Source organism: Tenrec ecaudatus, chromosome 1 (genome assembly GCF_050624435.1).
Source record: "Tenrec ecaudatus isolate mTenEca1 chromosome 1, mTenEca1.hap1, whole genome shotgun sequence".
Lineage (NCBI taxonomy): Eukaryota > Metazoa > Chordata > Mammalia > Afrosoricida > Tenrecidae > Tenrec > Tenrec ecaudatus.
The window spans coordinates 218,091,047-218,148,653 of NC_134530.1; the positions used below are offsets into that span (position 1 = coordinate 218,091,047).

Sequence of the window (57,607 nt, forward strand, 5' to 3'; positions counted from 1 at the left end):
TTCCCTGAAAACTAAACATACTCCCCACGCAACAGAAACCACGGTGGGGTAACGGGCCGTGGACTGCTATCTTTAATCTTCATAATGAACCTGCGACAGGCAACGCGGCTGGAGTCCTTACAGTTTAGACACCCCTGGGAAACCTCTGGCCTCACCCCAACTTCAGGTGAAGACCACACAACCGAACCACCGTCAGAACCGCTAGTCTGCCCTTCACCAGCCTCCCACTCCCTTGAGGAGGATGCCAAGCAATAGAGCTCAAGCGCCCACATCTGCTGACGACCTGAATTTTCCAAATTTATGCTACACGTTTTTCAATAAATGAAAATATAGGTGGATCAAAGCCAGATACCTATCCATTCCAGTATTTAAAACTGTTACTTGAATTAGCAAAGTCATATGAATCTAAAACTATAATAGCAAAGTAGCAGTAACATGATTTGATATTATTTTCACAAACAGTCCATATTAAATACTAACAAAATTTGAAGGGAAAATAACCCAACCCTGCCCCCCCAACCATATTTCATATTGATCGTTTACAAGCAGTTCTGACCATTTCTTCTCCTTTCTATCAGTTGTTTTCAATCAACAATAATCCCAGTGCCCATGGGGTATTAAACAAAATGCCACCACCCCCCGAGGCAGACTTCTTCCTGTGGAGGTTTCTGGTTCTCAGAGTAGCTTTAAGAAACACTTGCTGGAAGAAAAAAAGTTTTTAAAAGTTTCTTTTCAAAAGGAGAAAAACATTCTATTTAGCAATGAATTTTATAAAGCTGTTTTTAATTTCTGAGAATTAGGAAGAGAAGTAAATATAACATTGCTATAAAAGTATTCCATTAAATTAAAGAAAATTATAGCTTCAAAGTCTTCTAGTTCATGTACATATCCCACTTACTCCTACATCGTACAGTAACAATATACAGAAGCTGTGCTAACAATAAAAAATAAAACTTTTATCACGGTAGGTACAACACATCATTTTTGAGAATGACTTTTATCGTGCTTTCTAATAATGTCCATGAGGTTGGCTCCTGTAACCAGGCTGCTCTGGGCCTGGCTCACCTTCTGTTGCTCTCTCCTCCTCTGGTCGTGCAGGTAGGGGGAGTTTAGTAACTGCGGGGGGAGAATGGTTCCTGTGGGCTTTACCCTTTTTACAACATCCCAGAAAAGTCTTTTGGAATTGTTATTGATGAACGTAATCGCCGTTCCTCTTTGCCCTAAACGTCCTGCTCTTCCAACCTACAAAGAGATGCAAAGCAGAGTTCCACAATGTATAAGCACATCTTAATGCCTCACGACAAGAAACAAAGACCATTATTTTTAAAAGTTTTAATAAGATTGACATCAACTGGATAGCCTTTTTCAATCTGGGGTTGAAATATACTTGTGAAATTACTTTAGTGGGGTGCCAAGCACCAGTGTATCTTAACAAAATAGAAAATAACAAGTTATCACATATAGCAAAATGATCTATTGATTATAGAATTTGAGTCTCAGTTATAGGTCTTTGTGGAGTCTGGGGGGCAGGAGGGGTGTCATGACAAAGACTTCCTACTGGGGGAGCTAACAATGTGTACGGGAAGAACATGTTCTGAAACTGATTGCAGTGAGCTATCACCTCACATTCATTAGCACGACTGAGGATTCACACTGCTCGCAGGCCAGCATGAGAACCAGCTTGGGGGGGCGTCCCTCAAACAGTTAAACAAAGGGTTCCCATATGGCCCAGCCACTCTCCTCCCAGGTCCATCTCCCAGGAGAAATAAAAAGACAGAGACACTCATGCAGACACTTGTATTGGAACGACAGCATAGTGCTTCCCACCCAATGTTCATCCATCGGTAAGTGAATAAAATATGATATGGTTACACCCAGAAATATCAGTGTGCAACCAAAGGAAAGGCTATATAGCACAACATGGAAGAACCTTAAAAATAGTAATGTACATGAAAAAACTGCCACAGAAGACATTCGATGAAACCTCTGGGACGGGGGCATTGACGGAGCTGGATAGTGGTGAATGGTTGTCTCGGCTGGGGGGCTTGGGAGGAACGGAGCGACTGCTAATGGGGACAGGCTTTCTTCCCGAGTGATGAACATTTTCTAAAATTGGTGTTGGCTGATTGCACAGCTGAGGTAATTAGTTTATTGTGTCAACCTGGCCGATAAACACATGTGGGTTAATTGAAAGGCAGAGGGAAAATGGCTTGGCGAGCCTCACCCTTCTAGTTCTCAGTTCTCTTGTGGTCGGACCAGGGTGCAGCTGCCTTAGCCAGTTGCCTGCTTCAGCTGGAGAGGCTCACTTCCTGCAGGGCATCCCCGAGGAGAAGCCACATGGACCTACCCCGATGCAGCCCTGGGTGCTGGAGCAGCCATGTGGAGAGATGCTTACATATTCACTGACTCAGCTTTCCTCCTGCAGTTGGCGTCATAGTGTGTGTTTTTTTTTTTTGAGAAGGAGGAGGACTTTGTGGATTGGACTTGGACATATGGGTTCATGTTGGACTTGTGGGCTTAGGCAGCACTGGGTAGGGATGTTTTCTTGATGTGCACTTACCCTTTATATAAAACTCTCTCTTATACACGAGTTTCTGTGGATTTGTTTCTCTAAAGTACCCAGACGAATACAACAGCTAAACTCCACTGAGCTGTACACTTTAAATGGAAGAATTGCATAGTTGGTACATGACGGTTGGTAAATGTATTGAGATATAATTTATATTGAGATTTTTAAAAATTGAGGTTTAAAGCTGTTAACAAAACATGTAAAAGTCTCCACTTATGTTGTTTTTTTATAGTAAATTAAAAAATACTGAATTGTCTCCTCAGGAGCCTCCCAAATTAAAAACAGACACATAGGAACATCTAGGACACCTTTAAAGAAGTGTGCCAAAAAGAAGAAGAAGAAGAAGTGTGCCTTTGCCCCACAGTTCCAGTCTAGTGGCCTGACCCCAGGAGCAGAGAGAGGGGGCGGGGATGTCCCGCGGCACTAGTTAATGACACTGGAGAGCACGTTCCTTCCTAAGAATGGTTAGTGAACAGGACAGCTGTCTCATCAATCACCGCGCAAAGGCATCAACATCTTCAAAGAGGGCAAATGAAGTAAAGCATAGCTGGGTGGTGGCGCTGTTTGTGGCTGTGGTTTCCGGGGGCTGGCGGTGCAGGGCTAACAATTCGTGCGAGCCTGGGGCTCCTCCTCAATACATGTGATCATCTGCTCAGTGAGCTCTTCATGCACACGGATAAAGAAAGATGGCAAGCATGTCTTTAACAAAGTAAAAGAGCTGGTATGAAACAGTTCCATTTGTGTAAAAAGTATGGACAGACGTGTTGTTAGGTGCCTGTGAGCCGGTTCTGGCTCGTCGCGACCCGGTGTACAACAGAAGGAAGGAAAGCCTGCCTGGTCCTTCGCCATCCTCACAACTGTTGCAGCCTCTCGCCGAGGGGCTCGTCCTCCACGAAACTCGATATGCACTGATATTCTCTGTAGAGTTAACTGGTAACCACTCAAGGCAAGCTGACAAAGGTGCAGGAATCACAAGACCATCATGCTTGCTAACACAGGTCATCAGAAGAGGAAGACCCTTGACCAGATGGGCTAGCACAGGGTCTGTGACAGTGGACTCACGCATAGTAACACTATGGTCCAGGACTATGCTGTTTCGTTCTGTTGTACATAGGGTCACCATGGGTCAGAACAGATTCAACGGCACCTAACAACAATATATGTGTACTTCAACTATGAAAACCAGCAGCAATTGGGGGCTGTTCTGAGTCGGGGTGGGAACCCCTACAGATTTACTGTCTCAAGTCATGAAGGCACTGTGGATAATTTAGGCTGACTCCGGGACTTCAAGACAAGGCCAAATTATTCTAATCAGCAGACACTATTTCAGAAGCAGAAAAGATAAAATATTTTAATATGGTAGAAAACCAGCATCTAAAATGATTAAAACAAAAATTTGAAAAAATAAGCGAGTTACTTGAATACCCAATTCCCGTGGAATACACAATTCCCAAAGTGCACGCAAATGAGGTGGCACATTAAGTCGGAGTAGAGAGCAAAGCGACAGTGCATTAAAGATGCTAAAAGCACTTCAGTGGCGATTCAAGTGAAAGCGGCATTCAGAGGTGACTAAGAACAGGGGAGAAAGGCTCTACTTGAAGGGGTTGTAAGTGATGCCGGAGGAGGAAGACAGGGAGCAGTCGGGGAGATAAGGCGGCGCTCAGAGAAGGCTCGATTTCTGTTAGAAAGAAGAGCTACTGTTACCTTTGGCCGTAAAGGAAGAGAGCAAACCTTTAACAGGTGAAAGACTAGAACGAATAAGGATAGGAAGAGCAGATGAAGACAAGATTCCCCAAAAAACAAATACTTTGAAGGATCTATTTTATTTTGGCCAGAAGTAAAAAACTTAAAACAATCTCCCTACACAAAGTTCTGTTGGTGTTGACTTTAAATGGGAATTTTTCCTGATTACAAAGCCATTAATATGCTCATTTATAAGAAAAAATTAAAGAACATAAAACTAAACCTAAGATTTACTTAAAAACAACAACAACAATTTTTTTCCCTCCCTTCCCTGGACCCTCTAAATTAACTTTTTTGGTTTCTTACCTCTAATCATTTTTCAAAACATTTCAGGCATACATGAAAGTGCTTCAAAAATTGGTTAAAAATATCCCATTCTCTGTGCAGTTTCCCAAGAACTTTGTGAAGCCCCCTTGTGAGGAGTTTTCAAAAACAAGAGTTAATTTATATCCATATGTATTTTAAAGCAAAGATATATAAAGTTCTGGGTCCTATTTTTTTTTTTTAACTTTTTTGTTGATAACACCTTACTGGAAAAAGCCCTCAGGAACCAAGCAGGGGAACCCCGGAAGCCTCCTTACCTGGTGCACGTACTCATCCATGCTGGAAGGCATGTCGAAGTTGACAACCAGCTTGACGCTGATCAAGTCCAGGCCGCGCCCCAGGACGCCTGTGCTCACCACAACTTCATAGTCTCCTTCCAGCAGGCCCTGTACAAAGGAGCAACATCGGCTACTGCAGAGTTGACTGTATATGGTCTGTTTGGCTCAGCCACCTGTTCTCTGTTCAGTGCTTGCTTCAATAATATTGCTGCTGCAACACTGCCTCAATAAGCACAGATCGCCATTTACTCAGAGAGCATATGAACCTTCCCCTCTCTCCCTGCCCAATCGCCAATTGAACCAATTTCAACTCAGGGCAATACCAGGTGTTTCAGACTGGGACAGAGCTCCATTCAAGGCTGTGACCTTTTGGAAACAAGCAACTCACCAGACCTTTCTTCCAAGGTGCCTCTGGGTGTGTGCGAACCATCAACCTTTAGGACAGCAGTCAAGTGCTTACCTATCTGAGCCACACAAGACTCCCACGTTCCTCCCAGGCCCACGACCCTTATTCTAGTCATTTACAAGCCTTTTCTAAAGGTAATCCGCTCTGTCCCAATGTAAACTGACCTGATGTCAGAAATGGTGGGTTCTGAATTAGTAATCTATTCTGAGCACCCTTCTCAGAAAACATAGCTGATTGTTCCGAAGACACAGATGCTTCGGAATGAAGCTCCTTGGAGTTAGTCAAACAGGGCCCACTTTAAAAGCCAGCTGGTAATATGGTGTCTCTTAAAAATGGCGCAGGACAGGTTTGCAGGGGAGAGAAAAATATAGAATGCTCAATGCCAGCCAAACCTGCAAGATGTTCTTCCTCTCGACTTGAGGTTTCTCTGAATGGATTGATATACTTTTCAGGCCTGTGATCTTCTGAACTGCCTCACTCAACAGATCTGCCCCAAGTCTGCAGTCCACAAAGACTAATACCGGAGGCTTAAAGAGCTTCTTATCCTGAAAAATATACATTTAAAATTATTCATGCAGCATGGTTACTGACGGTAAGTTTTTCTGATAGTATCTAGAACCAGTTGTTTATCAGTAGGTTTATAAGTATCACTGAGGGAAAACATATTGTTAAAATGAGCATTTAAAAAAAAGCATTTAAAGAAATATATGATAAATTGAAGTCAAACCTATTGCCCTTCACATGTCTCCAGTATTTCATCAGCGTTACAGAAATAATTCCTAAGTGTTATATGTAAGCAATGTAACTTAAATACTGTTCAAAAGTTAACAAAAACCACATACTTAATACTGAATAGTGCAATAACTGTGATATGCACATATTGTCCCCTTACTTTCAAGAACAGACTAATCCAGAGAAGCCTTGAGTCCCGTCTCTCCGGCTCCACCCCACTCCCATCATCCCTATCACCTTATGTATACGAATTACTAGAAATCATTGCAAGAAGGAAAATAATTCTTCTATGCCATGCGTACATGTAAAGGTCTTTTTGTGGTAAGGGAAAGCAAGGCTGCATTTACAGAGCAATGCTCAGGTGTCACACACAGAATGCTGATCTAGGGCAAGCAGTCCATCACGCAACACCCCCACAAAGAGCTGCAGCTCAGCACCGTTCTCGTAAGAGCTGCCAAAAACGTAAACCCAAGCCGCAGAACTGGCGTGGGCTGCTTTACGGACTCACGTTTAGGATTTCAAATAACTTTTTCTTTTTGGAGGGTTCTTCTATCCATAAGACAATCTGGCGCACATTAGAGCACGGCAGGTTCTTCGCTCCCGCGGTTATTCTCACAGGATTCTGCAGAAGCTGGGCTGCTAGTTGCTCCATGCTAGTTGGAATGGTGGCTGAAACCAAAATGGTCTGACAATCAGTAGGAACGTTTTCCAAAATGTCAAGCACCTGTTGTTGAAAGCCCATCTTTAACATGGTATCAGCCTAAAACAAAACCATCGGAAAGTTAGTACTGTGGGGCCTTAGAACCCCAAGCCACCCTAGGAACGACTGGCAGAATTAACAGCAGAAATCTTTACCCAGAAAAACAAGCCGCCTTGTTAAAAAGCAGGGTGCCAGTCGAAAACATCCATATTTACATACAATGATATATTGTGTAGCTATAAACGCTAGGTTTCCTTATAAATCACAAGATCTACTGCCAGTGGATTGATTCCAATCGATGGCAACCCTGCTGGGCAGAGAAAACTCAGGGTTGTTCATGGCTGTGCATTTTCTAAAAAGCCCTGGTGGTGCTGTGAGTTAAGAACTGGGCTGCAAACCACACAGTCAGTGGTTCAAACCCATCGTTTTCTCCTCCAAACAGGTGGGGAGCTGACTGCTTCAGTAAAGATTGACAGTCTCAGAAACCCCAATAGGGTCACGAAGAGTCAGAACTGACTTGATGGCAGCAGGTTTTGGTTTTTGTGCAGGTGTGTTTTCCAGTTTCCATAATTAATTGAAATATGGGCTGAGACTAGGCTGTACTCTCCTAAGTGCATGCGAGGGGCTTTAAAAAGTTCGTGGAAGAGGAAATGGAAAGACAATGGAATTCTTCCAGGACCACTTCTTTCAAGCACTGCTCCCTGCTTTTTATTCTTTTGGCTTTTTATTCTTATTGTGATGTTTACTTTATTGTAGTGGTCTGGAATGGAACACACAGTATCACAGAGCTATGCTGGTATATTTTGCTTTGTAAAAATTATTATTAGTTGGAACCTAATACAGATATCATTCCATATTTCCACCACGTCAAGTGGAATGTACAATTGCTGCCACTGTTTCCAAACATTCTCTTTCTACATGGACTCCTTGATACTGTCTCCAGCCCAGCTTTTCCTAATAATGCCTCCTAGCATCTCAGTAGTTGGCCTTCTCTTAACTGTAGAAAGAAGTCCCCTATGCGCCCCTTCTCACCCAGGTTTCTGGGCAGAGTAGTCTAGGCCTGTCTCCGTCCACCACTCTCTCACCTCCACTCTCGGTTCAAGCTCTAGTCCTCCACACCTCTCAGATCGCTGCACCTGCTCTCCTTCAGGCTGTCAGCGTCTTCCCAGCCGGCAGATTCAACAGCAGGCTTCATTTGACCTATTTTTGTTGTTTGTTTTTATATATTCTTAAAGACACGATGGTGTTTCTAAAAAAGTTATTATGTTCACTGTATAAAACTTGGGAAATACAGAAAATCCTAAGAACTACGCTTACTACTTATCATCCCGCACAGCAGATAACACCACAGCCTCCCTAGTTCCAATCGCCTAAACCTGTATGGGCCTCTTCCACTCCGCCCCCATGCCACACCCCAACCTCCTGCCGCGGCCACAGATGGATTCCTGGACCCCAACTCGGTCATAACCCCAAACCAGTCCCATGCCATCATGTGCATTCCAACTCACTGTGACCCTACAGGGCAGAGTCCCACCACCCGGTTGAGTATCCAAGGCTGTAATATTTGCGGAGGCAGATCCCACCCCACCCCCGCCAACCCTCCCACACTGCACCCCACACCCAGCTTGGTGTCTTGTGGTTTGAAACCACTGGCATACATTGGTTAGCAGCTGAGTGCTTAACCACTGTGCCACCAGGTTCTGTGAGGGCTGTCACCCCTTACAGTCCTTGAGCACCCAGGGGAGTGTCGGCTTGAAGGAAGCTTGGGGGATCCTGGTGCTTGGGTCTAGGGTCACAGCAGGACACACAGCCTGCGACATAACACAGCGGGAGAAAGCAAGCCTGAAGTCCGTCTGTGGAGTCCCCCGAGGAGGGTGGAAGGGTCCTCTACGCCAAAGGGCAGCCATGCTGGGGGACAGAGCAGGCTCTTTGAGTCCCAAAGGAGTTGTCTCTTCCCCCTTCCATTCCTGACCACTGCTGGGCCAATCCCCCTCCCCCAACAGTGTCTTCTTTCTCCCATTTCCTCCCGTCTCTCAGACCTCATCCTCAAGCTCCAGGCCCCTGCCCTTCGCCCTCATCTCCCTCCTGCTTTCCAAGCCTCCTCCCTTACAGAACCCACGACCTCTCAGGGACTCTGATTTATGCACACTTGGTGCGGCCTACATACGATCGTCGCCTCTTTGACAGCCCGGGCTCACATGACATTCAAAGCGTCTAAAACCAAACTCAGATGTCATCACCAAGACCCAAATACCCTTTTCTAAAAAGTGCAGGTACAGCCATGACTGGTGGAGTCATGTCTAAGGTGTTCTCCTCCCTTCCAGTCAGTCATCCCAGAGTACGTGTAAAGTGCTCCTCCACAGGGACAGCCGGTCAGCCCCTCTCCTCAACTCCCGCTGCCTCCACCCTGCTCCTGACAGTCGTCTCCGTCTCGCAGGCCCTTCCTTCTTCCACGTCTCTTGCACAGAGCAGCAGAACCACCTCCCCAAACCACCACTTTCAACATGCTACACCCAACTCCGTAATTTAGGCAGTCTCCCACATCAAACCCCCATGTCTGGGTGTCTCTTTCACGGCCCTCTATAATTTGACCCCACCCCAACTACTCAACTTTTAAATCCCATGATTTCTCAAGAAGGCTTCAGGTTTCTTCCCTGGATTCTCCCAGCCCTCCTCCTGCGCGCACGCAAGCGCTCCTGACTGCTCTGCTCAGCTTGTGTCAAGTCCCTTCCCTGGAATCCTGGGTAGAAACTCTGCTTCTAAAATCCCTTCCCAGGTCAAACCTCCTTAATTCGGAGAGGTCATTGCGCTCAAGTGCAACTAAACGGATTCTCCTGATTCTCTACCCAACGTGATTTTTCCTGACCAGAAAGCATTGACCACATTTGGTCTCATTACTTTACTTACAGCTGACACCAGAAGCCAACAAACTATGGATTTGGGGACAAATTCGGCTATTTAAAAAATAAAGTTTATTTAGAACCTAGTCACCCCTATTCGTTAGCCTACAACTGAATTGAGTAGTTGCTACGGAGACCATACAGGCACACAGCCTAACAACCTGATTCTTTCCAGCAAAGGTTTGATGCTGCCTGCCCTACATCACACCCATTAGCACTTAAGTTTATCTCCACAGGTGATAATGTGCTTGCCTTTGAGGCAAGTATACCCGATGTGTCTTTTCTCTCCAACAAGTTTTCAGCACTTTGTAATCCTGAATGGCATTTAAAACGTCCCGGGGAGGCTAAGCCTCTGCAGAGCTGGTCACTCTGCCTACCCAGCTGCTGTGCTGACACCCAGCTCACTCCTCCTCCAGCCCTGCTGAAGGAATAGTGCTTTTGCAGGATAACGAGGAGCACAGCCCTGAAGTGATGATGAAAGCTTCCTAATTAAAGGAGACAAAAATGATGAGAAGCGAGGGTGGCTGGGAACTAGCTTCAAACGCCAGATGAAGAGGATGAAAGAACGTGGGCTTAGCGGCCAAGAGCTGTAAGTCAGAAGTGGGTCAGATCCGCAAGTCAGTTCCAACAAAAGGCCACACCAGGGAAAAGCTGATTTCGCAGCACTTTAGAACAAAAACCTTGGTATTGTGATTTGGATGTCGTTGCTAAAACAAACTGGTTTTGCGGTCAGCAACCCATACACACTGATCCGCGACGCGGAGTCACGTGCCCGCAGTGCTGCAGCACTCTCCACGGCATCCCTGGGTCTCCCCTGCCAGTGCACGCGGCTTTCCTGCGCTGGCTGCCCTCTGGCCCGATCCCTTTTGCTTCATGTGGCTGGTTGTTCTAAGGGGCTGTCCCCTCTTACAGCTCACCGCCACTGAGTCGACCCCACTCTTAGTGGCCCCTGGGAGGGTCTCTGGGGCTTTACGTACTTAGGAGAGCATAAAAAGCCTCCATCTCTTCCCCATAGCCAGTGAACTCAATCTGCTAACCTTATGGTCAATAGCAATGCATAGACCTATCTATTGTTAGGCTGAAAGTAGACGTGAGGGTCTGGGAGCCTCTCTATCTGAGGAAGCCTGGTCTTTTTTTATGATCCTGAGTCTTGCTCTCATATTCCTCCCACTGTATTCAGGGTCTCTTATTTTTAGAGAACCAGTCACCATACACTTCTGGTCTCAGGGATGTGGAGGTGCAGTCCACGGGCCCACTAGCCCTCTGGACTACTTGTTTCTTTGATGTTCATCCCTCTTCTTTGCCCGGGTGGGGAGATACTAATGGCTGCTACACTCATGGCTGTTTACAAGCTTTTAAGACCTCTGTCACTAGGCACCAAAGTGGGCTGCGGAACACTGTCTTTGTGGGCTAGGCTATGCCAATTGACCTTGACATCTTCTGAGACTATGGTCCGGAGTCTCAAGCCCAGACATTCCTTCCCTCTGTGATTGGCTGTGGTTAACAACTTTTCATAGCTTTGCTCCCTAGATGCGCTAGGATGTCCATGGATTTATATGCTGAGCCTAGAAATGCCTATGTAGAAATAGCCTCAGTCAGAGGGAAACTCCACTAACTTCTAATTCCACCTTCCCATGGGCTTTCTTTTTTTAAACCATTTTTATTAGGGGCACATCCAACTCTTATCACAATCCATACATCCATCGATTGTGTAAAACACATTTGTATTCATTGCCCTCATCATTCTCAAAACATTTGCTCTCCAGTTAAGCCCCTGGCATCAGCTCCTCATTTCCCACTCCCTCCCTCCCTTTTCCTCCCTCCCTCATGAACCCTTGATACTTTATAAATTATTATTTTGTCATATCTTATACTGCCCGATGTCTCCCTTCACCCACTTTTCTGTTGTCCATCCCCTAGGGAGGAGGTTATACGTAGATCCTTGTAATCGGTTCCCCCTTTCCACCCCACCCTCCCTCCACCCTCCCCATATCGCCACTCCCATGAACTTTCTGAAGCCCTCTCCTACATATGTGTGCATGCAGTCCCATAAGCCTTTAAAGGCAACGTAGGCAAACACTGTTACACACACCCCCCTGAAGGAACAGTAACAACAACAGTCTACTCGCAGATACATAGAATGATGAGCAAGCTGGCCAGGAGTGCGAAGGAAAGTTAGCAGGCCTTTTTAAAGGACTGAATGACATTTCTGGTTGTAAGATCCTGTCAGTCATTCCTTTGTCCTCACCACGGCTCTGGAAGAGTAGAGGACGTCCCCAAGACCTCATGGTAGGTAGGATGGTCCAACCCCAAACGTGTGGGGCATAACACTCCTCTGGTGCCCAATAACTATTTAAGTAGGGTCCCCAGAAGGCAGGCAAGGTTGTTACCATTGGCCAACACTTGGCACCCCACCTTTCCGGGCCCTGCTGGGTAGCCTGTCCCCCTGTGTCTGTGGGACAGATGTGCACTGCAGGCAAGAGGGAAGGACACAGGTCCAGTGCAGGCTGGCTCCCGTAACCCTTCTTGGACTGTTGTGAAATAACACACCTTGTCTTATTACGCAAAGTGAAAGCACATAGTGGGCATGCTGTGTGTGCAACAGAGAAAAGCACAACTACAGATGCACACATGTATTTTCACACAAAAAGAACAGAAGCACCTGGGAGGAGCACGTTCCTCAGAACAACGGACCTTATAAAACCCAGCGGGCAGCAAAGCTATGGAGACCAGAGGGGCAGGACACCGGGCAAACAGAACCGAGGAACCCAACGTAGACCCAGGAGGCTCACGAGACACTGTGAGGAGTACAACCAATGTCGCAGAATAAATGGGGGGCAGGAGTCTGTGAATGTGTATGTGAATTACATAAAAAGATAAAATAATAAAGGTCTCCCAACTAAGTGTTTTCCAAAACTGACATATTTACAATTCTTCTCACTAAAAAATAAAATAAAAGTCTTCTCACTGAAAATACAGCATCCACTGAGTTTGTGTTTCCTGCCAGGAGGAAGAGGCAGCTCGAGGGCCACTGTCAGCCTGCGCTGCAGTGCTGCCCAGAAGCCAGCCTCCCAACACTGACAGCAATAAAAAACAATAGCCAAACTGCTGTTTTTCCCTTTGGGAGAGAAAATGCCTGGACAACACAATGACATTATAGAACTACTACACACTTTTCACAGAGTATATGCATATTTATATATTTATCATTTATATGCATATTTATTTATAAAATTAATTCACATGCATATATATAAATATGCAGAGTATATGCATATTTATATAACCAATTTAGAAAAGAAAAAGACACTACTTACTTCATCTACTACTACGAGTTTTACACCGCAGAGATCTACAGAGCTCTGCTTTATTATATCCAGGAGTCGCCCAGGGGTGGCTATGATAACCTAAATGAAAGATAAAAGCAAAATTTAAAAACAGACAGATGATAAGTTATCCATTCTTTCAGTTAGACTATATTTATTGAATGGCTGTTACCAGGTGCCAGATACTGTGTTAAGCATTAGGAATTCAACAGTGACTATCAAACATGGTTCCTGATCATTTTATAATATGCACCATTGATAAATAAATGCTCCTAAGTACAGGATTCCATTAGGACGCCATTTTGGAGGGATCGATCGGGCTCCGGAGGGGTCCTGGCAGCACAGAGTCTGAGCCCTCTGCTGGGAACCAAAATGCCAGCGTCCAAGCCACCAGCTGCTCTGTAGGAGAAAGATGTGGCAGGCAGCTCCTGCAGAGGGGTACAGCCTAGGAAGGCCGCCGAAGGGTACAGCCTGGGCCACCCGTGGGGGCAGTTCTCCTCTGCTCTGCAGGGTTGCTGTGGATCAGAATTAACTTGAAGACATCGGGTGTGGGTTTACGCAGCCTCAGACTCAACTTCTTGGTGAGGGGTTGGAAGTCCCAACCTACGCGGAGGCGCCTTGGAAGGAAGGCGGGCGATCTCCCTTGGAAAGGCCAGCCTTGGAGCTCCTGGAGCAGTTCCATTCTGACACACACAGGCCACTGTGAGTCGGAAGAGACTCGCAGCACCCGGGATGCTTTGGGTTTTTATCCAGCTCCAACCAACCCTCAGTGAGTGAGAATGAGAAGGGTGAGGAGTGGTCTAGGGCTCTGCAGCTGGGCGACCAGTGAGGCCCACGTGTGGTGCGGGAAGGGGAGGCTTGCACCATGTCGGGAAGGCTGTGTAGGCTGCCTGAGCACAATCTTGCTCTGGGGACAAGAGCACATTCCTTGCCTTCCTTGAGCCTATTATTTCACTTATTAATTAAAAGGCTGTTTTAAGCTCTTAAGTCTTACCGTTTATTAGTTGGAATAGTGGTTATGTGTAAGGGCTGTTTAGTTAGACAAATTTGAGTGGAGATGTAGCTGAAGCATTTAATCATGGTTTCTCTGTTCTCAGTAATGATTGGGAGGAGTAAATGAGGAAGCAGCTGACATAAAAGACAGTAGAGGTCTCAACGAGCTAATGTAGCGGTTCTCAACCTGTGAGTCATGACCCCTTGGGGAGGGGTCAAACGACCCTTTTACAGGGGTCACCCAATTCATAACAGGGGCAAAATTATCGATGAAGTTGCAATGAAAATCATGCTATGGTTGGGGGTCACCACAATATGAGGAACCGTATGAAAGGGTCGTGGCCTGAAGAAGGTTGAGAACCGCTGACCTGATGGATGCCACTGTACTCCACTTTTAAATGCACACTAACAGGATGGCACAACCACCGGAAATGACGCACACTCACGGTCCTCAGGGTCTGGAGCCACGAAACTATCGGATTCAGCTTTTGTCCTTGGGCAATAACACAAACATCTCCTTACTTTACACGGAACTTACCCCTTGCCATCACCTCTTTTTTCCTCTCCTGGTTTGGAAGCAGCTACATATGCTTCCCCCCTCCTCCTCCTGTTTCCTTCAGTTTTTGAGAGGCTGAGGACCAAAGAGAAACTTGGCTGCTGGCTGAGGAGTGGTGCTGATGTGGACCGAGGATGGAATCCTTACCGTCGACTACTCCTGGCTGTGGTGCTGTTAACTTCCCTAGTAAGTAAGGCCCCACCGTGTGAATCCTGTCCATTGCTCGGCAAGGCCGGTGTGGCATGAATTACTGAAGCAGCAGGGAAGCAGAGTGGCACGGGCAGTACTGCTGGTGTCAGGATGGAGGGGGCATGTCTGACCTCCACACCTTTACTCAGGGCATATAAGTCTGTTGTGAGGGATTATTAACAGAGCTAATTGCAATTGTAAAAACCCTGTAATGAAGGGATTGGTCAAATCTGCCATCTTTTTGTGCATAAAATGAACCATTTCAGACACAAGAAAGTCAGAAGTGGAGGGAGCCCACCAGGCTCCAAGATCCTTATTTTGAACTTTTAAAATTTAAATAATTTTATTTTAAATAATTTTATTGGGGGTTTTTACAACTCTTATCACAATCCATATATACATCCATTGTGTCAAGTATATTTGTACATTTGTTGCCCTCATCATTTTCAAAACATTTGCTTTCTACTTGAGCCCTTGGTATCAGCTCATATTTTCCTTTCCCTCCCCATTCCCTCCTCCCTCATGAACCCTTGATAATTTATAAATTATTATTATTTTGTCATATCTTATACTGTCTGACATCTCTCTTCACCCACTTTTCTGTTGTCCACCCCCCAGGGAGGATGTTATATGTAGATCCCTGTAATCAGTTCCCCCTTTCTACCCCACCCTCTCTCCTCCCTCAAGGTATTGCCACTCTCAGCACTGATTCTGAGGGATCATCTGTCCTGGCTCCCTGTGTTTCTAACTCCCATCTGTACCAGTGTACATCCTCTGGTCTAGCCAGATTTGTAAGGCAGAATGGGGATCATGATGGTGGGTGGGGAGGAAGCATTTAGGAACTAGAGGAAAGTTGCTTTGTTTTATCTGACTGGCTTGTATCCTCCCTGCAACCCTTCCGTAAGGGGATGTCCAGTTGCCAACAGATGGGCTTTGAGTCCCTAATGTGCATTTCCCTTATTCACAATGATATGATTTTTTGTTCTTTGATAACTTGTGATCACACAGGCTGGTGTGCTTCTTCCATGTGGGCTTTGTTGCGTCTTAGCCAAATGGCCGCTTATTTACCTCCAAGCCTTTAAGACCCCAGATTCTATATCTTTTGATAGCCGGGCACCATCAGCTTTCTTCATATTTGCTTATGCACCCATTTGTCTTCAGCGATTGTATCAGGAGGTGAGCACACAATATGATTTTTTTGTTCTTTGATGCCTAAACCTGATCCCTTCAGCACCTCACAATCATGTTTACCTTCAAGCCTTTAAGACCCCAGAGGCTATCCCCAGGGCTAAAGCTGTGACACCAGAGAAGCAACAGAGGGGCAGCAGAAGTAGAACCAAGAGCCAGAGCATAAGACAGCGGTGAGCTTCCCAGTCCATTGCGCACTGCGTAAAGCTGAGCGCTTCTGAGCAGGAGACTCGCTTGCAGAATGGGGTGCTCTCAGGCACTTATTTGGGGGTGCTAGGTTTGGAAAACTGATTTTTATCAGACTTAGGCTTATAGCATGTCCTTTTGGCATTTATCGGTAGTCATACAGGAGCTTTGTAACAACTACCCAAGCAGGGTAGAGGCTGAGGCCACATGGTGAGAGACTGAGGAACAGAGAAAGGCTTGCTTATGGGCATGGCTAGAAAGTGGCTGCCATAACTGAAGAACTGTGTTGTAAAGCATTTTTGTTCCTGAATTGTAACCAGTTAGCTTCCCTGATAGGCCCCATAATATTGAGTATTGTGAGATTTGTGTGGCCACTGCAATGATTTATTGAACCCAGCAGAAGTAGAGTATTGTGGGAGTGCAGTAGTTGTATAACCTGGTGTCAATTTGGGACTTGAGAAAATTAAGAGTGAAGGGGTGGAGTCTGGTCTATCAATCGAGTCATAGCCAATGAGGCCTCTGTGTGGGCATGACCTTTTCCTGAGGATTCTGGGAACTCCTGTATTTCCTTCTTGGAGGCGGGAGACACTTTCTCTCTCTGTTCACTCCCTGAGAGACACTCTACTGACAGGACACATGACACTATGCTGATAGACTCAGACTCCATGCCCTAGGAACTGGAGGAACCACATGGAGACCCCTGCCAGCACTGAGATGCTTACAACGCCACTGGATCCACAGACTTTCCACCCACTGGCCTGTGATCTTCCTGCATTTGGCATCATTGCATGTGTTTCATGAGTCTGAAGAGGGCTTTATAGATTGGTATAGGACATTAGGACATATGGGTTAACATCAGACTTATGGACTTGATCTGGACTGCACTGGGATGTTTTCTCAATATGCAACTGCTCTTGTATATAAAGCTCTTTCTTCTACACATATGAGCCTCTCCCTGGATTTGTTTCTCTAGTCTACTCAGACTAACACAGGGAGAGACAGCTTAATGTCAGAACTGGTGAAAAAGGTGGAAGTTGGAGGCATGTCTGAACCTGTGTCTCATAAGAACTAACCTTGGGCCAATAATGAGTTTGCTTCATCTCCCCCCTTGGGAAGTCATAGAAGGTCATTTTTACACTCACCAATAAAAGAAAAAACTGAAATGGTGTGATACATACAAGGATCCAATGAAAAGAACCAAGCATCAAACCTATGAACATAAGATGGACTAGGCTGGGATATCTTCTTGATATAAGATAACTTCTTGATATAAAGCTCTCTCTTATACATTTACATATAAGAATGTCAATGGGCTAACATACCATCAAAGATACATACCTCAAGTCTCATCAATTAAGGGATTTTTCAAAGTACTAGAAGGATCATGTAAGCATCAAAAATATCAGGATCCTAGGAACTAAGGAAAGACTGCAAAGAACTGTTCCAAATTAAAAGAGATGCCTGTGAAAGAGGCACGGCAACCAAAGACAGAGCACAATTCTGAACGGGATCCTTGAGCTACATTCATTTTCCCCATGGGATAGTTCATTTCAGATATATTCCAATGCATCAAGGCTGAAGTCAAGGCTAATGTAACAACACAGTTACAACTGTGCTGTGGTTACAAAGGATCAAGTTTTTATAGGAATCCAGCTCTCAAGTGTAATGAGTGATGAGGATCATGCCAGGATCTTAGTTCAAAAGCCTGAGTGGGGAGGGTAAGATAACCTTAATTATACTTGTAACTTCTCTTTGAAACTGTGTTTAAAACATTATGGAAACACTGTGACCACTCATACATGTTACTTTCTAAATGTTACAGGCTGCTGATATTAATGAAGCCTTTCTGCAGCTTAACTAACTAAACCCACTGCCATTGAGTCAATCCCGACACACAGTGGCCCTAGGAGGCTGTAAGCCCTTTTCCTGGTGGGTCTGAAGCGTCCACCAGCAGTTAGCAGTCCAGTGTTACTCAACAGTGGCACCAGGGTTCACTGGTCATTTCTGTTGAACCAAAGAATACCCCCCAAAAAAAACCTCACTGCCATCAAGTCGATGCTGGCTCACAGCGACCTCCTGTGGGCTTCCCAGCCTCTGTCTGTGGGAACAGAATGCTCAATCTTTCTCCCTGAGAGCTGTCGGCGGCATCAAACTGTCAGCAATGCAGAACACATAACCCCACTGCATGACCAGAGTCCCTCAAGAATGCCCTTCGAAGGCAACATTGGTTCTTTAAACCTCCTGTATGAGAATGTGCAGCTACTTAACCGTGTGAAAGCGTAGTGGGTTACAGGCTGGGTTGCTAACACAAGGTCAGCTGTTTGAAACCAACAGTGATTTCATGGGAAAAAAGAGGAGGCTTTCTACTCCCGGAAAGAGGTGCAGTCTCAGAAATCTACAGGGGCAGTTCTACCCTGTCCTGTAGAGTTGCTGTGGGTAGAATTCGACTTGATGGATGGCAGTGAGACTGTGTTCATTTATCAGTGTGAATCAGGGATTTCTCCATTCTGAGAAAAGAAAGTAAGTTTCATGCACAGGCTGATAGGAATAAAAAAGGCATTAATTTTTAAAAAAGGCAATAGTTACTCCAACTTCAATTTTGACGTCCTTCAAAAGTTCTTCCATTTACGTCAGAAGTACATATTGCTGACCTTGTTTTATTATGAAAACCTATTTTACAGAAACTCTGTTTTACACCTCGAGGACTTTACCCTGAAAGTCACTGATCCAATATCCATTAACAATTCAGCGGCAATTTCTTAACATTTTAAGTTTTAAATCCATCAAATATATGTCACTTCACTCTCAGGACATTCCCTATGAAAGAAGGCTGGCATTCACCCAGTTCCTGCAGAAGTTTGAGGCCAGCTGGTAATTAACTCTTGCCCCAAGCCCCCGACTCCCTTGAAAGAGCAAAGTCCGGGAAAGGAAGGTCTCACCCTTGGCGACCACCATTTATGAGCCATGCATTCCTAGATCCATCACATCTTCCTGAGATGAGATATGGTAGCCCACGCCAAGAACCAATGGGTAGTTAAAAAGAAAATGCCCAGCAGTGCTTGGCATACTGCTGGCCCTCAATAAATTATGCCCTTTCCTCTCCTACAGAAAGCAAACAAAAGCAGTGCTTCTGGGCAGGAATTTAAAGACTACCTAACATCACATTCAAAAGTTCCTCCAGGGGGAAAAAGAACGTTCGTTTCTCTATCCTGGACTGGACTTTCCACGGTGTGCTCTCAGACCATGCTTACCTTCACGCGCTGGCGCAAGCGATGCAGCTGGGGGGGTAAGGGTAAGCCCCCGACGAGAAGCACCGTTTTCATGCGCGGCAGGCCACTCATGAGTTCTTTAGCTTGTCTCTCTATCTGGATGGCGAGCTCTCTTGTGGGTGTGAGAATAAGTGCAGATGGAGTTTTGTCCTGCAACGGCATGAAGAACAAGTCTGGAAACACCAGGAACTCGATCCTGCTGATCCAGGAACTCAATCTCCGCAGGGATTCCAGGAACATTTCACGGGAATATATTCTGCCCAGCCCAACGGAAGCTGGAATTACTTCTCCCTGTCCAGTGAACTCTTCCCGCCGCCCCCTCAAAGAATGCAATAAAAGATTAGAATGAGGCAAGAAAGAGGCCTCATCCGTGACCTGAGGTGCACAGTAGCCAGTGTGGGGATTGGAGGGTCTGCTCCCAGGGCTCCTTGAGCTCCAGGTAGTGGTTGGCACCCCACCTTCCCGCCCAGCAGCCTCCTAGGCATTTCCCTCCTTGCCACACCTCACAGGGCCACCAATACCACAACCCAAACCAAACCCGTGGCGACCTAGAGGCCAGGGCAGAACTCCCTCTGTGGCTTTCTGGAACTGTGGCTGTTGACGGGAGTCGAGAGCTCGTATTTCTCTCGAGACACTGGTGGTTTTTAACTGCTGCCGTGGATCGCAGCACACAAGGTGACTCATAATCCACTACGCCACCAAGTATTTTACGAACACTTACTCCAAACCCAAGTTCACTGCCGTCAAGTCGATACTACCTCATAGTGACCAAATACTTAGCAAATACTACTTACGCACAACGTCTGTTACACTAATTAGATGAGTGTGCTTTATGTACCATAAACAAACAGGCAAAGTAAGGTAACGTGGCATTATTTGAAGACAAACCTCAAATCACACGACGGGTGCATTTTGAAACTCTTGTGTGTCAACTTTGGTCTATATGGGCTTGTTTCTTCTAAATGCAACACCCAAGGCAACTAAATTCAGATTAAAAATGACACCCCATTTAGTCAGCTGGATCCTTCCCACCTCTGCCAAATAAAAAAAAATATATTTCCCTTAACAGAAAATTTATTTTAAAATATAACACTTTGTATGGGTAATAAATATTCATATTTTCAATGAAGAGGTATTTAGTTTAATATAAGAAAAACTCTTATAATGTTCTAAATATTCCAGTTTTGTACAAGGGAAGCATATTCTATTTCCAGATTGGTGCTGGGGCTTCGACTTCCTGAATAGTCAGGGCTGACACAGGGTCACGAGACCCTGAATCAGTCACCAGAACCTCAACTTTTAACTTAAACGGACTAATGTGAAGCTGTTTTCAGTAAATGATTATAGGCACACCCAGGAAAAGTTCCCCAGCTCTTTGGAAGCCTGAGGGCAAAATTGTCTCTTCCTGGGCTTGCCCCAGAGCTGTAAATCCACTTTCAAACACACAATCTGTGGGAGAAGCTGCCCTTCCCAGGTTTTCCCTAGGACTTGTCTGCATATAAACTATTGCTGGTTTAATGGGCAGGAAGAACTCGAATGAAGCTTGAATTTATATCTAGGTTCAAAAGCAGTTAGGCTTCCCACTGTGGCCCGAAGCCTTCTCCAAAGCTGAGTGCTTTGAATCTGAGTTCGAACACGGTTTGTGATTTTAAGACAGTGAAGGATGTTACTGTGAGGTGTCCTGGACCCAGGGACCGCCTGTGACAGAGCAGAACCACACCATGGCTTCTAGGTTACAACTGCTCCAGGAGGAGCCCTCGTGGTGTAGTGAGTGGGTTTACATTGGGCTGCTAACCACAAGGCACCAACAGCCCCGAAAGACGAGGCTTCCTGTCCCTACAGTGTTACAGTCCTGAAACCCCACACAGCAGGTAGACTCTGCCCTATGCCGTCACTACAGTCAGAACTGGCTGGATGATGGGAGTTTGCTTTGGGGATCCCTACAGGAGCAAACCAACAAGCCTGCAGAGCAGCCACGTGGGCTTGAACTGCCAACGTTTCAGTCAGCCAAGCATTTGCCTGTTGGGCGGCTGGGCTTCCTCGGCTAAGGCAGAACCGTGGTACCTTTTGACTTGTTTCTGAGACTAATGCCCGTGAACTTGAACTTACCTCGACTAAAGCCCGCAGGATAACAGGAAGAAGAAAAGCAGCCGTCTTGCCGGAGCCCGTGTCAGCGCTGGCCAGGATGTCTCTACCCAGAAGTCCAACGGGAATCATCTGCATTTGGATGGGGGTTGGGACTTCATAGCCTGCCTTCTTCAAGTTGTGATTCAAAGCCTCAGGGAAGCCAGCGTGTTCAAACTCCACGATGGGCCTGGGGACTTCTTGTCCCTGAATGACAATTCCTAGCTGCTGCTTAAGATGTTCGACCTGGTCCTCCTGCAGGTTCACAATAAAGGGGTGCTCTTTGTAGGTGTAAAAAGCACCCTGCAGAGGATCTGGGTCAGAATCAGCTCTGGGGGAACTGCTGGGCTTTCCTTCCTCTTCCTTAACTTGGAGAAGGTGTTTCGCTTTACACTCCAGGCTGCACACATCTTCGTCCGTCTTATCACAGATATACTCTCCATAGCGACCACACATAACACAGACAGGCTCTCCAGGTTCTGGCCAGCGCTGTGTTTTGGAAAATGACTTCACGGGTTCCTCAAGAAGATCAGTGTCCTTTGTACCACTCTGCTCGGATTCCACCAAATGGCCCTCAGCCAACTGCTCCGCCGGACTGGGGAGAAGGCCTGACTCGGGGGTAGGCCTGCTGGGGGTTGCCTCTTCTTTTGTAGGTGAAGTCTCAACGGGAGAATCTTTGCTTCCACCCAACTGAAGCTCTTCCTCTTGCTTTATTTTCTTAGACACACAGCCTTTGCTGTCATCGCTAGTATCCCTCTTGAGTTTGAGCGATCTTGGAATAAACATCTTTCAAAATTCTGTTGAGAAAATTGTATGATGAGACTTACTTAACCCTCAATCAAATTCACAATTTCCATAAAAATACCACAAGGTGCTCCTAGTCAGTCTAGGGTCCCTGGACTTATCACTCAAAGGAATGGAGAAGCCATAATGACATGATCTATGAGCCATCTAAAGCACAACTAAGGGTCTCTACTCGCCAGAACCAAAAGAGAAAGAAGATAACTCGGAGCTCAGAGAAGAAACAAGTCTGCATGAGCCACGGCCTCATCCAACTTGAGACCAGAAGAACTAGATGGTGCCCTGCTTACCACAGGCCAGTCTGACCGCTGTCACAATAATTGGCCCTAGATCGAATGGGAAAAATAGATGGAGAACTCAGCTTATTTAAAGCAAACAAAAAGCCAGACAGACTGGAGCAGCAGCAAACAAGAGGGCTCCCCGAGACTACTGCCCTGAGACTCAACCCAGAACCAAGCCCCTCCTTTGAGATCATCTTCTAGAGAAATGGCAGAGCAGCACGCAGAATAAGGGATATTCCGTGTGAGATCAGTGCCGTACCAAACAAACTCAGCATGAGACGAGGTTGACAACTACACCAAAGAGAAGGTGAGAAGTCAGGAAACGAGAGTCAGCCCTCAGCGTTGGCAGAGGATTGCCTTAGGAACCACCAGATACCAAAATCTGAGGATGTGGAGGTCCTGATATGAAATGGTATTATAATTGCATATGATCCAAACACACCCTCCAGTCACTTTAAATCATCTCGAGATTACGTACAATACTTGACACAATATAAATGCTGTTAATGGCACTTGAAAGTTTCCTCGTAGCCTTTGAGGGATGGCTTCAAACACTACTTTAGTTTTTGGTACCATTTTGTCATAGAAACAAGAAGCGCACACAAGTAGCAAGTGCACGTGTGGACAGTAGACAAACAGCGCTCACACAGAGTGCTGAAGTGAGACTAAGAAAACTCACGGCATTGGTGTCGTTGCTCAGTTGCTCACTCACAGCGACCCCATAAGTCAAGGCCCCTGTGGATATCAGAGACTAATCCTTTATGGGAGTAGGAACCCCTATCTATCTCCTATGGAGCAGCTTGTGGTTCCCAACTGCTGACCTTGTGGCCAGCAGCTCAATGCATCACCACTAAGCCACCGAGGCGCTTTGGGATTACCAAATGGGGCACTAATGTCCTGTATAAACGTTTCCCAAAAACTCAATAAAATACTATCTTAAAAAAAGACATCATGTGAGTACATATACCAAGCTTTTCTTCCATTCATGAATTTGCTCTGGTGACGAAATGTTTATTGCTTATACCCAGGGTGAAGCCCTGCACACTCCTCAGTGCAGACTGCCTACCGTCTATTTCTGATTTCCTTTCTACTAACTGAAATATCAGTTATTAGTGGCATTCTGGACTAAATCCTTCATTTCTATTTCCATACGGAAAACAAAGAGGATGCTTCACAATTAGGTGTGAATTATTAGGTGTCCTTCAGTCTGTTTTAATCGGGGGGGGGGGGGGGGGGGACCCTGTGAAGCACAGAAGGCAACAGGGGGATCCTGTAGCAGGCTCACAACGGCTGTATCTGAGCCCAGAGATGCAGCCAGTGTCCATCCATCTCACTGAGGGCCTTCCAATTAGAATCTCCAACATTAAAGGTAAAAGTCATACAGAAAAATGTGATTTTTATATAAAATCTAACACAGGACGCATGTGTCAAGCCGTGTTACTTATGTTGCTTGTCTTCAAGGTAATTCGGACTCACAACGACGTAAATTAGGTTAGTACATGCACCCACATGTACTACAGGCTCATTTTAACAAATGAGGACGCTGAACGTCAGAGAGAGCAAGTCAAGTGCTAGAACCTAGCTCGGTCCTTTGGCACTCTTAACTCTCACCCATTAAGTATGTACCTTGCGAATATGTTTTTGCAAGAGGATGGTGATTGACAGTTCAATTTCGAGACTATGAAAGAAACACCCCACCCCCCGCCACCCCATCAAACAAAAAAACTCTTGGGGCAAATCGCCATGTTCCACTTTCCGGAAACATCCCAGCAAAAGCGTAACCGAGGCTCTGGAAGCACTGCCCCAAGTCTCCGAAGGTCACAGGTGAGGCAGGGGTGCGAGCGGCCCTGCAGAGAAGAGCTCGGAACTCCAAGGGCAAAAGAAGCACCTGCTGCCGCCCCGCAGGCCAGCGGCGCGGCCTCCACCGCCCGCTCCCGCAAAGCGAGCGCGCGGCCGGCCGCCCCGGGCGTCGCCCGGATCCCGGCGCGGAGCCACGGCCCCAGAGGGCGTGCACGTCACCGCGCTGCTAGGAGACCGGGAGCGGGGCGGGACGGGTTCCGACAGAGGCCCGGGGCCTGGTCCCGCTCACCCACGCACCTGGGGCCGCATCCGCTAGTGCTCGGGGCGGCAGCCCCCGCGAGGCGCTGCGTAGAGCTTCCGGTCGGACTCGTCCAGACGGTGGCCCGGGCGGAGCGGGGCGGGACGCCGGATCCGCCGCTCCGGGTTTTGGGAAAGGCCGCGGCGCTCCGGCAGCACGGCAGGGAAGGCGGAGCTACGTCGGGGAGGCGGAGTCTGGCTGGGAGTGGGCGGAGTTGTCGCGATGAAGAAGGGGCGGGGCCCGGGAAGCCCGGCGCCTCGCCACGCCCCCTCTCCTGTCCCGGCGGATGCTAGACGGCTCTGCAAATCCCGCCCCAACGGGCTTGGCTTATCCCGGCGCTCCGGCCGGGCCGAGCTCCCGTAGGAAGGCCTGACGCAGCCACGGAAGGGCCTGCGGAAGCGAGAGACCGCCCGAAAGGAGGGCCGGACATGGGCACTGGCACCCTTCTCTAGTGAGGGGACGGTAAAGGGATAGTGGGACCGAAACCGATCCTGCTTTTCCTTGGAGAATAAATCATGTACTCCAGACCGCAAAAAGATAGCTCGGGTTCTTGGTCTCTGTATAGTGTCGTTTCTCTTTTTCACCAGCCCCCAGACCGTGAGAAATGAGGGACATGGGGCCTTGGTGGTGCCGGTGTTGCATAGAAAATGTTTGACATGTTTCCGTCTAATGTTTAATGAATACAAAGTGATATATGTAATACAGTCCAAAGTTTCAAAGCACAATAAAAAAAGGAAAAATCTGAATCCACCACTCTGCCAGCAATTAGCGCCTCCCAGGTGCCCCCTCGTGCCTCTTGGGGAAGCACCATTATCCTGAATCTTGTTTATCCTCCCTGTCTAGTTCTATAGGAATTGCGTCCAAGCTTAAACAAAACATGCCTCCTTTACTGGCTTCCTGCGATCACACACGTTATGTCTACTACAGTGGTAATTAAAAAAAAATCTATCCAACTATTTTGGATATTAACCACTCACTTCTGGCAATAATATCGCCAAGACGTCAGTAATGCTGACTGGTGGGTGAAGCTAGGTGGCAAATTCACAGTGGTTCGGCAGTTACGGACTGAAGAGATCATTCTCCATTTTGGCATACAGGTGATTTTCTCATAATAACCTGGTCTTGAAACTTAATCGTGTAGATAAGTGAGGAGTAAGTGCATTGCTTTTCTGGCTTTGGGATTTTATAAACATGTCACAATACAGCGTGTGTGTGTGTGTGTGTGTGTGTGTGTCTTCTGAGTTTCATTTTATCATTCAACACTTCTGTTTTTAAATTTTGTGCTGTTGTAAGTGGAACATTAACACAGTTATTTTCATTGCTGTTATATAGTGTGACTGCTACACAACTGCTATTCATTTCAGAGAAGGAAGGTGGAGGGATGGATGTCATGAGTGTGCCCCACAATGCCCAGCTCTCGATGTATATGGATGGTAGAGGAGAAAGCATGGTTAGAAATGTGCAGAATTAGAAGGCAGTCGGTACAAAATTCCACCAATCATCAGATTTGTAAAATGGTAAGCAGAGAATCTAGTTCTGAACAATGTGGTAGTTAAGTGCCGTTGAATTGGCTCCGGCTCATAGCAACGTTAATGGACAACAGATTGAAACCCTACCCAGTCCTGCACCATCCTTACAATTGTTAACTCTGAGTCCATTGTTGCAGGCACTGTCTGGAGTCACCCTCCTTTTTGTTGCCCCTCTACTTTACCAAGCTTCATGTCCTGTTGCAGGGACTGGTTGCTCCTGACAAGATGAAATCTCACCATCTGTACTTCGAAGCAGCATTGTAGCCGTGCTTCTTTTTGACACAGATTTGTTTGTCCTTCTGGCAGCCCACAGTACTTCCAGTATTATTGATAACACCATCATTCCAATGCATCAATCCTTCAGTCTTTCTTATTCTATGTCCAACTTTCCCATGCATGCAAGGCAACTGAGAATCTCATGGCTTGGATCAGATGGCTCTGAGTCCTCAAAGCAGCATTCTTGCTTGTCAACACTTTAAAGAGGTCTTGTGCCGCACACTTACCTTGCCGAATGCAGTGTATCATGTGAGCTCGGACTGCTGTTTCTGCGAGCACTCGTGAATCCAGGTAAGATGAAATCTTTGTAACTTCAATCGTCTCTCCATTGATCATGCTGTTACCTAACGGTCCAGTTGTGAGGATTTTGATTTACATGGAGCTGTCATCCATACTGAAGCCTGCAATTGTTGATCTTCCTCAGCAAGTGCTTCAAATTCTTCTTACTTTCACGGAGCAAAGTAGAGTCACCTGTGTGTCAAAGATTGTTAATAAACCTTCCTCCAATCCTGATGCCACATTCTTCTTCATATAACCCAGCTTTGCTGATTATTTGCTCAGCATACAGGATGAATGTGTACGGTGAGAGTATACAGCTCTGACGCACATCTTTCTTGATTCTAAACCTCACAGTATTCCCTTGTTCTGTGCTTAAAACTGCCTCTTGATCCGTGTACAGGTTTTACATGAGCACAGTATTCTGGAATCCCCATTTTTCTTAAGGCTACTCATCGTTTGTTATGGTCCACAGAGTAAAATGCCTTTGCATAGTCAACAAAGCACAAGCAACTACCTTTCTGGTATTCTCTGCTTTCAGCCAACATCCATCTGACATCAGCAATGCTATCCTCTGGTTCGTGTCTTCTTAATCCAACCTGGATTTCTGGCAGCTCACTGTCAATGTACTGCTGTAAATGTTGGGTGATCTTTAGTAAAAACTTTACTTTCATATGATATTAATAATATTGTTCTATAATTTTCACATTCTGTTAGGTCACCTTTCTTTGGGATGGGCGCAAATATGGATCTCTTCCAGTCTGTTGGCCAAGTAGCTATTTTCCAAATTTTATGGCCTAGATGATTGGGTGCCTCCCGTGCTTATCAGTTTGTTAAAACAGACAAGTGTCTGGTGTTATTAGGTGCTGTTGCACCAGTCCCAACTCACAGTGACCCTGCCTACAACAGAATGAAACTCTGCTTGGACCCGTACCACCTCACAATGGCTCTTCTATTTGAGCCTGTTGTTGCAGCCACTGTGCCAATCTATCTCATCAAGAGCCCTCCTCCTTTTCACTGCCCTGCTCCTTTACCCAGCAAGATGTCCTCCACCAGGACGAGTCTCTCCTGACAACTTGTCCGAAGGATGTGAGATGATGTCTCACCATCCTTGCCTCTAAAAAGCGTTCTGGCTGTGCTTCTTGCAATAGCAGTTTATTGGTTCTTTTGGGAGACCATAGCGCTTTCAGTGTACTTTGCCAGCACTGCTTGATGGCACCTAATGGCAACATGCACCTCTATTGAGATTTTCATTAATGCTTTCAGTACAGTTTTCTCATTTTCTTTATAGATGCTTCCCTGTCTTTGGGTAGATTTAATCCTAGATCTATTACAGTTTATATTTATTATAAACAATGCTTCTTTTAAAATAAATTATGTTTTTGAATTATTGGCTGGCTTCTAAAAATGCAATGGATTTTTATATATTGATCTTAATAATCACCTTGATAAACGGTCTTCAAATTTCGAATGATTAATGGGTTACTTTTAGTTTTCTATTGAGACAGCCAAGGGGTCCTGGTGGCATAGTGCGTTACATGCCAGCTGCTAACCACAAGGTCAGCAGTTTGAACTCACCAGCGGCTCTGAGGACAACAGATGAGGCTTCCTGCTTTCTTAAAGATTTACAGACTGAAAGACAATTTTCCTAATTTGGAATTTGTTTGTGAAGCACTTTTAAGTATTTCATATATGTAAAATCTTAAGTTTGAGTGCATTCACCAGAGTCTAGGCACCACCTCCTGGTATTCGACTTATGCAGAAGGAATTATTTTATAGAATTCTGCTACATGACCAACTGACCTGATGAATACCACACTCACTGAAAGCTTCCTGCTTTCAGAGCATGCCTCCCTTTTTAAAATCTTTTTTAATAGACTTTTTTAAGAGCAGTTTTCGGTTTACAGAAAAATTATACAGAAAGGACAGAGACTTCACACACACACACACACACACACACACTTTCTGTGGGGAGAGGTCAGACGCTTACAGACCTCCTCCCCGAGGGCAGTTAGTCACCAGACTACAGGGTAGGCCTCTAGGGCAGTTAGTCAACCAGACTATATGGCAGGCCTCACTCCCTGCTACTGGGGACAATAAACTATTCCTCCCTGAGGCCTGCAACCAAGACCAAGAGTTCTCACCCCACCAATAATGATCTCTATCATTTGAGTCAGGGAACAGGCCCAACTGACTCCGTGACATCCAAAGTTAAGTTATCCGCCCATCTTATCACATGTATACCCCTAATCCCTCCTCTTACATTGCATGTACCTATAGCACAACCCCTACCTATGATGTATGTCCTCACCTGTAATTAGGGGGCTTGCGTGTCCCCGGAGAATATAAAAAGCCTGGAATAGCATTAAAGAGGAGTTCTCTCCCTCCACGTGGACCATCGAGTGGGGCAGAGGTGAGCATGCCACCATGAATCGTGACTGACTCTATTTATTTCAATACTTCTATCTCTCATGCTCTCTAAATTTACTATGATCTTTACTTATTATCGCTGTACAATTGCACCTACCGGACCCGTGTTGATGTGTCAGGGGCTGGCTTCCCCTGACAACTTTCCCCCATCATTAACACCTTGCATTCGTGTGGCACTGTTGTTACAATTGATGGGGCAATAGTGAAATGTGAGCACCAAAGAGCATAGTTTACCTTTGGCTTCCCGGTTGTTTAGCTCTTCGGGCTTTGCCGAGTGCTTTAATGTCATGGATCCACCACTACGGATCAAGCGTCACTAATCATGCTGTCCAGTTATTCATTGGGGAGCTCTCGTCTACTTGTAGCGGTCTAGGCGATTCTGCCTCGGAGCAAATCCATAGGCTCGAGTAGATCTGCACCGGCAGGCTTCTGGGTCTGTAAATCTGCAGGACTAGAACGCGGCACCCGGCTGCCTCAGAGCAGCGGGGGTTTCAAACTGCCGACGCTGTGGTTAGCAGCCCAATGTGTATGTAGCCCCTGCGCCAACAGGGCTCCCGGTAGCCTCTACTTGATTGTCATTTGCGCTTCATTAGAACTTTTCTAAGGCCTGGCCTGACGCAAAATAGTCTTCATGCTCTCACAGGCGCTTGAGACTTTTGCCACACGCTTTCCTTTCTGGCCGATCCCTTCCCAACGGGCAGCTCGGCCAGTGACAGCTGCTTTTTGCACGTGACGTAGCATGCTGGATGGAGCCTACTGTCCACCATCAGGCCCGTCATCTTTTCTGGGTTCATAAGCAAGCCACAGAAACACTCCGGCCTTGCAGGTGGTTGTGGCCCACTCCCCACCCCCCACGTGCTCATTAACAAAGAACTCAGACTCTCAGTTCTGCCTGGGGCTCACCAAAGCACAAGGTAGTTCATTTAAAGTACTATTTCTGTTTATTTCACGAAAGGTCTCCCCACATGGTTTTATGAAGAGCTTTACATGGCGGGCCAGAGAAAGCTCACCTGGAAATCACAGACCGCATTACAAATACATTTCTTTACGCATCTGCCTCATGGCAGGGAGGGGCAGGAAACTACCCGGTGACTCAGTTAGACAGGAGCTGTGGAATGCATCCATCCTACATAAACCACATTAAGAGTCTGCTGTAAGCTGTGTGTGAAAACAGGAAATGCTGCATTAATGCGAGCTGACCTGTATGTTCGTCTCATGCGCTGTTGAGACATGTATAGAAATAATACCTATCATTCTTTCTTCTCAGGATCCTGAGCGTCTCCTAACTCGTAGTTTATAGCTACGCCTGACTCTTCCAGCATCTAAGGCTTGGAAAGCCCGTATAAATTTACATCAAGGTGGAGGCAGGAAGGCACAGGTTAATAGCATTTGTTAGCTATTCATACTTGGCTTTACCATCACACTGAGACCAAGTAGAACCCACACCCTGTGGTCTTGCTAAAGTGGTATGGCCAAATGTTGAAAATGTACAAAGTGAATTATTTATTCGTTCAACAGATTTATGGCACCAACTTATGTGCCAGCCCTGGGAAGGTAATGATGACCAGGAAAGGCAGAGTGGGTTCTGTCAGAGGGCAATTCAGCATGTCAGAGGAATGCAGGGGAGCACAGCAGCCAAGCATGGGGGTGAGGGTGGACTTTCTAGAGGAGAGGACAGCCACACTGCTGTTCTGAAGGTAGGGTAGGAATTGAAACAATGAAAGCAGTGAGAGGAGACAAGGGAAAAACTTTTCTTGGAGGCCAGTGTGAGGGGTGAGGGTGCAGCCCGTCAGTGGCAGGAGGGCCCCAGGAGAGGGGCTGCAGCTCACACCAGGGAGCCTGCCAGCATGGGTAGCACCACATTGACTGTAAAGTTTGTGGTGTTTCAGCAGAATTTCAGATAGATACATATTTCTTTTAAAGTAAAACTCAGCCTGCTCGTTGGCTATAATAGCAAAAACATTTTACATAAGCCCTGTTTATATAAACCAATAGACCTATAAGGCTAGAACTATGCTAATTCCCTTTTTGAGCCTCTTTATGCACTCTGGTCAGACCTGACATGATTACCCAATTACAATGAGCTGAAGTTACTGCCAGCGTTGTTGTTGCTGCCAGTGTTTTTATAGTTGCTGATTTTGTCAAAATGCCTGGTGTTTTAGCCACAACATTGTTGTGGGAAACAGAAGGATTTCTCCCAAGTTGTCTCCCCCAAATATATGCCAAACTTAGCTGCTTGCGAATGACTATACACTTGGAGGTCATCAGGAGTAGATCAGGGGTCATTCTCCCTAAGAGCTATCAGCCATCTAGAACAAGTAGACACCACTGTTTATCCCACAACAAATAGAGTCCACTCCCTTCTGATAAGGATAGTAGTTGTCTGTTTCCCTGAAGGAGACATCAGAGAGGTCAAAACCACTCTAGTATGACCAAGGTTAGGCTGCTATCCTAAATCTAGGATCCGCCCATCTTGTTACATGTCTACCCCTAGACTTTCCCATTCCTATGGGCACACCCCTAGCTCATCCCCTTCCTGTCACGCTTATGCCTGTCACACATCCCCTTCCTACGATGTGTATGCCTAGTACTGCCCCTTCCTGTGACGTGTGGTCACTTGTTAATCATGCCCTCCTAAGGAGATATAACCCTTGGCAATAAAGTGGAGGCTCTCTCCTGCTCTCATGGCCCAGGCTCCCTCCAGGAGGACCACCAAGCTGGGCTGAAGTGAGCATGCTACCATGAATTGTGTCTGGCTCCATTAATTCAATCTCTCCTCTACCTCTCATGCTCTCTATGACTTTACTATAATCTTTACTTATTATTGCTGTACAATTGCATCTACTCAACCTGTGATGATTTGTTGGGGACCCGCCTCTCCCCATAGATGGCGCCCAACACGGAACACCATTTGTGGTTTGAATTGGGGCTGTCAGCCCCTCACCACTAATCATGGGTTCAGTAAGCACAATTGTACGGTTAAGATATATAAATATTATATTAAAGTCATCAAGAGCATGAGAGATAAGAGAGAGTCAAATAATGGAGTCAGTCAGACACATTTCATGATAGTATGCTCACCTCAGCCCCACTTGATGGTCAAAGTGGAGAGAGGGGAAGGGTAGGGAGGGCAAGAGGAAAGGGAAACAGGGGAGGAAAGGGAACCAAGGAGAGGTCAAGGAAGGAGCCGGGAGAGAGCAGGAGCGAGAGAGGAGAGCACTCTCTCTTGTGAACCCAGGCCTATATCCCTTTGGGGGTGTGCAAGTCCACTAATTACAGGTAGAGATATACGTCACAGGAAGGGGTTGCACTATCGGTTATACAGCAGTGAGAGGGGGTGGTCTAGGGACATACACACAATAAGAAGAGAGATTGGGGTACACATGTGACAAGATGAGCGGATTATAGTCAGGATGGCAGCTGGGTGTCCATAGGAACCATTATCAATAGGGTGTGAACTCTACCTACAAGAACCAAGTCATGACTACAGGCCTGTCCACTGTCCTTAACAGCAGGGAGTGGGGCCCACTGCAGTCTGGCAACTGATCACCCTCAGAGAGGATGCCTGTAAGCATCTGACCTCCTCCCACACACTGTAGACACTAGTATTTGTGAGCCTATATCAATAACTTTTTTTAGACTAAGGGAATAAAGGGAAAGAAGAAGAAAATTTTTTTTCAAAGTCTTCCTCACAGCTACTACTGATGTTGGAGCCAATCGTGTTGTAATTCAATGTGGAATGGTTTTTACAAAACCCTTTTGTTGTTAGCATTCATGTAATCTAAGAAATATTACATGTAGCAATTTACAACTATATCATATCTTCTTCTAAGGTTAAAATTGGTAGTAAACAATTCTAAGGATTCAGTGTGATCTGTTACTGGAGTACATGGGTGTGGGGTGACAGCCATGGCTTACGACATGGGTGCCAGAGCCGTAGTGATGTGACTGCAGCTCATCCAACAAATGTAAAGAAATCATACAGGTTTGTGTGTGTACACATATATGTATATGTATATGTGTATACACACCTATATGTCTATGTCATGTTCTGCTGGAATAACAAATGACCTCAAAAATCTCAATGGCATGTAACTATAAGGTTTATTTCTCATTCATGCTACAATCTAGATTTAAATAAGGAGACAATGTCGTGCCAATGATCTGTTTCTAGCCTGATAAGACTATTTGCATTGCTATAGAGTAGCTTCTGGGCGAAAGAGGAGGCTTTCTACTTCCATCCAGAGTGACAGTCGCAGAAACCCACAGGGGCAGTTCTCCATCCTCCAGGGTCGCTGTGAGCACGTGTCAGCTCAATGGCAATGAGTTTTGAGAGCAACTTCTCGCGGGCGTCTGCCATTTAAAACCCATAAGCTATTGCTGTGAGTTAGTTCTAACTCATGGCCACCCGATGAGTAGACGTCCCCCACAGAGTTTCCAACCCTATCAGTCTTCGCCGAAGTAGACTGCTTGCCTGTGGATCAGCTGTTGGGTTCAAACTGCTGATTTTTGTTCAGCAGCCAGGTGCCTAACCACCGCGCCACCAGGGATCACCTGTTGCACTTTGGGTCAGGCTTTTTATGGTTAATCTTTGGTTTCATAGATAAGACAAACATTAAAATCAAAGAAAGGTGTCTAAGAGACTCATTCACCAGCAATTTCTATTCTAGGTTTTTCCTCTTGTGATATTATTACTAACTAGTTCAAATAAAGCTATATTTTGGGGGCGTTCACTACATTGTTTAAGAATACTGTTATTTTGGAAACACCCTAGTTATTTAACCACAGAGACAATTCTGTACACGTCTTCTATGGGATGGAATGCAGTCATTAAAAATTCACATATCCTTGGGCAGTGCAACTGAGTAACACAGTCAGCTAGTCCAAAGGCTGGTGATATGAGCCACCTGGGAGCGACCTAGGAATCACGGCCTGATGCTCTCCTTCTGCAAACTCAGCCCACCACTGGAAACATCAGCACAATTCTATGCCAACAGACGGGGGAAGCCAGGAGGAGGAGCTGACTGGTACTGCTCTTAAAGATGAGGCTGAATTCTTCATAGCATGAAAGGATGCTGTTAGGCAGCTTAGCATAGGGAATTGGGAAGTCCATTTACGCATGCCCAGGAGAGCCAGCAAAGGACAAAGCTGGATTTTCCCGCCAGTGGGCGCAGGTGGGTGTTACACCTGGAGCAGCCCACCTGGGCCAGGTGACAGCAATTCAGCCAATGGGAGCGACCTGGGGTCGTTCACCACGCCTCCCCCGGGAACCCTTTAAAAAGGCAGGAAACGAGAGGGAGGGTGTCTTGCTTGGCTGGTCTGGTTGTCTTCGTGGGAGGAGAGAGATCCTTGCATGACCCTGAGCAGCCTCTGCCAGGCCACATGGTCAAAGGAATCCTATGGGTGCCGCGAAAAACCTGAAGCTTCTTTGAACTCTCATTAAATTCACTTGGACCACGAGCCTGGCTTCAGCGTGAAATCTTTCTCTTGCAGAGCCAAGGACCGAGGTTGGAATCTAGCCCGGAGAGAGAGACCTTACAATGCTGATTGTCTATTGAGGGAGGAACAGGTTAGAAGCTGTATGCTTTGTATGAGCCAGTGATTTTTGGAAACATAAATATGAATCAAGCTATCAGGAAAAAAAAGATGAGGAAGGATTCCTGGCCCATGTTAATAGTAGTTGCGTAAGGACAGATAAAGAAGCCTGGTGGTCAGTGGGTTAGGCACTGGGCTGCTAATCCTAAAACCTACCAGCTGCTCCAAGGAATTGAGAAAGATGAGGTTGTCTGCCCCTGTAAAGATTTGCAGCCTCAGAAACCCTGTGCATGGGGCCTATGGGCCAGAATCCACTCACTGACAGCCGGTGAAGGGCAGATAGGTGGAATAGGGAGAGAGGAGTTCGACATGATGAAACCTTTCAAAGGAAACCCTTATTTATATGGTCGCTTGGTGTTTGAAAAGGGCTCCAAGGTAATTCAATGGGGGAAACCAGGTCTCTTCAATACACGCCATTGCCTCAGTGGAATACCATCATTCAATAGAAGGCCTGGATATTAATCCCATAGGGTCAAATACAAGATAGAGGTTTTCTCTCAATGTACAGTTATTTTTGAGGCAAGTCGCACTGTGGCTTTAGACTAAGATCTACTACTTTTTCCTTCCCTGGTGTCATCACTCTTTTGTAAATTCTCCAAACACTAAAGACTATGGATACTTTCTTCATGGCAGACAGAAATGAACTCCGAATGAATGACAGACCTCATTACTCATCCAACCCCAGTGCCGTCAAGCCAGTGCTGACTCACAGCTACCCTATATACCAGGGGTCCTCAAACTTTCCAACATGGCTCAGGTCCCTGACCCTCAGACCCGCTGCAGGGCCGGACTGTAGTTAAAAAAAACAAACAAACTATGAACAAATTCCTATGCACACTACACATATCTTATTTTGAAGTAAAAAAACAAATGGGGCAAAAACACCTGGTGAGCCTGATAAATGTTCTCAGCGGGCCGCATGTGGCCCATGGGCTGTAGTTTGAGCATCCCTGCTATATAGGGTAGCTACCATCCCTATATAGGGTAGATAGCCTCATCTATCTCTCAAGGAGTGGCTCATGGTTTTGAACCACCAAACTATGTTTAACAGTCCAATGCTTAGAGTCAGTTAAAACTAGAAAACCTTTAGAAGAACATATAGGAAAATAGAAGAGTAAATCTTCATGATCCTGGATTAAGCAATGCCTGTTAGCTACATGATACCAAAACCAAATGTGACAAAGGAAAAAAAAACTTGGACTTCATAAAAACTGAAAAAGTTTGTGTTACAAATCTACCATCAAGGAAGTGAAGAGCTTTTCAAATCATATATCTGATAAGGGATTTGTGTCCTGGCAGAAAGTGCCTCCAGACATGATAAGGAGAAACCTTGTTCAGGAAGATGAGAGGGATGGAGGAGAAAGACTATGATTGGGAGAATACCCTGGTCTTGATCTGCAAACATCTGAAGATACAGTGAGAAGCCCTTTCGTTCATCGAAACTAGAAGTAAACAAAGCTGGGGGTTGGGGAGCCCCTCAGCACTCACGACCGCCCAGCTTCTATTGTTTACAGTACAAAAGTCAGATAGTGGGTTTTTTTACCCTAATTTTAAATACAAAATGTCGGATTACAAGAGAATTGGAAAGTGAGGAGTAGGTGTCTACCCAAACAATGGAATATCACCTGGCAGTAAAAGAAGTGAAATATTGATAAATGCTATAATACGATGATGAATTTTTGGAACATTATGCTAAGTGAAAGAAACCAGTCACAAAAATATATATTATATAACCCTTTTGTGTAAAATGTCTAGAAGAGGCAAAAGCTTGGGGACAGAAAGTAGATTAGTGATTTTCTAGGGCTGAGGGAGGGGTGATCTATGAGCGAGGGTGTGGGGAATGACTGTGCTAATGGGTTTCTTTTTAGGGAAATGAAATGGTCTAAAGTTAGATTGTGGTGATGTTTGCACAACTCTGTGGAAAGTCTGAAAAGTATTGAATTGCATGCTGAGAATGGGTTAATTGTATGGTATGTGAATTACATCTTCATAGAGCTATTAAATATTAATAGAAATGATTTCTACATGGTGGGCTTGTGGTGGTCTTTATTTTTGTTCATCTATATCTTCTGTAGAGAAAAAGCCATACTAATATTGCACACACACAAGAAAAAAAAGAAAGATAGAGACAAAGGTGTTGGTTTAGATGGTGTATCTTCAGTGAGGTTACTTCTTAGAATTAAATAGATCAGACCACAGATTTAAGAGCATAATTAAATAAGTAGACCTAGAAGTAATCTTCTCCATTTCCCCATCTCATTTCCCACATCTTCTTATTGTTCTGTACTGTAAAATGGAGGAAGTTTTTTCCCTTCTAATAATGAAATCAGTGGGTGTTTCTATTTTTTCATCTTGGGTGGTGATTCACTTCAGGCTGAGTGCCTTTCCATTTTTGACTTTTCATTGTTTGCTGCATTACAAGAACCTCTGCTCTTGAAAACCTCGATTGGGATGGTAACACTTTGTGTAGCCAGAGTGCTGCAGGAGGGGAGACTGCCAAGAGTTTATTTCACTGGACAAGTTATCTGGGAGACTGGTCCCTAGAGGACGCGAAGCTTGGTAAGGCAGAGGGTCATTCTAAAAGAGGAAGGCCCTCAAGGAGATGGGTGGACACAGTGGCTGCAGCAATGGGCTCAGACACAGCAGTGATCTGGAGGGGGGTGCAGGACCAGTAGGGTTTTGTTCCGTTGCTATGAGACTGAATTCAAGTCGATGCCGCCTAACAGCATCAACATCCAGTGTGCTTTCACAAGTTGAGCTTAAGGTCTCAATCCAATTAAGCAGACTGCCTTCTTGTTCTTTTCCTTGCCTCATGACCAATTAATCCCCATCGATGCTAAACACAAGCAATAATGAATTCCATTTACCTTTGAAGGTATAATGTGTGGGAGACTTAAAACGATGGTGCTAAAATAGAACATAAGCAGTGTAAAAGATTATATAAGTACTATTTTAAAGATTAAGAGATGTTTTCCTTATTATAACATACATTATCAATCAATTATTTTATAGTAAGGGGATGGATCAATCACTATCAGATGCCAATTGGGTTTAAGAAAAATGACTATTCATACTGGCTTGAAAGATGTTACATAACTGAAAAATAGTACTATTTAAATACTAAGAAAGTTTTAGGAATACCATAACATCAAATATTACTCCAGTGTAGAAAATGAGATTTAAAGGACTTGATTAAACTTGGAAAGGGCAGAAGCCACAAAACTGAGGCAATTGACAGAAAATCATTTCTGAAAGGTAAAAGCATGTAAGAGGATGTAAAGCAGGTAAAAACGTAAGCGGATGTGATGATAATCCTATGAAGTAAGATGATATATTCTTAAAGGATGTGAATATGTATCTGTACAACAGTTGTCTAGTTAAGATTTTTGCCTTTAATTTCTACCCTTGCTGTCAGTATTCTGTAAACCAACAGAGTTCTACAAAGGTACCTGGAAACAGAACGGGGATAACAAGAGTCAGTGGTCTGGAGCTGAAAGAAGGAAAACAAAGCTTGAAAATCAACGTGGTTTTCAGGGACCACTTACCGTATATAGTCGTATATAAGCTGAGTTTTTCACCACATTTTAAATGCAGTTTTGTAAAATTAGGCGCCTCGGCTGGTATTCAGGTCGAGTATATATGGTAGGGCTATGCTTACATTCTTTCAGAATTAATTGGTTTGCTGTGGCTCACACCTGAAGTTTAAGGCCGAGAAGGGAGAGCCCTTCTGTGGTAAGGAAGGTTGAACGATAATTGCCCACGTTTGTGTCACAAACCAAGGATGCAGTCATGTGTGTATCTCTCAGAGATTATGCTTCAATAGAAGGCCTGGATATTAATCCCATAGGGTCAAATACAAGATAGAGGTTTTCTCTCAATGTATAGTTATTTTTGAGGCAAGTTGCAATGGGCACTGTGGCTTTAGACTAAGATCTACTACTTTTTCCTTCCCTGGTCTCATCCCTCTTTTGTAAATTCTCCAAACACTAAAGACTATGGATTTTTTCACGAGTCCCCAGCATCTTGACAGTAACTGACACATCAAAAATATTTGCATGACTTGCAAGGTCTTGATAATCTAGGAAATACCAGCAAAACAATAGAAATCCATTTTCCAGTTTAAGGTGAATGATTGCTCCCTGAGTGGATTAAGCTGTTAGGTACCATTTTGCAGATTCTCTTTGCATGGGAAGATTTCATAAACATACACACATGGTAATCCCCACTCACAAAACCCTCATGAGCCACCGTTCGAAAATAGTGAACAAATTTACCCTTTGTGGTAGTTACATAATCTGATGTCAATTTGAGAGGATTACGAGTGAAGGGGTGGAATCTAGTCTGTCAGTTGAGTCATAGCCAATGAAGCATCTGTGTGGGCATGGCTTTCCCCTGAGAATTCTGGGAATTATGGTATTACCTCCTTGGAGACAGGAGACCGTCTCTCTCTCTGCTCATTCCCTTGGAGACTCTCCACCCACAAGACTCACTCCCTGTGAGACACCCTTGAGGAGAAGCCACATGGACCTACCCTGATGTAGTCCTGGGTGCTGGAGAGGCCACGTGGAGACCCCTGCCAGCGCTGAGATGCTTACAATGCCACTGGATCCAGAAGACTTACAGCCACTGGCCTGCGGTCTTCCTGCATTCAGCATCATTGCATGTTTTTCGTGAGTCTGAAACTTCATAGATTGGTATTGGACATATGGGCTAATATTGGACTTATGGACTTGATCTGGACTGGACTGGGACATTTTGTCAGTATTCAACTGCTCTTGTATATAAAGCTCTTTCCTATACACATATGCATGTTTATGAATTTGTTTCTCTAGGCTACCCGGACTAACACACCCTTCGAAATACTAATGAATAAAAAGAAAGAGTGAAAGATTTCTTACAACTCTTCTTGTGTGAATTGTAGCTTTGAGTAACCAATTTGTTGAAGGAAGTTTCTCTCTGTAGAGATAGTCTAGATAACAAGCCGAGACATAAAATATCAGCATATCAGTGCTGCAATCTCCAACGAAATAACGTCACAGACAGAAGATAACCCAGGTTTGCTAAAAGCATGAGGTGAAAAACGGATGGAGAATTTGATGGTCTGTGAATCAGGTTGGCAATGCCTGGATCCACAGACTTAGAAAGAATCTTGCGCCCAAATTGAACCTAAATCGGACTGAGCCAGTCTCTGTATCAATTTACAGAGAATGTCAGGGGCAGGGGAGTCTTGGAAACAGCATTCGTGAGATGCAATCAGTAAAATGTAAACTGAGGGACATATAGGAAAACGACAAGTGGATTTCAAGGAGTAGAAGGAGGCGGAGAAGCAAAAGAGGAAGCCACAGCTTAAGAGAGAAAAGTCAGCTACATGCCATGTGGGAAACTTTTGAGTATCACCTTAAGCCTTGCCAGCCAGCCACTGTTTCTCAAACTTAGCTGAGGTCATGAGCTCAGTTCCCCAGGGCAGGTCTCAGTGAAGGACCGCTCTCTCCTTAAAGAGGTGACTTTTTATGAAGTTCCTAGAAAGGGGGAGGGGAACTCTGGTGGGGGGGGGGGTATGTATTGGGCTGTGATCCACGTGGTGGGCAATTTGAAACCACCAGCAGTGCCGAAAGAGAAAGATTGGGCTTTCTACTCCTGTGAAGTCACAATCATGGAAACCCACAGGGGTCACACTGAGTTTTTTTTTGTTTTGTTTTGTGAGAAAAGGGGAGATTACATAAAGTTAGGAAAAAAACTTAGAAATCAACGATCACCTTACTTCATCTATGTATATATTAAATGCTTGACTTTAACACATTTGACGTTTAAAGTAATGCCAATTCCAGGCAGTCTGCCAGATGGGCAAAATGATGAAGTTCTGGGGTTTCCCCCCTGAACATTCCACTACGTGTGACTGCGTGTTTAGAAGACCACTTATCACACACTGCACAAGGAAGCCCTTTGGGGCAGATTTGACTCCAGGAAACAGATAGTCTCCTGGCTCACATGACCTGTTCACATGAGTAGGATTTCACAAATCCAAATGTCAAGGTTGCAAAGACTCAAATTCCTGCCACAACATCCCTGATATATAAACAATAGAGCTTTGAAAAGACACTTCCAGGAACAGGAAATCTCAGACGTACGCCATTTGGGACCAGATTATAGTTGTTAGAACATTTTATTGTTGTTGCCCAAGGAACAAGTCTGTTCCGTCTTCCCCAGCAGCATTTTAAATCTTGAAGACAGCCTGCTCTTTCCTGCTGTCGGTGAGTCTCACCTGGAGTCTAGGGTGGCCTTGGACGGCATAATGAACGGCCAGCCTCCTCAAGGGGCACTGTGAAATCTGAATTGCGACAGGCAGAACAGGGCTGGAAAGTAGCGGAGCCTTACTTTAGATGTTGGATGCTTGATGGAGATTAAAAAGTTATTTTAGCTTTTCTTTGTAACTATTATATGAAGGGGTACCCCCCCCCCAAAAAAAAAGCAGAAAAAAGCCCTGCTGTCTGAACTTTTGTAGTACACATTTTTTCCTGCTAGGCAAGCATCCAACAAATACTCGCTCTGAGTTAGTTCACCCAGTGGCGTCACCTGAGAAGATTCTCTCTGGTTACAGTGAATTTTTTCATAAAAGTAGTTTTACTCAAACCTCATGTTTTTGTGATGGCCAATTTAAGAGAACAGCGTGTGCCGTGTGCAACAACGTACTGCTGTGACATTTGTTTCCTGCTCAGGAAAAATGCCACAGAAACTCTTGTGATGTTGAGCTCGGCTTACATGGACAGCAGAGTGGGTTTCTCATTTCAAAAAAGGTGACATGTCCATTGATGATGACAAGCCTCGTTCTGGACATCCGTCAATTTCCCAAACAGACAAAAATGTTGACTTGTCTGCATTTGGAGTTCCTCCCACCAGGTCAGACTGTTAATCAAGCTTTCTATGTAGAGGTTCTGAAATGATTATGTAACAGTGAGTGACAATAAAGGCCTGACATGTGGCAGACGGGGGACTGGTTTTGCCACCACAACAATGCTGCTTCTCACACAGCCATCTCAGTGCTCCAGTTTTCAGCAAAAAACAGCATGCCTCTGTTGCCCCACACACCTTACTCACCTGACCTCATTCCGTGAGACTTATTTTGTTTCCACCAATGAAGAGGGACATGAAAGGGCAGTGATTTGACAACAAAGAAAAGTTGAAGAAAACAATTAGGGAGGTGATGTCAGCCATCCAAGCAGATGAATTTGAAAAAAATGTTTCCAAGAATGGACTCACAGATTTGACAAATGTATCAAATGTAATGGAGAGTACTTTGAAGTTGATAAGGTGTTTTGTAAAAAAAAATTAAAGACATAGCTTTGAAAAAATTCAGTTTTTTGGGGGGTACCCCCTCATATTACACAAGGAGCCCTTGTGATGTAGTGGTTATTAATTGGCCTGCAAACCTCAAGGTCAGCAGTTCAAAACCACCTGCTGCCCCGCAGGAGACAGAGGGGACTTCCTACAGTAAAGAGTGACAGTCTCAGAAATCCACAGGGGCAGCTCCACCCTATCCTATAGAGTCCGTATGAGTTGCCAACAGAGAGAGAGGCTTTGTCTAGAGTTGACACCCTGAATTCAGACTTCTAGCTTTCTAACCTGGGAGAAAATAACTGTCTATCTTTAAAAGCCCCCACATGTGGAATATCTGTCAGAGTAGCACTAGGTAACAGAGAAAATATGATACAAATTTGGCTCTGTACAGATGATTCCCCCAAAACAATGACTTAATTAAAGCAATAGAACTGTCTCTCATATAACTGCACTAGGAGAAATTTCTACAGTGTTGGCCTTCTGCACTACTTCTGACCTGTTGCTCCAGCATCCTTCATCTGCAAGAGGCAAGACGGCTCATCCTGTGGTGGAAAAGTGATATTACAAAGAAAGAATAACAAAAGAGTGGCCTAAGCCGCCCTGTCCTTCTGGGGACACAGTGGAAGTTGCACACACCCCTCCTGCTGACATCACATGGGTTGGAACCTTGTCACACAGCTACATCCGCTGGTCAGGGCGCCTGGTAGAGGCGCAGAGGAGATAGCGAGTGACTACTTGTAGCCGTCGCCACAAATACCTCTAAAGCTCATCTAAACCAGATATTATAATGATAATGTACCTTCAATTAAGAACGTCTTTAGAATAGCCAAATATAGGAACATATAGAATGGGCATTTGTACTTGGCTGTCTACCACCCACTTACCCTACCTCCGGAGTCAATCAATAGGTAGATAGATGGATGGATAGATAGATAGATAGTGACTTTGAGGGATGGCATCCATTCTTAACTCCAGGGTGGCTTGTGATGTAGACTGACCAATCAATCTACTACATCCCTGAAAAAACAGTGCTTGGTTCAGGGGTGGGCACAAAGCCAGGCCAATCAGAGCTAAAAATGCAACTCATTTACCATATTTCATTCCAGCTACTGGGAAAGCACATGCTCTTATCCAGTGAACTTGAACTAGAATTCCTGCCGTGATCTTGCCCCATGGAGTGGGACACTAAAACCAATATGCATATTTTGAGCCCAGGGGGTCGGGCCTAGCTGTGCTCTGCACTATACTGAAGTTTCTCCAGTGCCAAGTCTGTGAATCTTCTCCCACTTTCCTTAGCTCCTTACCCTTGTTTGTTGCAAGTCTTCTGTAGCCCACCACAGAAAGAATCCGAAGAAATACACGTATGGCTATTTCTAAATTTCCAACAAGTATAAGTATACCAAAAATTCAAATATATTTTAAGAGCCAAGTAGAATATCTACTTGACTGGTTCATACGATTAAATGAACACATCATTGTCAAAGAGCAAAGACTGACAAAGCATTATTGTTCTACACTGGGCTTGCAGGAGTCAAAGCACCTATCAGACTCCAGGCTTCCCAATACAGTGCAAGGATTCTGTGTCACACATAGTAAGTATTCATATTCCTGTACACCCAAGAGCTTCAGTGGTTGGGTCATTAGCAAGCATTTAACCATTTAATCTTAAATTCCTTGTGGAATGAGGTAAGAGTATAAATAAAGAAAAAAAGAGTATATAACAAGCAGTTTCTTTCAAAGAACATATATTCTAAGTAGTCAAACTCTCTTTTTATTTATGCTCCAGACCCTCATCATATGATTTAAAAAAATTAACTTTCTATTGTGAACTGGAGGAAGGTTGACAGAGCAGATCACAGTTTTACCATCCACAATTCATACACAATCTGATCCAACCCAGCCATCGCAATCCTTCAGTGTACCATCCCCCAATCCCACGTCCTTTCTGGATTCCCTACTTCTAGTCTTCCTTCTTTCCCAACCGTCTGAGCTTTGTCCTTGGTTGGGTAAATGCTGCAGTTAAAAAATCTCAAGTGACGGATTAATCTAACAAGGAGGTGAGTTCAATTCCAGTCTCGGTGGTTAAGGACCATTGTTTTGGGATCCCCATCAGTCCCTATCAGACTAGTAAACCTTGTCTATTCTGATTTTGAATTCTATCCACATTTTCCCTCCACTCTATGCAGCACTTTCTAACGTGATGCTTCTCAGGGCAGTCGGTGGTGGGCACAGGCTGCCATCCAGCTCTGAGCTCAAGGTTGTGGAGAACGGTGTTTGTGAGGTGTGTTAGTCCACTGAACGAATTATTCACACGCGTCTTTCAATTTGCGTCACTCTTCTTTCCTTTCTACGGAGAGACCGATGGTTGCACCTTATATGGCTGCTCGTGAGCTTTTAAGACCCCCGTCACTACTCACCCAAGTAGGATGAAGAACCGTGTCTTAGTTTTCTGTTACATCAATTGACTTTCATTCCATGCTACTCTGGAAGCATTAAAATGCTTCTTCTTACCACTGAGAGTGAATAAATAATTCAAAGTAAGACAATATCCAACCCAAGATAGAATTAATGCTCTTTCCAAGTCCTGTAAAAAGAAAGTGTTTAAAAGAAAATATTGACAGACAATTATGTATTCCTGTGTTGTTTCCAACACTTGAGAACAATAAGAAACATTCATACTTCACGTTGTCTGGTTTTAAAAAGCCTCATCTGATTAGTGGGGTGGTGCTGATACTCAGGAAGGAGCCCCTACTGTGTGCCAGATAATAGAATACAGACTGAAGGGAATGCTAGGGCTCAGTTTCTCATGTAAAGACGTCTTGTACAGGTGAAGGGAGATGTCAGTCAGGGCAAGATATGACAACATAAGAATTTATAAATTATCAAGGGTCCATGAGGGAGGAGGCAGCAGGGAGGGGGGAATGAGGAGCTGATGCCAGGGGCCTAAGTGGAGAGCAAATGTTTTGAGAATGATGAGGGCAATGAATGTACAAATGTGCTTTACACAAGTGATGTATGTATGGATTGTGATAGGAGTTGTATGAGCCCCTAATAAAACGATTAAAAAGTTATCAAGAAGAAAAAAATAAAGTTCACACATATACACACACAAGAATTGTCCTGGGAATAAGGGGATGTCCCACGTTAAAGACTAGCAGAGGAGGAAATGATATTCTTTTCTTAGCAACCCATTTTAGTGCATAACAAACCTCACACGTAATTTACCACTTCGTCTGGAATCTCTGGTTTCAAATTCTTCTATTCTCAGTGAAATGGGAAGCTGCTGATGACTGTCATCGTGTGAAAACTCTTAGTGTGAGGGGATTTGGAGACTGAAATGAAAAGTTCTTCTCTCCCTGCATAAGCTAAGTGGTTCTCATTGGGAATGGATTTACCACCAGGGGACATTTGGCAATGCTTGGATACATTTATGATGGTCACAACTAGAGGGAGGTGGAGAGAAGCCAGAGATGCACAGAACAGCCGCTCCATTCCCTCCCCATCCCTCACCAGACACACCCAACAGAGAGTTATCTCAACGTGTTATTTAGTGCCAAGACCAATAGACTCTGCCGCTCTGCTCATTACTGAAAGTTAAGGGTGGATTATTTAATTATTCTTTCAGTCTGTGACACATCTTAGGGAATAATCTAAAGCAGCGGTTCACAGTCTGTGGGTTGCGACCCCTTTTGGGGTCGAACGACCCTTTCACAGGAGTCGCTGACTCATAACAGTAACAAAATTACAGTTAAGGAATAGCAACAAAAATCATTTTATGGTTGGGGTGTCACCACAACATGAGGAGCTGTATTAAAGGGCCGCGGCATTAGGAAGGCTGAGAACCACTGCTCTAAAGTAATGTCTTGGGTAAGACAAAGGAGACTTGAGGGTATGGACATAGACCTTCTCTGAGATATAAACTATGCGCATAAGTGTCTACAGACTTTTCAATGAACCAGTGGGGTACAATCTAAGTCATTCTGCCCAAATAGGGTTATCAAAACATGAACCTAGTGCAAGAGGTGCAGGGCCAGAGGACAAAGGAAGATCACGTTGAGCTGCAGCTGGAGGGCTCAAAGGACGCTGGGATGTGGGACAGGTTCCCAACATTCACCCTCACACTCTCAATGTCCCAGGTGTAGTCACTCTGTCCTGATGGCACATCCGAGGGAGGAAGTTTTCTTAAAGCTATGTTTTGTTTTGTTTTTTTTAACAAAACAACCTTGTCACTTTCAAAGTACTCCCCATTACACTTATTACATTTGTCAAATCTGTGAGTCCATTCTTGGAAACATTTCTCAAACTCATCTGTTTGGATGACTGACAGCACCTCGCTCATTTTTTCGTCACCTCGTCTACATTGTCAAATCACTGTCCTTTCCTATGTCTCTTCATTGGTGGAAACTAAGTAAGTCTTACAGAGTGAGGTCAGGTGAGTAAGGTGTGTGGGGCAACAGAGGCATGCTGTTTTTTGTGGGGTTTTTTTTGCTGAAAACTGGAGCACTGAGATGGCTGTGTGAGAAGCAGCATTGCTGTGGTGGCAAAACCAGTACCCCGTCTGCCACATGTCAGGCCTTTGTTGTCACTCACTGTTACACAATCATTCTAGAACCGTTAGATAGAAAGTTTGATTAACAGTCTGACCTTGTGGAATGAACTCCAATGCACTACAAGTTGACATTTTCATCTGTTCGGGAAGTTGACGGATGTCCAGAACGAGGCTTGTCATCATCAATGGACATGTCCCCTTTTTTGAAATGAGAAACCCACTCCTACACTTGAGTTGTTCCCATAGCGCTGTCCTTGCAAGCTGTGCTCAACATCACAAGAGTTTCTGTGGCATTTTTCCTGAGCAGGAAGAAAAACTTCACAGCCGCACACTATTCTCTTAAATCAGCCATCACAAAAAACGAGGTTCGAGAGAAACTGCTTTCATGAAAAAATTCACTGTGACCAGAGAGCACCTTCCCAGATAACACCACTGTGAGCACTAACCCAGAGCGAGTTGCTGGATGCTCAACTAGTGGGAAAAATGCACACTGCAAAGCTCCACTCCACCCAGTGCACTTCCATCTGGGGCAGGGGGTAGGTACCGCCTGTATGTAAGACATGCTTTTTGATGATTTCTTGGGCTTCTATAATGTTTTCGACATTTGTTTATTCGTAATTTCCTGTCTCTCCATAATGTAGAGCAGCGAAAACCCTTAAAATGGAAATGTTTGTGTGACGGCTTCTAAAATAACAGAAGCTGCCCCTTTGGTGAGTAACTTTGGAAAAAGAAGATTTCTGGAAGACAAACCGGAGTGTCCATGGCCAGGAAGAGAACCAGCTCTGAGAGAGTCTCAGAGCTCGGGACACAGGATGCGGGACGCCTGGAAGGCTCATGCTGGGGTGGGAAAAGTACGTCAAGTCTTCAAGATGGATGCTGCTCTGCCTGCACAGCAGCTCCAGAGAAGATTTAAGGCATGGTGTTCTGATTTTGATGAGCATTTTGTTCCTAAGTACTGTTCTTAAATTCAAATTATAGCTTTCAAGAGAATGGCAAAAGAAGAAATGTGTTGAGGTTTGCATCAGGTCACATAACCATTCCATTCTGAAACCAGACATGTCGTCATTGGCTCAGTTTTCATGCTGGAGTTGACATTTCTCATGCTTGATGTCAACATACAAATATTCACATGGGAGAGTGTGAAAAAAAATCATCTGGTTAGACTGAGTCCTGTAAGTAATACGTGTTAAATGTTAAATAGGCCTTACAATGATAGTTCCAAGTTTCCTCTCATATTTAGATGACTTCATTTGAACACTACCCATTTGGGTTGGAAGATATTGTTATCAGGTGAGTTCCGACTCATAGTGACCATGTGTACAATCAAACCCAACACTGCCTGCCCAGTCCTGTGCCAATCCCACAATCTTTACTATGTTTGGATTTGCTGTAGTAGGCTCTCGGTCAAGCCATCTAATTGAGAGTCTTCCTCTCTTTCAAGCAGGATACCCTTCTAGAGGGACCGGTCGCTCCTAATTGTCATGATGTAGCGTGGAATTGGTTCCAACTCATAGCAGCCCTACGTACCAAAGACAGAAATACCACCTGGTCCTTAGTCATCCCCACGGTTGTTCTTACATGTTTGAGCCCATTGTTGCCGACCCCGCGTCCATCTGTCTCCTAGAGGGTCTTCCTCTTCTTTGTTGCTCCTCCACTTTACCAAGCATTATGTCCTTCTCCAGGGTCCAGTCTCTCTTTACAACACATCCAAAATACACGAGACGAAGTCTTTTCATCTTTGATCCTAAGAAACATGCTGGAAGTACTGCTTCCAAGACAGACTTGTTTGGTCCATAGGATTTTCAATACTCATTGCCAACACCGTGGTTCAAAAGAAGTGAGTCTTCTTCAACCTTCCTTATTCAATGTCCAACATTCACATCCATATGAGCCATTTGAAAATAGCATGGTTTGTGTCAGGCACACCTTAGAACTCAAAGTGACATCTTGGTTTTTAACACTTTAAAGAGGTCTTTGGCAGCAGATTTTCCCAATGCAATATGTTATTTGATTTCTCAACTGCAGCTTCAATGGGCATTGATTGTAATTCAAAGTAAGATAAAAACTTTTACAACTCCGGTCTTTTCTCCATCTATTATGCTGTTGCTTATTGGTCCAATTTTGAGGATCTGTGTATTATTACGATCAGGTGTTTGAAAAACATCTGTTGGCCTGTTACTGGGCCTTGGTAAAGACTGAATGCCTCACCATGGGCCACCAAGTCACCATGAGGCCTGAACGACCCATCATGAACTAGGTATTTTTTGACCCACAGAGTCATAAAGTTGGACATGCACAGCAACACTCCATTGTTAAATGGAAGTGGTATGTACGAGATCGGCCAAAGCAGGACCTGAAGGGACAAGAAAGCTGCATGAAGAAGTAGCCCAAATGCCCACAGTCTCCACTCCTGTCACATTGCCTCCTTTCTCCCAGTCTGCACCGATGGCTTCCTGGGGAGTTCCTTACCATACATTAACTGAAGAACAAAAAGTCCTGCTTGGTTTACGGATGGCTCTGCACGATATGCAGGTGCCACTCGTAAGTGGACAGCAGCAGCACTACAGCCCCTTTCTGGGATCTCCCTAAAGGACATTGGTGAAGGAAAATCTTCCCAATGGGCAGAACTTCGAGCAGTGCACCTGGCCAATCAGTTTGCATATAAGGAAACATGGCCAGATGTGAGACTGTGAACTGATTCATGGGCTGTGGCTAATGGCTTGGCTGGATGGTCAGGGAATTGGAAGGACCATGATTGGAAAATTGGTGACAAGGAGGTGTGGGGAAGAGGTATGTGGATAGACCTCTCTGAATGGGCCAAGAAAGTAAAGTTGATTGTATCTCACGTGAATGCTCACCAAAGGATTACCTCTGAAGAGGAGGACTTCAATAATCAAGTGGATAAGATGACACGCGCTGTGGAGACTGGTCCTCCTCTTTCCTCTGCCACTCTTGTTATCGCCCAATGGGCACATGAACAAAGTGGACATGGCGGCAGGGAGGGAGGTTATGCATGGGCACAGCAACACAACCGAGGCTGACTTGGCCACTGCCACTGCTGAGTGCCCCATTTGCCAGCAGCAGAAACCAACATTAAGTCCAAGATATAGGACCATTCCTCAGGGAGATCAACTTGGTGGCAGGTTGATTACAAAGGACCACTTCCGGTGGCCATTGATCTTCATCAGTAAGTGCTTCAAGTCTTCTGGGCTTCCAGCAACCAAGAGTGTGTAATCTGCAAATTGCAGGTTCTTAATGAGACTTTCTCCAGTCCTGATGCTGTGTTCTTCGTAATCCAACTTCTTGAATTACTAGTTCATTTTGCAGACTATATATGTATAGTGAAAGAAAACACACTGACACACACCCTTCTTGATTTTAAACCATTCAATATCCCCTTGTTCTGTTTGAACTAGTAACTCTTAGTCTATGTACAAGTTCTTATGAGCGTAATTATGCGTTCCGTAGTTCCCATTCTTCACAATGGTATCCATAATTTGTTGTTATATAAACAATGGAATGTCTTCTGGGTAGTCAATAAAACACAGGCTATCATCTTTCTAGCATTCTCTATTTCACCCTAGACCCATCTGACATCAGTAATGATATCCTTGGCTCCACATCCTCTTCCGAATCCAATTTGAGTTTTTGGCAGTCCTTTTGATGTACTACTATAGGCATTTTTAAATGATTGTTAGCAAAACTTTACTTGCATGTGATATTAATGGAATTGTTTGATAACCTACACACATTCTTTGGAATGGGCGCGTATACAGATGTCTTCAGTCTGTTGGCCAGGTTATTTGAATTACATTGTTTGTTGAAACATCTCCATTTTCATTCCATCAGTTCCTGGAATCTTGTTGTGTTTTGTTTGTCAATGCCTTCGGTGTAATTTGGAATTCTTCCTTCAGTTCTTGATCATACTTCTTAAAATGGCTGAGTGTCAATGAATGATTTCTGGTACAGCCACTTGGTGTATCCTTTACACATTCTATTGATACTTCCTAGGTCTTGTGACATTTTCTACATTGAATCCTCCAGTATTGTAACTCAAGGTTTGTTGTTGTTGTTGTTTTTATACTATTTTATTGGGGGGCTCATACAACTCTTATCACAATCCATACATACATTAATTGTGTAAAGCACATCTGTATATTCATTGTCCTCATCATTCTCAAGAGTTGCTCTCCACTTAAGGCCCTGGCTTCTCATTTTTCGCCCTCCTTCCCTTACTCTCATGAACTCTATTTAATTTATAAATTATTATTTTGTCATATCTTAAACAGTCCCACGTCTCCCTTCACCCACTTTTCTGTTATCCACCCCCCATAGAAGAGGTTATATGTAGATCCCTGTAATCAGTTTCCCCCATTTCACCCCACCTTCCCTCCACCCTCCAGGTATCGCCACTCTCATCACTGGTCCGGAAGGGGTCATCTGTCCTGGATTCCCTGTGTTTCCAGTTCCTATCTATACCGGGGTATATCCTCTGGTCTAGCACGAATTGTAAGGTAGAATTGGGATCATGATAGTCGGGGAGAGGAAGCATTTAGGAACTACAGGACAGTTGTATGTTTCATCATTGCTACTCTACACCCTGACTGGCTCATCTCCTCCCCGTTACCCTTCCATAAGGGGATGTCGAGTTGCCTACAGATGGGTTTTGGGTCTTCACTCCACACTCCCCCTCATTCACTATGATATGATTTTTTTGTTCTGATGATGCCTGATAGATGATCTCTTTAACATCTCTTGGTCACACAGGTTGGTGTGCTTCTTCCATGTGGGCTTTGTTGTTTCTCAGTTAGATGGCCAATTATTTACCTTCACGTCTTTAAGATCCTAGATGCTATATCTTTTGATAGCTGGGCTCCATCAGCTTTCTTCACCATATTTGTTTACGCACCCGCTTTGTCTTCAGTGATTGTGTCAGCAAGGTGAGCCTCATGGAATGCCAATTTAATAGAATAACATATTCTTGCATTGAGAGAGTACTTGAGTGGAGGCCCAATGTCCATCTGCTACCTTAATACTAAACCTATAAATATTGCACATATATCTATTTCCCCATTCTCATGTATAAATCTATTTACATATGTTCATGCCTTTATTTAGACCTCTATAAATGTCCTTTGTCTTCTAGCTCTTTCCTCGATTTCCTTTCACTTTCCTCCTGTTCCACTATCATGCTTAGCCTTCATTTGGGTTTCAGTAACTCCTCTTGGTTACACTACCCTTGATCACGCCCTACCAGGTCTCCCACACCCTCTTTGTCACCGATTTGGATCATTTGTAACTCAAGGCTTTTATCACTTCTTCCCAAGCTCTTTCTGCTTGGGAAATGCCAAGCATGTTCTTCCCTTTTGCTTTCAGACTCTGAGTCTTGTCCACTTCTGTGTAGCATTTTGTCTTTTTGAAATCTTCTGTTCAGCTATGGTCATCATTTCCTCCTTTCACATTAGCGACTCTTCTGATACATACTTTTTCTGAACTAACCTTTCTTGTATTTTTATTTGTATTGTAAATTCCCTTTGCCTTCCAGGTCTGGTGGAGAATGATCAAGGGTAAGGTTGCTTAGAGAAGAGGTATACTCTAGCCCAGGTGGCGACGAAGCATGGTAGTAGGGCAGGAGGAAAGTCAAGGGAGATGGAGGAAAGAGCTAGGAGTCAAAGGGCATTTATGGAAGTCTAGACAAAGACATGTACATGCAAATATATATAGGAGGATGGGGAAGTAGATCTATGTGTCTATATTTATAGGTCAAGTATTAAGGTGGCAGAAGGACCTTGGGCCTCTACTCAAACACTCCCTCAATGCATGAATACTTTCTTTTATTAAATTGGAACTCTATGATGCTCACTCTCCCGACACAACAGCTGGAGCGAAAGTGGGTGAACAAATAAATGTGGTGAAGAAAGCTGATGGTGCCCGGCTATCAAAAGAGATAGTGACTGGGGTCTTAAAGGCTTGAAGATAAACAAGCGGCCATCTAGCTCAGAAGCAACAAAGCCCACATTGAAGAACACACCAGCCTGTGTGATCGAGTGGTCCCAAAGGGATCAGTTATCAGGCATCAAAGAACAAAAAAATCATATCATTGACTGCACACCTCCATGATAGGATCGCTGAAGACAAATGGGTGCATAAGCAAATATGGTGAAGAAAGCTGATGGTGCCCAGCTATCAAAAGAGATAGTGTCTGGAGTCTTAAAGGCTTGAAGGTGAACAAGCGGCCATCTAGCTCAGAAGCAAAAAAGCCCACATGGAAGAAGCACACCGGCCAGTGCAATCATGAGGTGCCAAAGGGACCAGGTATAAAGGCATCATGCAAAAAAAAAAAGATATATGTGTGTATATGTATATATGTGCGTGTGCCTATATGTGTATATGTGTAAATATGTATATGTAAACATATATGTACATGTGTACATATGTGTGCATGCACACATATGTATGTATATATGTATATAGATATACCACATATACCATATATATACCATATTGAATGAAGGGGGGAGTGCAGAGTGGAGACCCAAGGTCCAAGTGTCGGCCAATGGAGATCCCCTCACAGAGGGGTTTAGGAGAGGAGATGGGTCAGTCAGGGTGCGATGTAGTACTGATGAAGAACACAGCTTTCCCCCAGATCCTGGATGCTTCCTCCCCTCAACTACCATGATCCGAATTCTACCTTGCAGGGCTGGATAGGGCAGAGGTTGTACACTGGTGCATATGGGGGCTGGAGGCACAGGGAATCCAGGGTGGATGATACCTTCAGGACCAGGCGTGTGAGGGGCGATGCTGGGAGAGCGGAGGGCGAGTGGGTTGGAAAGGGGAACTGATTACAGGGGTCCACGTGTTACCTCCTCACTGGGAGAGGGACAGCAGAGAAGCAGGGGGAGGGAGACTCTGGATATGGCAAGATATGACAAAATAATGATGTATAAATTACCAAGGGCACATTGGGAGGGGGGAGCAGGGAGGGAGGGAAAAAAAAAAGAGGACCTGATGCAAAGGGCTTAAGTGGAGAGCGAATGCTTTGAGAATGATTGGAGCGGGGAATGTATGGATGTGCTTTATACAATTGATGTATGTATGTGTATGGATTGTGATAATTGTTGTGTGAGTCCCTAATAAAATGTAAAAAATGAAATTAAAAAAAAGAATGACAAGGGCAACAAATGTATAATGGTGCTTTGCTCAATTGATGTATGTATGGATTGTGATAAGAGCTGTATGAGCCCCAATAAAATATTTATTAATTTAAAAAAATTCCCTTTGCCTTCTAGCCCTTTCCTCTATTTCCTTTGACTTTCCTGTTGTCCCACACTCATGTTCAGTCTTCATTTGGGTTTTGGTAATTCCTCTGGGTTACATTACCATTGATCACGCCCTACCAAGCCTCCCACACCCTCCTCACCACCGACTTGGATCACTTGTTGTCCCCTTGTCCCTGGGTTTGTTAACACCACTACTTCCCTCCCTCCCCGCCCCCCCCCCCCCGTCTTCCCCTCTCCCATGTCCCTCCGGAACTGTCGGTCCCATTGTTTTCTCCTCCAAATTGTTCATCCAGTCTATCTTATTTAGACAGACCTGCAGAGATAATAACATGCACAAAAACAAGACAGAGCAAAACCAAGCAACAATAAACAACAAAACAACAACAACAAACCAATGACACAAACAAAATAAAACACAACAAGAAAGAAAAGCTTATAGTTAGTTCAAGGATCATTTTTTGGCCTTTAAGAGTGTTTTCCAGTCGAGTCTGTTGGGGCACCTATGCCCTGGCCCCTAAGTCCACCTTCAGCATTCCCTGGGGACCTCACCGCTCCATTTCCTTGCTGTTCTGCTGCACCCCCTTAATGTTTTGCTTCAGTGTCATGGGAGAAAATTTTCAAGATTAAAGGCTAGACAAAGAATTCTTAAAGTTATATCAAAAGTAGGAGCCACAAAAAACCAAAACTAACAAATTGGACCACTTTAATTTAAAAATACTTTTCACTGCAAAAGTAAGCCCATATAAAGATGAAAAGGATCAACTACAGATGGGAGAACGCCTTTCCAAAACACCTTATGTGACAAAAAACCCAGTATCTAGACAATCAAGAGCTATCTGAAATATCCGAACAAACAAACCAATCAAAAGTGGGCCGAGATATGAGCACACATTTCACTACAGAGGAGCTAGAGATGGCAAATCAACAGATAAAACCATGTTCCACATCATTAGCTATCAAGGAAATGCAAATTACAATTACAGTGAGACATCACCACACCCCTAGTTGTTGCTGTGGGATGCTGTTGAGTTGGTTCTATGCCAGAGCCACCATGTGTAGACCAGAAGGAAACACTGCCTGGTCCTGTGATGACCTCACAGTTATGCTTGAGCCCGTCGTTGCAGCCACTGTGTCAGTCCATCTCATTGAGGATCTTCCTCTTGTTTGCTGCCCCTCCACTTTACCAAGCGTGATGTCCTTCTCCAGGGGACTGGTCTTTCCTGACGACCTGTCCGAAGCATGTCAAATGAAGTCACACCTACTCGTTTGGCTAAAATGAAAAAGTACTGGAAAGAGTCAGGAGAAACTAGATTACTTATCCATTGCTGGGGGAATGTAAAATGATATTGTCTCTGGAAAAATGGTTTTACAGATTCAGGTGAAGCTGAACATGCAATCATCACACAACATAACAATCATTCCCTTGGACATCTGTCCCAGAGAAATGAAACCATGCGCTCCAACAAAAACCTGTACGTAAATGTTCATATCAGCTTTATTCGTAATAGACAAAACCATGAAGCAGCCCAGACATCCATCAACAATTGAAACATTAAATCAACTATGGTAATATTATTCAGCAATAAAAATAAACGGACTATTGAAACTCAAAAAAATTTGATATATCTCTGTGAAATCATACTGTGTAAAAAAAAGTCGATCCCCCAAAAGGTTACATGCTGTATTATCCCATTTATGCAACATTTCTAAAATGACAAGCTTTGAGAAATTGAGAGCAGATGAGTGGTTTAAATCAAGGGAAGTGTTTGTAGTTATGAAAGGACAACCTGACATGTACATATGCAAATATATATATGAGGATGGGGAATAGATCTATGTGGCTATATTTATAGATTTAGTATTAAGGTGTCAGAAGGAATGGAGATTCAAGGACTCCCTCAATGCAAGAATACATTCTTCTATTAAATTGGCATTCTATGATGCTCACCCTACTGACACAACCACTGAAGACAAAGTGGGTGAATAAGCAAATGTGGTGAATAAAGCCGATGGTTCCTGGCTATCAAAAGATATAGCATCTGAGGTCTTAAAGGCTTGAAGATAAACAAGCGGCCATCTAGCTCAGAAGCAACAAAGCCCACATGGAAGAACACACCAGCCTGTGTGATCACGAGGTTCTGAAGGGATCAGGTATCAGGCATCAAAGAACAAAAAAATCATAGCATTGGGTGCACACCTCCATGATATGATCGCTGAGGACAAATGGGTGCATAAGCAAATGTGGCGAAGGAAGCTGATAGTGCCCAGCTATCAAAAGGTATTGCGTCTGGGGTCTTAAAGGCTTGAAGGTAAATAAGCAGCCAACTAGCTCAGAAGCAACAAAGCCCACATGGAAGAAGCACACCAGCCTGTGTGATCATGAGGCGTCGAAGGGATCAGGCATAGGCATCATCAGAACAAAAAAATCTTACCATAGTGAATGAACAGGGAAGTGCAGAGTGAAGACCCAAAGCCCATTTGTCGGCCACTGGAGACCCCCTTGCAGAGGGGTTTAGGGGAGGAGATGAGTCAGTCAGGGTGCAATGTAGCAATGATGAAGAATACAGTTTTCCTCCAGTCCCTAAAAGCTCCGCCGCCCCCCCACCCCGCCCCACCATGATGATCTGAATTCTACCTTGCAAGTCTGGCTAGAACAGAGGAGGTACACTGGGGCAGATAAGAGATAGAGGCACAGGGAACCCAGGGCAGGTGATGATACCTTCAGGACCAGGGGTGTGAGTGGCAATACTGGGAAGTTAGAGGGAGAGTGGGTTGGAAAGAAAGAACTGATTACAAGGATCTACATGTGACCTCCTCCCTGGGGGATGGACAACAGAGAAGCGGGTGAAGGGAGACATCGGACAGGGCAAGATATGACAAAATAATGATTTATAAATTATCAAGGGCTCATGAGGGAGGAGAGAGCGGGGAAAAAAAGAGGACCTGATGCCAAGTGGAGAGCAAATGCTTTGAAAATGATGAGGGCAATGAATATCCAGATGCGCTTTACACAATTGATGTATGTATGGATTGTGATATGAGTTGTATGAGCCCCTAATAAAACGTTTAAAAAAAAGAGCACTAAGAACGAGACTAACAAAGGCCGCCTGTTACTGAAGATCTGTCACTATACATTTTTAAGGCACCAGACATATAGGAAGAAGAGTAGCAATCTTTCTTGAAGGATTTACAACAAGATCTGAACAAATGGAAAGATTTACCAAGAACTTGGACAGGAAAATCTTATAAAAATAACAGATCACCCAAATTGGGATACAAATTCAATGTAACTCTGAGTAGAATGCTATTAGGTTGGGGGTGATGTTAGTGGAGAGGGGATGATGGATGAAAATATCTTAAAGCTCATGGGGGAGAATAAAGCCTAATAATGTAAAAAGTATATGTATGTTTTAAGAAAAAAAGAATAGTGACAAGGGATTTGCTTTGCAACATGATCAGAATGCAGTCTCAAGGCCATGGTGCTCAAAGCTCCATGACATTGGTCTGGGACCAGACAATAGTGTAAGGAGGACACATCACAGTCTAGAAATAGACCCCAGGGCATGCGTGAAAATATGACAGAAGTGCTATTTCCACTCAGAGGAAAAGGAAAGTTTATTAGCATATGGTGCTGGCGTGACTGATTATCCATCTGGAAAAATTCTCAAGTCAGA

The 57,607-nt window shown here is 44.7% G+C and overlaps 1 protein-coding gene across 3 annotated transcripts; it reads right to left on the reverse strand.

The window, feature by feature from the left end:
• Positions 1 to 762: 762 nt before the first annotated feature.
• On the reverse strand, positions 763 to 24,834 carry DDX59 (DEAD-box helicase 59). 3 transcript variants are annotated; one of them, XM_075528777.1, is made up of 8 exons: positions 24,663 to 24,834; positions 21,469 to 22,280; positions 19,342 to 19,509; positions 12,970 to 13,059; positions 6,561 to 6,737; positions 5,713 to 5,865; positions 4,894 to 5,022; positions 763 to 1,242 (listed from the first exon to the last, which is right to left on the reverse strand). In XM_075528777.1, the coding sequence occupies exons 2-8, from the start codon at positions 22,267 to 22,269 to the stop codon at positions 979 to 981; spliced, it is 1,782 nt and encodes a 593-aa protein (XP_075384892.1). In that variant the 5' UTR covers positions 22,270 to 22,280; positions 24,663 to 24,834; the 3' UTR covers positions 763 to 978. The 3 variants fall into 3 exon arrangements, with proteins under 3 accessions (XP_075384892.1, XP_075384877.1, XP_075384884.1); XM_075528762.1 differs by having other exon boundaries at positions 6,561 to 6,812; XM_075528769.1 differs by lacking the exon at positions 24,663 to 24,834 and adding an exon at positions 24,192 to 24,279 and having other exon boundaries at positions 6,561 to 6,812.
• Positions 24,835 to 57,607: the final 32,773 nt, after the last annotated feature.

What these genes read in the sequence shown, in the direction of transcription:
- DDX59 (XM_075528762.1), bottom strand. Translation starts at nt 22,269, where the DNA reads ATGTTTATTCCAAGATCGCTCAAACTCAAGAGGGATACTAGCGATGAC. An exon ending in AGTTATTTGAAATCCTAAAC is followed by an intron (nt 5,866 to 6,560) that starts GTGAGTCCGTAA and finishes TATATTTTTCAG; the next exon opens with GATAAGAAGCTCTTTAAGCC. An exon ending in AGAGGAAGAACATCTTGCAG is followed by an intron (nt 5,023 to 5,712) that starts GTTTGGCTGGCA and finishes TCCTTTGTACAG; the next exon opens with GGCCTGCTGGAAGGAGACTA.